This window comes from Ixodes scapularis, unplaced genomic scaffold, assembly GCF_016920785.2.
Source record: "Ixodes scapularis isolate PalLabHiFi unplaced genomic scaffold, ASM1692078v2 ptg000146l_1___fragment_1__unscaffolded, whole genome shotgun sequence".
Lineage (NCBI taxonomy): Eukaryota > Metazoa > Arthropoda > Arachnida > Ixodida > Ixodidae > Ixodes > Ixodes scapularis.
Window position 1 is genome coordinate 110,071 of NW_024609921.1, and position 72,089 is coordinate 182,159.

The 72,089-nt window shown below is 46.4% G+C and overlaps 1 protein-coding gene across 1 annotated transcript; it reads right to left on the reverse strand.

Annotated features, from left to right (window-relative positions):
• Positions 1-21,611: 21,611 nt before the first annotated feature.
• On the reverse strand, positions 21,612-60,159 carry LOC120846676 (the record flags this gene model as incomplete). Its single annotated transcript, XM_040218529.1, has 6 exons — positions 60,111-60,159; positions 59,974-60,066; positions 56,443-56,569; positions 55,519-55,566; positions 27,551-27,678; positions 21,612-21,620 (listed from the first exon to the last, which is right to left on the reverse strand). Coding segments are annotated over exons 2-6 (405 nt in total), but the record flags the coding sequence as incomplete, so codon positions are not given.
• Positions 60,160-72,089: the final 11,930 nt, after the last annotated feature.

Below are 72,089 nucleotides of genomic sequence, written 5' to 3' on the forward strand. Positions count from 1 at the left end.
ACATGTAAGCGCGATGTCATCATGAAGTCATGCCCCCAAAACGTGTATATTTTCGATCGGGGTGATTATGATAGCTTGTCTCACTTGACATTGAAGATTTGTGGTTCTTGTTTAAAAGTGTGCTTATGGCTCTTATCGATAAATATGTTCCCTGTAAAATGTTATCAGGAAGGCGTAGACACGATAAACCATGGATAAACAAAAGCTTGCGTTGCCTCCTAAATAAAAAACGACGTCTGTTTCTTAAGTATAAAAAAAACAAAAAAAATGGCAACAAAAAGTGAACTCAGATGCCTCGATTACGCCTTTAAAAAAGAGGTCAAGGAAGCTAAAATGCATTTCTTCTCTACCCTGAGCCCCAGGTTGCTTAACAACCCGAAGGAATTGTGGAAAGTTTTGAAAAGAACGGATAATAACGAAAGCATAGGTACACCCCCAATACTTCAGAACAATGAATTGAATTCGGACGACTTAGAGAGAGCGGTTTGCTTCAATGAATTTTTTCAGTCTGTTTTTTCTAGTCCAGCAGAGACAGACGAATTGGCCCCATCTATGGCAGAACTTAATGGGATGCCAGAATTTGTAATTGAGGATAATGGTGTACTTAAACTTCTTTGTAATTTAAAACCTCATTCAGCCACAGGACCCGATAAAATCCCTAACCACGTGTTAAAATCGTGTGCTACCGCGATTACGTCCTTCCTAGTTATATTGTTTAACAAATCGGTCCTTCCTAGTTATATTGTTTAACAAATCACTTTTCTCGAGCAAGCTGCCGTCGGATTGGAAGACTGCTAATATTGCACCCGTCCATAAGGCAGGTCTTAAACGTGAGGTATCTAATTACAGACCATTATCTCTGACTAGTGTTTGTTCCAAACTGCTAGAACACATCATGTACTCAAATATTGTATCTCATCTAGAGTTAAATGACTGTTTTACCCCGCAGCAGCATGGTTTTCGATCGTGTCTGTCGTGCACTACGCTGTTGATTGAATTTGTCCATGATATTTTTCTCTCATTAGATAAAAATATACAAACTGACTGCTTGCTTTTAGACTTCCATAAGGCTTTTGACAAAGTGCCCCACTCCCTTCTTATACACAAATTGTCATCCTTGGGGTTACCTGGTTATCTTATCAAGTGGCTGAAAGATTATTTAACTGATCGTGTTCAGTGTGTAGCTGTTAATGGTGTTAAATCCCCGTACGCAGCGGTTACGTCAGGAGTTCCCCAGGGGAGCGTACTTGGACCTCTTCTCTTTTTAATTTATATTAATGACGTTTCTCAAAACTTAACATCTTGTATTCGTTTATACGCGGATGATTGCGTTATTTACCGGCAAGTTTGCAACGATGATCATTCCTACTTACTCCAGACTGACCTTGAAACAGTGGCGGCGTGGTGGATCAGGTGGGGAATGTGCCTAAACATTAATAAATGCAATTTTATTCGGTTTACCAAAAAACGCAACCCTTTTTTATTAAGCTATAATCTAAACGGCATTGATCTTAAAGGTGTTACGGAGGTAAAGTATTCAGGGGTCTATTTTAGCAGCACTCTTTCCTGGGCCAAGCACGTGGAAACAGTAACACTTAAGGCGAACCGTGTCCTAAACTTTATAAAAAGGCATTTTAAAATGGCTCCTGAGGATATAAAAGCTTTGCTACACAGTACTAACGTTAGGCCTATCTCAGAGTACGCGTGTTCACTGCGGGACCCTCATTTCCTCGACTTGTCCTCCAAAACTGAACGCGTACAAAATAGAGCTTCGCGACGAACGTGTTTGCGATTGAAACTTTTTAGAAGTATTTTCCTACAAAACACACGCATTAACAAGGATAAGTATCTTCATCGTCCTGATTACATTTCCTCAAGGGTAGATCATTCGCTTAAAATAAAAGAAATTAGATATAGAACAGAACTGTTTAAACATTCCTTTTTTCCAAAGAGCATTCATGAGTGGAATGCCCTTCCTGAACTTGTGGTGACAGAAACCTCAGATGCCAGCTTTTCTTCTCTCCTATCGGACCTATAAAACTCCGTCAGTGTGCAATATCCTGTATTGTGTTTATTAGTTATACTTGTATCGTGTTTTCTGTTAGGTTATTGATTTGTAATGTGCTTGCTGATTGTATTCCTCTTTTCTTGCAACAGATCGTTGATGTTTTTTTTTTTGCATTTTTCGTGTATTGGTGCTCTCAAACACTATGTTTTACTTGCGTTTAACAAGCGTGATGCAACCATCTTTTATGTATTTTAACTCCCTTACTGTAATGCCCTCTGGGCAATATAGGTACTGTATAAATAAATAAACCTGGTACGGGAGTACATCATTAAAATAAAGGATGCTGGAGCAAAGTGTATAAGTGTGATCTGTGACGGGACAAACCAACATTACCATGCTCGCAGCGCTCGGAGTGCGCTTTGCTCAGCCGATGAAGAGCTGGTTCACGCATCCATCGGACCCCACCAGCAGGATCCACGCTGTCCTGGACGCCTGGCATATGCTCAAGCTCATGCGAAACCTGCTGGCCGAGAAAGGGTGCATCAGAGATAAGGCAGGTAGGGTCGTGGCCTGGCGGTACCTTGCGGCCTTCGACAACCTGCAGCAGCAAGAAGGCCCTCATGCAGTCAACATGCTCCGAAAGCAGCATATTGACTTCGAGAGATAAAAGGTGAAGGTGTCACTGGCAGCCCAAACCTTGAGCCGGTCCGTCAGCTGCGCCTTGCTGTTTTGCAAGAAAGAGAGTATAAAAGGCTTCGAGGGCGCTGAGGCGACTGCCAAGTTTGCCGCAGCAGTCGATGATATATTTGACCTGACGAACTCATGTCATCCAGTTGGTCGTGGAAGCAAATGTCCCATTCGTGCCAGCAGCGAGGTCACCATTCTGGAAAGGATTGAGAAAGCTTCACGCTACCTTCGAGCCCTGAAACACGTAACGGGCATCCCGTTGAGCCAAGGGGCAAGGAAGACTCCAGTCCTCGGTTTCCTACTTGTCCTTGACTCCATCAGAGGTCTGGCAGACGACCTGGTCTTTAGCCCCAGTCCGCCACTCAGGTGCCTGCTGACGCGAAAGCTCAGTCAAGACCACCTTGAGCTGTTTTTTGCCACTGTACGCAACAGGACGGGTAACAACAAAAACCCCACATCGCTAGAGTTTCGGTCAGCATAGAGAAAGTGCTTGCTCCCCAACGTCGTGCCTTCAACTTGCGGCAACTGCCAGGTCGACGGCACCGACACGCCTCTCGTAAGGTCGTCGGCGCAGCACCAGCAAGATCAGGGAAGGGCTGAGGATGCAAGAGGCGAAGAGGCTAGCAGTACTGTCTCCTAGAAGCCGCTTTCTGAATTCGCCGAATGTGTTGTAGAGTACATTGCTGGAAACGTGGCAGTCAACTTTGCAAATATGAAAAATGACCAGATTGCTCTGAGAACGCACTTCTTACAAGAGCCAAGTGCGACCTTATACAGATGAACGATACAGGTGAGTTACACAGCCTCTCACAGGACATCCTGGGCTTATGCAAGATAGCGGAGAAGGTGCTTCGAAGGCACTTCGACAAGGCGGCCAAAGAAGGTCGAAACTGACCAGAACGCCTGCAGACAGAGGCAATGGCCATCATCCTCATGACCCCGCTGTTTAAGAGGTTAGACCACCTCTTCTTGGCGCAGACAATCGACAACCAGTCCCAATGCGCAATTATGGTCAAGACAATGCTGGAATACCTCTTCAAGCTGCGAATCCACCACATGTGCCGTCAGCAGAGTGCTGCAGAAAGAGGTCGCACCGTCCGACAGTTCTTGACGAAGTTGGTAATCTTTCGCGGACATTCCTAAGGTCATGACTCCACTGCAGCACCAAGGCATTTTCACTTAAGTGTCAGCTCTGTCGTGAAAACTGCACCCAAAATAGCTCTGCAGGCTCCATGTAATATAATCACTAGGGACGATGACTCAAAGAGCAAAGAGTGCCCAGAATGGGCACTCTTTGCTCTTTGAGTCATCGTCCCTAGTGATTATATTACATGGAGCCTGCAGAGCTATTTTGGGTGCAGTTTTGTGCCCAGAAGAGTGCCCAGAATGGGCAACATATCAAGGATGGTTTATAGAGGTCATATTACCCTCTATTGGGGGATGAAAGGGGCTCATGTGTGAACTCGCTGCCCTGCCACCTGCGGAAGCTACGTGAGCAAAGGCGACACGACCTGCGAATGGGTGCACAAGAGCCTCCCGAAGCTTGCTTTCAGAGAGAGTGTGATGTCGTCTTTAAGAAAGTGACTAGCTGGGGAACTACCTTCGCAACAGGGATGGAATTCTGCTTTCCGGCACTCCTCGACGGCCCCCGAGGACCAACAAGACTGCCAGTGCGACCGTATCTCTAGAAAGTGGGGTGCGATACCTATCTCATACGAGTGCACATGTGTGTCAGAAGAGCTTGGAGCTCTTCTCAGGCTCGTATTGCGTGCACCAAGGAGGCTGCGAGATTTGCGTCCCTCCAGTGTGCTGCCGGACGACCAACGTGAGCCTCTTTTTGTTTGGACCGAGCGGCGGCGATGCTGCAGCGGCGAGGCAACTCGCTCGACCTGCGGGAGTTACGTGAGCAAAGGCGACATGACCTGCGAATAGGTGCACAAGGGCGGAGGTGTCCCGCAAAGCCTGCTTCATGAAAGAGTGCAACGTAGTCTTCAAGTGCATGCCTAGCTGGGGAACTACCTGCGCGACGGGAAAGAAATTCTGCTCTCTGAGTGTTATAAAGTGACTTGCGCACTAAACGTCACCCTATTCTCTACTATTATCAGGTGCTGTGTCTAAAGATACATCTGACGTACCTGGGACGCAAACTCTAAAGATACGTCAGACGTACCCAGGACACGGAGTCTGTGTCGGATGTCCTAGCGTGGGCAGTCGGACTGCGGCCGAACGCTCCCGCTGGTGTATTTGCAGCAGTCCGAAAGCGTTCTACGCTTGCGTCTTATCGAACTTGCATAAGTGGCTGACAGGCGCTTGGCCTGGCCGCCATGTGATACACAGGCGGCCATGCCGGTCGTGTGTAAAAACGCGTGGAGTGTCAAGAAAATAAAACATTGTGTCTGGCAAATGAGTGATTTCAAATTCCCCCACTTTTCCAGGTTCTTTCCTGACTATTTGATCAAATTTGATGAGTTTTTGAGTCTAAGGAAGACATTTCGGCAACGTCATTCAGCATGGCCGTGCCGACGAGCAACCGCCATGCTGCATTCACTAGTCGTCTTCCTTTTTTTAGCGCACTTTTTGAATGATTCCCTGACTTTTCCAGATGGTCCGAAATTCTCTTGGAATTCAAGGTTTATTCAGGTTGGTAGACACCTTTTGGAAGTTCGGCACGCGTTTGCGGGGTTTAGTGATCGGGAATCTGCTCGAAAACAACATACTATAACAGAAGCTGGTACAGTTCTGCTTACACGACCGTCACCCCTTCACAGAAGGCACCCGGCAGGCGGGAGCCGCTGTTCGCCCGGAGTGACCGCCGTCAGTCTTTTTCACGTCACTACGGATCCCGCAGTGACGTGGTCCGTAGTTAGCTGTGCACCGTGCAGTTCGGAGATTTTAACATTTCTCTCGGTGCCTCAAGTGCGAATCTTGACCGCCGAGCTAAGAAAATTGCGCGGGCACTTCCGCCGTACGGTTAGAACTCCGCGTTCTGGTTACGTCCTACATACCTTTAGACCCCGCGTTCCAGATGCGTTCGACGTATCCTTAGACACAGCGATTATCGAGGAGCTCCCGTGGTTAAAGATTCCGGATATTTTTTTTAAACTCGACCGACCGAGCGATGTCCGAAGCAGCACCGGTCGGTAGTGATCCGAGCGCTGAATGAAATAAAAAAAAGATAAGCCTCATTTTCTCGTGCTTCACGTTATTCCTACGCGGGAGAGCACACAGAACCCTGAAAAACCGAATTCGGCACACGAAATCCACACACTCCGGTCAACACCCACAACGCTTCCGACACGCACTGGGCGCTGCCATCTTATTGTTGACGCCAGAGATTTGGTCTGGTTACGTCACAGATTTGGGCTGGTCACGTGTCTAGTGGTCAAAATTGTACAAAAAGGCGGCGGCCAATTGGGGGTCTCTTTCAGCTGCCAGTTTATCACTCTAAGGCAATCTACCTCGCTGGTCACGACCTACTTTATACTTACGAACAAATCCCTCTGGAAACACTCCGGCACGCACCTTCGGAGAGCCGAGTTTTAGCGGCACCTATTGGGCAGGCCGTGAACTCGGTATATTTTGTTTCGTCTTCTCTGCGCTGCACCTGGTTGTGTTAGCCCCAATGGCATTGGCGGCGCGGGGGCACAGTCAATGCCATCTGGTGTAGGCTGCGCAAACTAAAAAAAAAAAAAATTAACGAACTGGACTCCTCCAGTATTTTAACATAGAGAACAAACAGTTTACAGCGTGGACGCGCTTGAAACCAGAAAGCGCGATCCGCTGTCACGTACCCAAGGATACAAGAAAAACCCGACGAGATAGGAGGACCGAGTCTTTGTGCCACCTAGTGAGAAGGCCTCTTACTAGGCGGCGCTAAAACTCGCCCCTCAGCCGCGAGCAGGCTCTTCCATGGGGAGCGCTCAGATGGAGTGGTCTGAAGTATAGAGTTGGTCGTGGATGAGGGCAAACGCCAACCCAAAACTCCAAGCGGAGTTTGGGTTCTGCGCATGCGCAATCATGAGCCCCTATTTTGTTGTGGACCCCAAGCTTTGGGGGGATCGGTGGCCGAGCGGGCCAGCGCACACCACCTCGGAGCACGTGGAGCGAAACCTCGCACTGCAGAACTCAATGATCCTAAGTTCAATCCCCACCCCTTCCCGTTTCGATCTAAATGGGCCTTGTACCGCGTGCGGTCGTATATCACTACTGCGTGGTGCACGTTACAGACGTGCACCACGCAGTTGTGCACGTCTTTCGCGTCACTAGCGGTTGTACTGCACTGGCTAAATTGCTCATCTAGAGTGAGTGACTCGTCGCAACTTTGAAGTGACTCACCAACTAAACGCTGTTAGAAATATCTACAAAACCCCAATTATTTAACACAATAAAGGAGTGGTGCAACGATATCCAATTGTAATGTTTTTCACTTTACACGAGCTTACTGGCACTACTGGGACTCAAGGATACTCGCACGCAACGCCACTGGCCAAGAATCTCCTTTGTTGCGGTGTAATTTCAAGGACAAAAGCGATCATTTTCATTCAATCTCTTCTCTGAAAAATTTGATGACATAATGTGGGGATCGCAGTACACCCCAATAACGATATTTGAATGCGGTTCATAGATTGGACCCCAGCATTGCGTGGGCACTCGGCTTGGGCTTGTTATAAGTAGTAGTTCGAGAAGCATTTGGGTAGTGGCCCGTGTCCAATCGCTGCATGACGACAATAGCCGAGCCATAACAATGTCTGGAACTCAGCGTGTGTCCTGTGCTTTGCCAGCCCCAGCGCGTGGCTATGATCAACATTGGCGGCATATAATCGGCTCCAGATCACGTGGCCGCTTGTTCTGGCTGCGAGTTGAGGGGGTGAACGCTGCTCGTTTTTCTTTAATTTTTTTTTTTCTGGGACTTCCATTGATTGGGGGGAAAAATGAACGCGTGTTTCATAGGTCAGTAACTTCAGTGATCCGTTCTGAGCGGTATTTGCGCAAAGTACAAAAATTGTTGCATCGCCCTTATAAACATCATAACGTCAAATGACACCCCATTATCACATGATCTTCTAAAAGCTTGGGGAGAAGGAAGCCGTGGTTTCTCTTGTGAGGACTTTCGAATTGAAAAGGGATCTCCCTCTGGTGGTCAGCATAGGAGGAAAGTTGGTGCCCGAGGCAAGCTGATGGTGTGAAAGTACGACTCAGCCATGTCTGTCAAGAACACTCTCGAAGAATCGAGAGTGCTCTTGGGCTATGTTGACTTCCTCGAAAAGTATGTGCTGGATGCCTTCGGGACCTCTTTCCAACTCTCACAACCCCAACAGCAGCTGTCTCGAATCGGCGATGTCTAAAAAAGGTGAATTTACTGCTCGAGATCAGCTGAACATTTTAAACTGATGTCACGATAACGCATGATTTAGCTAGCTTGCATGGGAATAACAACAGCAGACAACGCGTGGAGAACCGAAAATCTCACGGCGACGGCAGTTACACTGTTCCGTTCGCCACTGCAGATGCCCGCGCTCCTCCGGTGAAGGCTGCTCGAGTTCCCAAACTGACCCCATTATAGTAACGTGGGTTTAAATGTACCGACGTGGACAAAATAGTTGCTGTGAGATATTACGAACTCACCATAAATATTGTTCACTCATCGGGTAGCAGATATTTTTACAATGTCCGACCTGGAATTGCGAAGGTGCAGTTGTCATTTGTCGTAAAGCCTCTTGCCTTGCTGCGAGGCAGTCTTTTTAAGGCGAAAACCTTATATGTCCCATTACGAGAAAAGGCAGCGTCGGCGATGTATCCGAAAGATGGCCATAAAATTACGTCATTAAGGACGCGCGCTCAAAGTCAAGGCGGACGCGCCTAAGAAATAAAATATCAAGAAAAGCACAGCAACGCAGATGCTTGGTCACAATAGACAGTGTAGTCTTAGCCGAGATATGACAACGTAGAAGTATGATTTCGTGATGACAAAGACGTTTGGATTGTTCACGGAATGCTATCAATAATCACTTTTCTCAGAGGATGAAAACCCGTCAGAATTCGCATTCTTCGTACACGCGTTTGAATACAGTCCGCACCGAAAATACCTTGAACTTGAGCACGCGCATGAAATACGCGAAATAACAAATCCGGCCAATGTTCGAGGACACAAATGCTATAGAAAGCACCACTGTAGTCGAAGTGAACAAAAACGACGGCACGAGCGTTTCTGCTGCCTTGAGGGTTCCGCCCCAACATCACCGCACGAACAGGTGAATCTTCCCTTCTAGGACCTGCTGGTATATCATCGCGACACGCAACGAGAATTCAAACAAGGATAGCGCTCTATGCGGAACGATGAGCTTCCAACACGCCGACCACGTCAACCATCACCACCGACGCCATGTTTTTGAGCAGAAACGCGAAACAACTCTGGCACAAACTTATCTTTCTCTTTGCTCCTTTTACATTTATAACGACTGTAAAGTTCGTCCGATTTTCGCCTCGTCAGTTTAGTTTCTTAACTCCACCTTGCCATTAACAACAACGGACTGGGATAGACTGCCTAACGGTATGGTGACCCAGACAGATCATGACACATTCATATCTCAACTCACCATCCATCTGCATTTGCACTAATAGCAAGTCAATTCGTGTTTATAGAAGTGTTTTATTTGTGTATTTTTCTGTTCAATCAGCTTTTTTCCTTAAAAATGTTTTGAGTATTTTTTTTCCTGTTTTTGCTGCTTTATATTGCAATATTCCCCAGCCTGTAACCCACTTTTTATTTTGTCCTTTATATAATGTTTCTTCAGCAGCATACCTCTACCTTGTGTACTGCCCGTAAGGGCCTTCAAGGTTTAATAAATGATGATGATGACATTTCAAATATACCACATTCCATTTTGGGTGTATTTCAAGTACAGTTCATATTTATAAGTACACAAAAATATGGCGAAAATATATAATTTGTTCTGTACTAAAATATATTTCTGAAACACTTTTCAAAATACCGTTATTTAAACTACGCTTGATGTATTTTAAGTAAGATCAAAAATGTCTCCAAAATACACTTAAACATGCTGGAAATTATAACTACTGTTGTGTTACACTCTAAGCATCTTCTGACTGTAATTGCATACATACAAAATATACTTACTTGAATTACCAAGGTATTGAAAACATGCTAATCAGAAGTGGACTTCAAGCAGATGGGGAGTACACTGAAGTGCCTAGATACAACATTTGATTAGTTTGTCAATTTAGTTGTGCAGCATCGCACTGATAAACCAGCCTAGTTTCTGTTATTGTTTTCTTTTTCGATCAAGAACGTACCTGATGAGTTTCTTGCACACCAATAACAAACGGAATTCGGGAACTACAACCACAGCACTTGCTGATGCTGCAAAGCTTCAGCAAGTGCTGTGTGCACATATGTTTCGCGTGGTTGTGTTAGCATAGTGTTCGTTCACTGAATGTGTATACTCACCATCGTACGTAATGTGAGTAGTGACTTTAATATAGTGACTTTAATGCCATAGTGAGTTTAATGACCATATTAAATAGTCAAGTAGTAACGAAAAGTAAAAAAACTATTTCAAAGCGGAGAAACTGCCTTGACTCGCTTCGTCCTGAGTGATGCTATACAAAGAATCGATAACAATTCTTCTAGGAGCAGGTTTGTGGATGTTGTTTTAGCGACGGCGCAGAATTATTATTCGTTGTACCAATACTTTTAGTAAGAGATATCGTCCACGAACTTCGAAACACTGTTTTTCTTTTGACAGGCTCCCGAGGAGAAGATCGAATACTTGGAACCTTAATAAGTTCAGAGATGGTCACTGGCCAAATGATTACCTTCAATATGTAGGCTATATAAGGCTCTGGAGCAGTCAACGGGACTGTGATTTGGGTGTTCAGTGCTTCATGCTGTTTGTGTTCGTTTCTAATGTGTAGTACTTAGTAGTACCATAAATCTACCACAGGGACACCATTTGATTGGCATCAAGTGATTGATTGGCATCAAAGTAAAAATCCAGGTGATGGCGCACATCGAAAACACATAAAATGTTGAGTTTTTGCTTACGCTGTGACGACAAGGAGTGCGTATGCAGGAGCATGCAGTGTCTCGTCTTCAACGAGTCTTTCTAGATTATCAAGCGTACCGTATGAGTTAAAATACGTGAGGTTGTTTTTGACCAAACCGCTTGTTTCTTCCCGTGTCACCGTCACAAGGTGTGATTCGTCCTGAAGCAAAAATAAGTAAAAAAGTTACGATGCTGAACACTGGAAATATATATTTAAAAGTTATTTGGTTAGTACGTACTCCGCTTAAGGTGACGCCAGTGAGCAGGAACTGAACTCTCGGGTCACGGAGCGCTTCGTATCGGAGGTTTACCTTCGTAAAAACAGACAATTCTAAAATTAACATTTAACAACAACGTTTGGACAGTGGCACTGTCTTTTTCAGGAGGTCCTGAAGAAGACAGTGCCACTGTCAAAACGCAGACGGACGTCAGGTACATTTCCTTTTTTTAAGTTTGTATTCTATTTTACATTTCAGAATTTATTTTGGCAAATTCTTGTGTTTGACTTTTATTCTGTCATTTGTGAGTGTACTCTCTGCGTACCTAGCGGTGTTGTGTTTAGCTTTCATTCTTCTTCTTGTAAGATAATGCAACTTTTTAGGCACTTTACTTTTTTTTCTTGTGTGACTTTTCCCTCAATTCTCCATTAAATTAGATTTTCAAATTTTATCACCCCACGGCTGCTGTGTTCGTGGCAGTTGTGTACAACAGAGCATAGTGAATGCAGCGTTTCAGCACTTTTCCGTGGGGTGAACGGTCAAATTTCCACACAGACCGTAAAGGAAACGCTCTCAGTGGCAAGTAGAAGCGGAGCATCGAAATTTCTTTGGCGGCGAAACCTATGCCACTGAACATACCGAGTGATCGCCTTCAAGCGATAGATCCGGTGAGGAGCGGACGCTCGTTGCCGGCTTGTTAGACCCATCCTCGGAGCAGTCCACGTCCACGCACACACTCACCTAGTCGAGCGCACGAACGTTAACTACGCACACCAACACGGAAACACGAGAACAGTTAACGACCCGTGGCGAAAACGGCAGACTCAGATCGCAGAAATGAGTGTCTCGCAAACTCCGACTGTCCCCAACGTGCTTGTCATGAAATGCAGTCAAGCCTTTCTTATGAAACAAACCTATACTAAAGGAGAGTTGCAACGATTTGTGTACTTTTCGCAAATACCGCCGAGAACGGATCCCTGACGTTAATGACCTATGAAACACGCGTTTGTTTTTCACCCTAGAGAATCGAAGTCGCAGAAAAGACAAACAAGCCGCTTTCACCCCCTCAACTAACAGCCAGAACAAAGTGGCCACGTGATCTGGAGCGGATTGTATGTTGCCAATGTTGATCACAGCCACGCGCTGGGGTTAGAAAGGCACAGGACACCCGCCGAGTTCCAGACATTGTTATGGCTCGGCTATTGTCATTGCAGTGATAGGACACGGGGCACTACCCGAATGCATCACGAGCTTGTGGTGGGGTTGCCTTGCTGCATGCCCTGTTACGACGCGATGTTATCGCTTATCGCTCTCGCGGCCGCAGCAGAACTGCTGAGTCAGGGGGGCGTACCTCTGGTGCTTGCTGCCGATATAAGCGGCATCGCCGGCAAGCTTTGGGCTCTTTTGGTTCCGGCTGCCGAACAATAAACGCTGCCAAATAAACGTCGGTCTCCGGATTCGTCCATTCTCCCGGAGAAACATAACAGCTGGTGGCAGCGGTAGGATGGATTGACGACGCCGGATTCCATGGGTGTTGTCGGTGAGTGCCTGAGGCTTCCTTTCCGTTCACCGAGCAGCTTAAGTGTTTAAGGCAGTTAGTTCTGTGGTGTCGCCAAACGGTTGATACGGGCGCTGGGCAAAAGTAGCCAAACTTTTTTGGGAATTTCTGAACATGGATCCGATAAATCTCGCGGCGATTATGAAGCCCGATTTAATGCTCTTAGCGGAAGAGCTGGGTGTTAAAGTGGTCAAGGCCATGAGAAAGCCCGAGATTATCAAGGCCATTGAAGATTGTGGCGCGGGCGCCGACGAAATTTCCAAGTGTTGGAGCGAGGTGCAGAAGAGACAAAGGGAAGCGGAACTTCGCGCCGCCCAACGTGCCTCTCAAGAGGAGCTTCACGCGGCTCAAGAGGGGCTTCGCGTTGCTCGAGAAGAACTTGAGCTAGAAATGCTTCAACGTAACTTTGACGCTGGTGAGGCCATTGGGGTGGATAACAGCTTGAAAAAGTTTGACATGCGAGCCCTTTTGCAACCTTTTCGCGTCGGCGGAGACATGGGTCTCTATTTAGTAAATTTCGAACGGGTTTGCGTTAAGATGGGTCTTGTAGAGTCAAGCTGGCCTCAAAGGCTCTTGAGTTTACTGCCAGCGGAGGTGGCCGACGTTTTGGCCCGACTAGATCCTACAGCAGCCGATGACTACGCGTCCGTAAAGTCTTGCCTGCTTAGGAAGTTCAGGTTGTCGCCTGAAGCTTTTCGACAGAAATTTCGAGAGACAAGGAAAGGACCGGACGAAAGTTACGCGGAGTTCGCTTATAAGCTTAAAGGCTTTCTGGAAAGTTGGCTCCGTGGTGTCAACTCTTACGAGGATCGTGAAAAGGTGCTGGAGCAGATAGCACTAGAGCAGTTTCTCTCCTGTATTCCGACAGGTCTAAAGGAGTGGATTCAGGATAGTCCGGAAGTAGAAACGGTGCAAAAAGCTGCAGATTACGCGGATGAGTACTGCTCTAGGCACGGGAAGAAAGTTGTTGAAGAAAACCGTAGCTCAAACCGTTTCTACGAACGATGCGGACCTCGCACGCTCGTGAAGAAAGGCGCCGAAAAGGGCAAAGAGAGTGAAGTACCGACAAAGGGAGTGTCTGATTCAGACGAAAAGAAACGTAAAATGAAGGCGTTCGAGGAGCGTAAACCAATAGTGTGCTACAGGTGTAAACAGCCTGGTCATGTCGCTTCTGGTTGCCGCGTCCCTAAAGTTGCTCCCGTTAACTTGTGTCTGGGAGAAGCGGAGGACCTACTCAGGCCGTATCTGTACGACATGAAAGTAAATGGTAAATTCTGCAAAGGTTTACGAGATACCGGCGCCACGTATGATCTGGTACACTCTTCGCTAGTGGAGCAAGAACATTTTACAGGCGACTGTGTGTGGATCCGTCAGGCCTTGGAAAATCGGGCAGTTAGTCTGCCCGTAGCTAAGGTAAAACTAAACGGACCTTTCGGAGTAGTGGAAACGGAAGCAGCTGTTTCTGACGGAGTGCTTCCAAACTGCCCCTACATACTGTCAAACAGAACTGCAAGGCAATTGAGCGAGTCGGGTATACCGCTTGACATGAATCCTGTTCTAGTCGTCACGCGCTCAATGACAACTAGTGCAGTGCCGGAAACACTTCAGACGGAAGCGAGTGCGACGACTGGTAAAACCAGCAGCGGGCCCGATGAAGAGCCGAACGAAGGAACTGACATGACCACGCTGGTTTCGCCGGAGAGCAGCAATTTTCGTGCGCTAGCCGGTGTAGATAAGCTTACGCTTATCGCCGAACAGTCATCCCACCCGAGTCTTTCAAAGTGTCGTGATAGCGTGGGAAAAGAAATCAAGCCGAACATCTCCTTCTTTATGAGCAACGGCATTCTTTACCGTAGTTTCAAGGACAAATCGGGGAACGAGGTAGATCAGATTGTCGTTCCATCCAAGTAGAGAATTGCATTACTCGAGCTTGCTCACGGAGAAGGGTGGTCGGGACACCTAGGAATCACAAAGACCAAGTGCAGGCTTTTGGCAGAATATTATTGGCCGGGCTGCTTTAAGGAGGCTGAGCAATTCGTCCGTTCTTGCGATACCTGCCAAAGAACAGGACGACCAAACGAGCGCCGAAAGGCGCCTCTCACACTAGTGCCCATAATCACGGAACCTTTCAAAAGGCTAGTGATAGACGTCGTAGGACCCCTACCTACAACTAAGACGGGTTTTAGGTACCTTTTAACGATATTATGCCCAGCCAGCAAGTTCCCAGAAGCCGTTCCAATGAAAGAGCAGACATCGGTCGAAGTAGTAGATAACTTGCTCTCGGTCTTTTCTCGGATCGGGTTTCCTAGTGAAATTCAATGTGATCTGGGTAGCGTTTTTACCAGTGCTCTAACAACCAGCTTTTTCGAGAGGTGTTGCATTAAGATTGTTCACAGTTCTGTAAGCCACCCGCAAAGTAACAGCGTAGAGAGAGCGCACTCGGTAATGAAGCGCATTCTCAGGGCCCTTTGTCACGAACAGAAAAAAGAGTGGGACTTGGCATTGCCCGCTATGCTTTTCGCGTTGCCAACCGTTGCTCACGAGTCAACTGGTTTCACGCCAGCGGAACTGGTCTATGGACGCAATTTGCGTTCACCTTTGCGGTTGCTGCGCGAGGGCTGGGAGGGTGAAGCCGAGAACCCAACAGTGGTGGAGTATGTGCTTTCCTTACTAAACCGTCTCCACAAAACGCGTGAGCTAGTTGAGGCTAACCTGGGAAAAGCGCAGTCGCGAGGTAAAACCTACTATGACAAAAACAGCCGCCTCCGAACGTTTAAAGTGGGTGGCCAAGTCCTACTTTTGAGGTCTTCTAAGGCTCACAAGTTGGAATTGTAATGGGAAGGACCAGCAACGGTCCAGCAGAGGCTATCGGAGACAAATTACGTGGTAAAACTGCCAGGTCGCAGAAAAGAGGTCCGCATATACCATTGCAACCTCATGAAGCCGTACGTGGAAAGGGTGCAAGTAGTCAGCATTGCACTAAACCAACCAGAGGAAGTTCCTACACGAATTCCTGAGCTGGGAAAAACCGACGGGATCCTGACAATCGCCGAAGTCGTAGAGGCCGCAGTCGATAAGACGCTCACCCAAAACCAGTTTTCGGATCTTACGGCATTAATTGGCAAATACCAAAAATTGTTTTCAACTATTCCCGGAAGAACGAGTCTAGTCGAACTTGACATCGAAGTGAGGACTCGGTCAAATATTCAGTGTAAGGCCTATCGCTTTTCCCCCCGCCAAGAAAAGCTATTAAAGGAGTCCGTAGATCAAATGCTATAGCTAGGGTTGATTGAGCGGTGCGAGAGCGACTTCGTGTCTCCTATGATTCTGGTAGAGACTCCAGGAAAAGAACCTCGTCCCTGTGTGGACTACCGAAAGTTAAACGCGGTAACGGTAACAAAAGTCTACCTAATCCCTAATATCGAAACTTGCCTTGAGAAAGTAAGCAAAGCCAAGTTCATCTCAACCATCGACCTCGTTAGAGGTTACTGGCAAGTGCCACTTACCGCGAACGCCAGTAACCTTGCCGCCTTCATGACCCCGTTTGGTGTTTTTAAGCCGCTTGTCCTGAGCTTTGGACTGAAAAACGCACCCTATGCGTTTTCGAGACTGATGAATCTGGTACTGGTCGGAACCGAGTCTTTTGCGTTGCCGTACCTAGACGACGTCGCTATATTTTCGGACACGTGGCGAGAGCACGTTCAGCACCTAGAATAGGTGTTCTCGCGCCTGCAAGACGCAGGACTTACAGTCAAGGCGAAAAAGTGTAAGTTTGGCCGAGGCGAACTATCGTATCTCGGACACGTAGTCGGTCAAGGAATGAGACGTCCACAAGAACTCAAGGTTCAGGCCATTAAAGAGTTTCCCTTGCCACAAACAAAAAAAGATTTGATGTCCTTTATCGGACTGGTGAATTACTACCACCAGTACATTCCCCAGTTCTCTGAAAAGGCGAGTCCCCTGACGGATGCGCTCAAGAAAACTGAGCCCACTAAGATCAAATGGGACGATCGCAAGATACATGCGTTTGAGGCTCTTAAGTTAGCCTTGGCGACTTAGCCCGTATTAGTCAGCCCTGACTAAAAAAGACCCTTCTTAGTGCAGTGCGACGCCAGCGAAAAAGGACTAGGCGTCGTTCTAAGCCAAGAAAATGAAGGGGAAGAGCACCCAGTTTTGTTTGCCAGCAGGAAGCTAACTTCAAGGGAGCAAGCCTACAGTACCATCGAAAAAGAATGCGCTTGTCTCGTATGGGCTGTAGAAAAGCTTCGCTGCAATCTCTATGGTTCGGAGTTTATTTTAATTACAGATCATAGACCGCTCACATGGCTTCAGCAGCTGTCCCCCAAAAACGGTCGCTTGTTACGCTGGAGCTTGACCCTCCAGGAATATTCTTTCTTGGTTCGACATAAAAAAGGGAAGCTTCATGCGAACGCAGATTGCCTGAGCCGAGCGCTCTAACCGGCGCACAGTGCGATTTTCTGTTTCTTTTGTCTCATCTGCACATTTGTAAATAGTTCCATTCAATTTCATTCATTAGCTGTCTATTCCCGAAAGATCGGGAACGATATTTTCAAAAAATTCTGGCTGCGTTTGGGGCATATTTTGTAAGCTATTTCTTTTGAATAATTCGTGCTCTCGGTGAGTGGAAAGGGCGTTTCGGGTGCCTCCGCAGTTTCTGTGGTGCTTGGTTGTTGTTGGCCCTTCTCAGTCCCCTCAGAAGCACGACGGACCTCTGTTGTCATCCCGACGTCCTGGCACCGACGGCACGTGACAGCCGCTGCTACTCCTGGGCCGCTGGCGACTTTGGCTCATGGTCGCAAGGAACGCCATCACCGCTCCTTCCTGCTCCTCTCGGACCGCACAGTCGACGCTTCCGACCAGTCAAGGACACTGAAAACTGCAGTGACGGTGTTGGGCCGCGCGTCGACGCTTCCGGCCAGTTTCGCAGACGGTGTTGGGCCCTGCGTCTCCAGGACTTCCCGCCCTTCGGATCAGCGCAAGCTGAACCTGTATTCGCTGCGAAGGTTTCTTCGAGCAACGACTGTGAAGTTCTGCGCAAGCAGCACTAGGATTACGCCGTTCGTTTGTCTGTCGAACATTCCCAAGGACGTGCTTGAAACCTGGAGAGTGGCGGGAAAATTGTTTTATGCGGTTTCGCCCTAAAAGGGGGAGGAGTTGTTACGACGCGATGTTATCGCTTATCGCTGTCGCGGCCGCAGCAGAACTGCTGAGTCAGGGGGGCGTACCTCTGGTGCTTGCTGCCGATATAAGCGGCATCGCCGGCAAGCTTTGGGCTCTTTTGGTTCCGGCTGCCGAACAATAAACGCTGCCAAATAAACGTCGGTCTCCGGATTCGTCGATTCTCCCGGAGAAACGTAACAGCCCATCCGGGATTAACAACACGGAGCCGGGGTTTCCAATACAAGACACTACATTTATTAAAGTAACAGGAATGGATTGTTAGTATTAAGTTCAACGTAAAACATTGCCGGAGCGTTCCAACTGGACGCCTCCGTGGCCGCGGTCCGTCCTCCCTCCTCTGTGGGCGTGTGCCTTCTTTTATAGGCTGCTGTGCCTGTCCTATACGTGCGCTATTGCGCGCCTCGGCCGTTGTCCAGTTTGGGCATTCGGCAGCGGCCTCTGGCCGTGGTGGGAGACTTGCTCCCACACTTCCCCCCCCCCCCCCCCCTTAAGCATCTGGCATGTCGATGCCAGTGTTGTCGTGGTCGTCCTTGGCAGGGGTCGTCGTCGAGGGTGTGGACGGCGGCGCTGTATCGGCGTTAGGGCGCGCTCCAGGTCGTGCTTGTCCTTTGGTGGCCGTTTCCGGAATCGCCGGCAGCTGCAGTTTTCGGTGCCTTCTTGCCCAGTGGCCGCAGTTCCGCGGGGTGGGCCTCGCTGGTTGCTGGCCTCGGGGACTGGTACCGCCTTGGTGGCCTCGGGGACTGGTACCGCCACGTGTCCTGGGACCCTGGTGTCCAGATGCCCGGGATTTGTAGTGGCGTCGCCCATGATCCATCTTCGTGAAACAAAACGAGCAATTGCCATGGGCTACTCTCATGTGTAACCCCTGGCTCTATGATGCATAAAAAAAAGGATAAAGGATCTGGGGTGGGCACAATCGCGCGATATTTTCCCCTCTCCCCCTCAGAAAGGCGATCAGACCCGTGGGATGATATACGATCGAGGTACAACGCTCGAAACCCGAAAAAAAGGAAAAAAAAAAGGAATAATCTTGTCCACCGCTTTACAACTTCTCTCAGCAGTCACCGACGTCGCAGGTTGTACCGCCTGTGTGCCGGCGAGGGGGGGTCCGGAAACGGGCCGTCGTCGGCATCGGTCTGATCCTGCGAGAAACCATCTTCCGGGATGTGGAATTGTTTAAGATCTGTGACATGAGTTGGTCCTGTGGACTCACCACTGGAATGGTGAATTAGCGTGTATGTAAGCGGGGAAAGCTTTTTGCCTACACGAAATGGACCATCCCACCTGTTGGCCAGTGAGCCCGTGAAGCCTTTCGCCGCGTCACTCAGGGGGTGAGTGCGCCTGAGCACCAAGTCTCCCACCTCGAACTGCAGGTCTCGGCGTCCCTGGTTGTACTGGTCGGATTGCTGCAGTCTGGCAACGTCAAGGTTCTCCCGGGCTTCCTTGAGGTTGATGGTGAAACGCTTTCGCAGGTCGTCTGCGAACTTTGTGTAGTTGCGGTCCTGTGCCCTGGGCTCTGTTGAACGGAGAGTGTTAGTGAGAGGGAAAGCAAGCTCTCTGCCAAAATTGAGCTGGGCAGGGGTGAGCCCGGTTGACCGGTTAACCGTGGTGCGAGTGGCGAAGGCCATTTCTGGGAGCTTCGCATCCCAGTCTTTGTGGCGCTCCGTATGAGCAACAAGCATCATCTTAAGGTTTCGATTCACCCTTTCGGTTATATTTGCCTGGGGATGATACGGCGAAGTCCGTTTATGTTCAATTCCCAGAACCGCGCATGCCTCGACGAACACTTTGCTCGTAAAATACGACGCATTATCCGAAATTAGGCTTGCCGGGAAACCAAAACGCGCGAAAACTTGAAGTAGGCAATCCCATATTTTCTGCGAATTCAACTTTCGTAAAGGGAACAGCTCCACCCATTTGGTGAAATGGTCTGTTAGTACGAACAAGTACTGGTTTCGGCGTGGGCTACGTGGAAATGGACCCATGACGTCACAGCAACAGATCTGCCAAGGGCTCTGGCTTGCGATCGGTTGCATGAGACCTGGGGGTTGACCACCACGTGGCTTCGCTTTCTGGCATGACGGGCAACTACGCGCGTACCTCAGTACATCTTGCCGCATGCCGGGCCACGTCGCAATCTGGGACAACTTATCGTAAGTCTTGCTGCCACTGCTGTGTCCGGCTAGGGCAGAGCTGTGCATGTATCGGATGAAAAACTTACGTAGCTTGCGGAGTATCACGGTCCGGAATGCTGATCCATCCGGATCGTCGTCGGCCTGGGGGATGTAGCGCAGCAGGAGGCCGTCATCGCTCATCAAGTAGGAGTCGAACTCCGTGTCACTTGGGCGGTCGACTGGACCGGACGCTGCCAGCCAGGCAGTCACTTGTTGGCACAACCCATCGTCGTGCTGGGCCTTGAGAAGATCCTCTCTTGAGACCAATGTACCCCACCGTGAGTCAGGTGGTCCCTGCGTTGTATTAACGACTGCGACCAGCCCTGGGGATTCCTGCACGTGGTTCTCAGGAAGGGGGGCGCGGGAAAGTGCATCAGCAATTTGGTTTGTAGCACCCGGCCTGTATACAATAGTGTAATCGTATTGTTGCAGCGTAAGTGCCCAACGAGCGAGGCGACCAGCGGGGTTCTGAAGTCTTTTCAGCCATGACAATGCTAAATGATCACATTCAATTTGGAATGTTGCGCCATCCAAATACATGTCAAATCGCTTTAACGCATACACTACGGCTAAGCATTCCCTTACTGCAACACTGTAGTTACGCTGTGCGGAATTGAGGGTCTGACTTGCGAAAGCAACCGGGCGAAGTATACCATCATGTTCCTGCAGTAAAACAGCTCCGACGCCACAATCGCTTGCATCTGTCTGCAAAACGAATGGTTGGTTTAGGTCGGGATGATGCAGACACGCGTTCTCTGTCACTGCCTTTGATAAAGCTGCGAATGCGCTTTGTTGTTCTTCGCTCCAACACCATTTGACGCCTTTTCGAAGGAGGTGATTAAGCGGCTGAGAAATCTCGGAGCAGTAAGGAATGAAATCCCTATAGAATGCAATCATTCCGAGATATCGCTGTAAACTTTTCACGTCATGGGGGCGCGGGTACTCAGTTAGTGCGCGCAGTTTTTCTTGGTTGGGACGGAGCGTGCCGCTATCGACAACAAATCCGAGGAGGTTAATTTTGGGCTCGGCCAGTTGAACTTTCCTCGGATTGATTGTTAGGCCCGCGTTCCGCATCCGCTCAAGTACGATAGTCAAGTGTTCAAGATGCTCCTCGAATGTACGCGAGAAAACAACAACGTCATCCATGTAGGCCATTGCGAATTCGTACTTTGCGTTTCCGAGCACAACGTCCATCAGACGTTGAAAGCTCGCTGGCGAGTTGGACAAGCCAAAAGGCAAGCGGGTGAACTCGTACAGCCCTCTGTGGCAAATGAAAGCGGTTTTCTGCACGTCTAACGGATGCACCTCGATCTGAAGGAATCCGCGGCTGCAATCCAATGTGGGGAACACCGTCGCGTTGCCGAGCGCGTACATTATAGAGGAAATGCTGGGAAAAGGGTAGCTGTCCCGTACAGACACTTCGTTCAGCCGTCTGTAATCTACGCGGAGTCTGGCAGTTCCATCTTTTTTCGGAGCGAGAACGACAGGAAATGCCCAAGGGCTCTTTGACTCACGTACTGCGCCGGTGTCCAGCATCTCCTGAAGGGCCACGTCCAGGAGTTCTCTTTTGTGCACGCTGATGGGGCGTGGATTGCACCTCCGAGGCGCTGCGTTACCGGTTTCAATCCGATGCAGCAGGATGTCTGTCTTTCCTGGTCGCTCCGTGAACATCGGAGAGAACGGCCGCAGGACGCCCTCCAGCTGTCTCTTCTGGAGGTCAGTGCCCGGACACTTCTGAAGAGTATCCGAGATTTCGGATGGTAGGGCAGCTGCAGGCGTTGTAAAGTGGGCTGGGAGGGTTGGGCCAGCGATGCAGTTCTCTCGTCTGGTGAACGGAGTCAGGTCCGTTTGGTTTCCCAGGCGATAGCCGCCCCCAGGGAAGTCGAGCGTCATGCTTACGCCTGCGATAAAATCTCGACCCAAGATCACGGGTACGGCGAGTCCCGGGAGATACAGAAAGCGCTGACGCCGTTTCTTTTCATTGAATGAAATTTTAAGCCTTACGGCTCCGTCCGCCGATATTGTTGACCCGGAGGCTAACTGCAGACGTGTGTCTGCCGAACGAAAGGTTATTTTTTTTTTTATTTTTGCATAGTTCATAGGCAGCGTCCCCTATAAGCGAGATAGCAGCCCCGGTATCCAAAAGCGCGGCAATAGGAAAACCGAGCAAAGTGATCGTCATGCGTGGCTCGATCATTTCGCTGTTAGGCTGAATTCGACATACCGATGGAACAAGTGACGCTGCGTGCGTGATCCCGGCTGTGATAGCGGCCATCGGCGGCTCTGCAGTGGGGCTCATTGCCGCCGGCCGTAATAGTTTCCCGATTGGGATGCCACGTGACCTTCCGGATTTTCACGGCCCATAGGCGCGCGAGGGTTGACCGGATTTCCACAATCCCTCCGCTCACTTCCAGCCCTTCCGCCATTTGTTTCGTTCTGCCTCGGGTTTGTATTTGGGCACTCTCTTTGGAAGTGGCCGCGCTGTCCCCAGTTGTGGCATTGGTCCGAATACCTGCTTGAGTCGCCGGCACCAGGGCGCTCTTCGGACGTCCTCCAGTGGCCCCGCATTGAACCAAAACTGGAGCGCCTCCGGCTGCTTTGATTGGGCACTCTGTGCCAGTCCCGTGGAGGTCTTAGCGCCGGGATTGCCTCGGGGCCCTGCCAAGCACATGCGGGTTCGAGAGAGTTTGCGGCCAAAGGCGGTGGGAGATAGCTTTTCTGAGCGAGGAAGATCTCCTTTGTGCTGCGGGCATGCCGGGCTAGCTCTTCAATAGTCTCAAAGGTGCGGCCGAGTAGGTACACGTGGTATTTTGGGTGACATTGTCTGAGGACACGAGCTATAATCTCCGACTCGAAGGCATTAGGTTGTCCCCTTTGTGTGAGTTCCTGCAACGCGCGAACATACTGAACCAGGCTTTCGTTCGGATGTTGCGTTCGGGACTCGAGTTCTTTCAAGATTTGTAACTCGTAACCAGGTGGCAGGAACTCTGCTCGGAATGGCCGCTCGAACTCCGCTAGGCTGGTGAACGTAGGTTGCAGCCTTAACCAGCACGCAGCGCTAGACTTTAGAGCGAGTGGGAGTATTCTGCTTATCACGAGGGATTCCGAGGCGCCTCAGGCGGCTTTGTAGACGTCGAGCTCACCCAGAAAGTCGGCGACTGACTTGACGTCGTTGTAGCCAGTGTACACCGGCATCGTCAGCTGGGGACGCAGCTCCGGCTCACGTGACTGCTGCACGGCGAGACGCTGTGTAACCGCATCACACATGGCTGCCACCTTCAGTAGCAATTCGGCCTGCGCATCCGCGGGGTCCACGCTTGCTCCAGGCTTTTCGCCATCCTTCGTCTCGGACCGTAGTGTGGGAGACATGGCGGGAAAAAACAGAAACGCCAAGCAGACAAGAAAACGTGTGCGGCAACAGGCGGTATACTCCACTCGAGAAAAATAAACACGCCCCCAGAGCGATAAACACGCCCCCGCGTGACTAAGCAATGCTTTGAGGCTCCAATTCAGCGAGCACTCGCGCTGTCGCGAATACCAGCACTACTTGGAAAAGAAACACCGCGGTTGAAAAAACTTACCGAGAGAAGAAACCCAGCCCCGTGTTGTTCCGACAGAAGGGCAGCAAAAGGACGTTGGGCGCCATGTGGTGGGGTTGCCTTGCTGCATGCCCATCCGGGAGGAACAACACGGAGCCGGGGTTTCCAATACAAGAAACTACATTTATTAAAGTAACAGGAATGGATTGTTAGTATTAAGTTCAACGTAAAACATTGCCGGAGCGTTCCAACTGGACGCCTCCGTGGCCACGGTCCGTCCTCCCTCCTCTGTGGGCGTGTGCCTTCTTTTATAGGCTGCTGTGCCTGTCCTATACGTGCGCTATTGCGCGCCTCGGCCGTTTTCCAGTTTGGGCATTCGGCAGCGGCCTCTGGCCGTGGTGGGAGACTTGCTCCCACAAGCTATCGATTACCACGAGCTCTAATCGAGTGTTCACGCAATGCTCGGGTCCAATCTATGAACCGCATTCAAATATCGTCATTGGATGATACTGCGACCGCCCAGCTACGTTATCAAGTTTTGCGAAAGAGAGATTGAATGAAAACGCTCGCTTTTGTCCTCGAAATTAGGCTGCAACGAAGGAGTTTCTTGTCCAGTCGCGTTGCGTGCGAGTATCCTTGAGTCCCACTTTACTTCGTCTCACCCTACGATGGACTAAAGGGAAAAGCTACGGACCGCCAGATCTAATCACGAGCCACTTAGAAATTGCGTGCGATTTCGCTTCGATGCAGGTATGGGTGCCCGCGTGTCGGATAATTGATGGGAATGGGCGGACAGTGGTTCGGATCGAATTGCACTGAGTGACTCAAGCATTTTACATCGAAAAAAAACCCAGGACGTACAAGCTTTTTGCAGTGTCGAAGCTATAAAAATGTTACAGTGTTTTTGAATCCGGAGCATTACTCTTCCAAACCTAATCAATGCTAAGTGTGTCATAGTTTAGCGTGGAACGTGATTGGACCTGGCGGCCTACAGTTTTGGCCTTTAGTTCACCGTAGGATGAGACTAGGTATAGTTCCAGTAAGCTCGTGTAAACTGAAAAACATTCCAATTGAATATCGTTGCGCCGCCCCTTTAAGGAACACAAGAGTACAAATACAAAAAATGTACAGAGACATTTAAGACTGTTTATGTGTGGGAATGCGAAAACATCTCTAGGCACACCTTTAGTCAGCCAGATCCGTGGAAAGCGTGCTCGTCTCGCACCCTGGAGGGCCCGGGTTCGATTACCACCTAGAACGTTATGTACCAAAGTTTTTTTTTCAAACCCATTAATTTAATTTGTTTACGAAAACCCCTCTCAAAAAAGTTGACGTAAATCCGAGCATTTTTGACGTGTTTTTAATCTTTGCGCCGTTAACCATGTTTGGTATCATCGCTTGGTCACGCCGCCAACGGCGGCGGAGTTTCGCGTAATGGAGCGTATAACGCAATAATAAAGCTTTCACTTTAAAAATAAACAAAAGGATCCTTTTTTTTTATTTCGAACCGTTTTTAGCACGTTGTGCGTGGCTTTTTTTAACCCAGTTAAAACCAAAATGGAAATATAAACGCTTAAAAAATGAATGCAAACGGGAAGGAAGGTCAGAAGTCGCAAGGCCATCGCATCAACGATGGCCGCGCTCACGGCAGCGCTGGCATCCACGACGTGCTGGAACAGAGGCTGCAATCGTTATAAAGTCAGCTCCAACCCCTAAACATTCCCCGTCCTACAATATTTGATGCTAGGATTGTGTGTGGCCCGAGAGAAGACGCCCGCTGTGTTGCAACTCTGCTGTGATAAGTGTAATAACGAAAACGGCTTGACATAACAAAAATAACAATTTAATTAAACGTTTCGCCTCCCATGCGGGAGGCATCTTCAGTAGAGCACAGAGCGAGTGAGAGTCGCACAAAAAAGTTCGGCTATTTAGGCATAAAGTTTGCGTACACCTCCGGCAGGGGGCCACGGTTCTTGTTTACCAGCGATGAATCACTTCCGCGTTTGTCGTTCTGGATAAACCAAGATTCCAGCAGCTTCCTCGGTCCCCACCTTTGATCCCTCGCCAAGGTCGATGCCTTGTCAAAGTCAAATTGATGTCCTGACGTCCATGTGTGGTCGACGAGTTCGGACTTGAAGCGGGTGGCGTTCGTGGAATTGGCGACATCCCGTGCGTGTTCTTTTAGTCTTGTTTTTCTTTTTCGTCCCGTTTCTCCAATGTAGGAAGCGTCACATTCCTTGCACTGCACCTGGTAGATCACGCCCCTTTCTGCCTCTGGCGGGGTCGGGTCTTTTGGCTTGGAGATAACATTGGCAATTGTTCTGTAGGGTTTGTATACAGTTCGTACCCCTAACGGCCTAAGGGCGCGTCCCAATGCCTCCGAAATCCCCTTAACGTACGGGATGCACACGACGTCACGTGTTCATTCGGCTCGATCCGGGCGCCGACGGGACATTTGTTTCTTAACGCGATTGATAAATCGGTCGGGGTAGTTACGTTTCTTCAAAGCCTCCCGCACATGGCTAAGTTCTTGATTGCTAAGTGTTGAGTTAGATGGGACTGTTTCTGAACGATGAAGTAACGATCTTACAACTGAGCTTTTGTGTTGAGTAGGGTGATGAGAGTGGTAGTCAAGAAAGTTTTGTGTGTCACATGGTTTACGATATACGGATGTCTCCATCTTAAAGAAAGGTTCACTAGTTCTATGGACACGTACATCTAAAAACGGTAAGGTACTGTCGGTTTCATGTTCGCAGGTGAACTGAATTGAGGGGTGGACACTATTCAAATTGCGGTGAAAATCGGTTACGTTCTCTCTGTTAACTATTACAAACGTGTCATCGACATAACGACGGTAGAACTTCACGGGGAAATCAATGCCAGACATTACCATTTCCTCAACATATTCCATGACGAGATTCGAGAAGGTTACTGAAACTGGACTCCCCATAGGGCATTTGCTGACCTGATGATATATGTCCCCATTAAAACTAAAATTGCACTGGTTGAGACAAAAACGCAAAAGAAGTATAACGTCATCAACAAGGAGGGTTGTACGAGTGGACAACGACTGGTCTGCCAACAACCGGTCACGGGCAACCTCAACCGCCAGGGTGTTGGGGACATTCGTAAATAAAGAAATCGCATCAAAGGATACCATAGCCTCGTGCGGTAGCAGGGTCTGAGCGCGTATAAGTTCAACAAACTCATGGGAATTCCGGTCGCTAAACTCATTGTTTCCCGTAAGAGGGTTCAGAATCTCAACCAGATATTTGGAAAGGCTGTAAGTAGATGAACCAATAAAAGATACAATCGGGCGTAGGGGGCAACCCGGTTTGTGAATTTTGGGGAGTCCATACATCTTGGGTGTCGCGGCGTCAGAGGAGAAGAGACGACGGTATAGGTCGTCATTGATGCGTCCTTTCTTTTTCAGTTCTCGAAGGTGGTCAACTAAGTCTCTTTCGGACTTAGCAGCGGGATCTCTTGATAGCCTCACGAAATAGTGATTGTCGTTTAAAACTTCATACATTTTCTTCATGTAGTCATCCCTATCAAGCACAACGGTTCCTTTTCCTTTGTCGGCCTTTAAAATCATGATGGAGCTGTCTGACTTCAACTCATTAAGAGCAACGCGTTCTTGTTGACCTAAATTCGACCCGGCCGGTTTCGCATTGTTCAAAACACTGACAACGCGACTTCTCGCGAGATTTACCCCTGTGACATCGTGCACATGTCTGAGTTTCTCTTCAATTTCGATTATTTACAGGATTACAGGATATGGACGCCAATTAAATGGCGTCCATATCCTGTAATCCCCGATCTTGCAGTTCAATCAACCAATCAATCAATCAATTTTATTTACATCATCATCAAATGGTGATGTGGGCTGCAGTTGCGCCCACCCTCACAAGGGCCTCCCTACTCTTGTATGCCGCTCTACCTATTCACTTTCGGTGGCCGCGTCTCGTGGTGTTCTGCCAGGCTTTGTCAGTATAGATGAACATATAACATATAACGTAGAACGTAGAACATAAAGCAGAAGTCGTGCATGCGGCGTAATAACAGTGATGTTGCAGGCGTGCTACCACCGTTTCCTACTGCGATTATCGAAAGCGCCAAGTAGACGAGTACTTCTTTTTGACTCTTGAAGTAATGATGTTTGTGGTGGTGGGAGTCGCATAGTGTCCTCAATTCGACGAACACCGCCTCTCGCGCATGCGCCGTTACTGTATCGAAAAAAGAAAAAAACTTATATTATTCAGTGGTCATTCAGTAAGATGAATTATACTCTACAGCAGATTACGCCATGATTCTGGGCAGCATAAGGATCACGCAGGTCATGGCGAGAGTCGAGCCAAATACCTTTGATTACCGATACTGGAAACTGGAGCCAAAATGCATGGGGTTGTCGGGAGACACAGACATGCTGCCATCTCTCGGTGTGGGATGGTATGCTATGAGCTCGAAATTAAAAGGATAACAGTCATTCACTACACCTTTTTTTTCTCTTCACACTATCAGGAATTCGGAATATATGCCAAATCGGTGTGCCGATTTCAATTGAGCAAGAGCTCAATGAGGCGCGCTTCATATTAGCAGAAAGTATTTAGATTACATGGATTTATGTATTACACCTTGTACAAATGACCTACTGGCAATTAGTCACTTCCTAGTAAGTTGAAAGTTTAGGGACCACTCTAATGGCTATGGCTGTTACTGGCTGTAGTGACTTGCTCTTTGCAGTTAGAAATAAACCACAGCAATTCAAATATGTAATTGCTCCATGGGTCATTATTTTAAATTATATGAGACTGACTTCCAATGAGGCTGGAATTGGTACACGACATAATAATTACAGCCAGTAAATGCTACACTGGCTGGTTAACGAAGAACCAGTATTTCTAAGGAAGCAGAAATAGTGTCCGGTTCAGTTTTACCTGTCGTTTTAGGGGCCGGGTTAGCCTCTGATGACTGCAATGTCTATTGGATTGTACTTCTAAGTTATTTGGACGAGTATAAACTAGATTGCCTTCCAAGGGCTATTATTGGCTCTGGGCCAATATCCTAAGCTATTTCGGGGCATATAGACCAAGCAGCTGTTTATTAGGTACGTAGTTCCACTTGTGATAGACTTTAATGACCATTAGTGACCATTTCGTGATATTTGTAATGATATGTCTCAGAAAGGATTTGAATGACTATTTTTTGATATTTGATTTTATTTCCTAATTATATGGCGGATTTTAGTTCCAAATGACTTCTAATGAAAATCAATGACTATTTGTAACTATTTTGAGTTATTTGATTACGTGCGGACTGAGTTGGCTTTCAATCGCTAATTCTGGCTCTTTGATCAAAATATGTCATGGCAGATATGTAGTCAAATTACTTCTAGTTACTTTTAATGACTTTTTGTCACTATTTTGAATTAATTGATTGTGTGCAGACTGAGTTGGCTTCATATGGCTATTATTGGCTACGTGATCATATTTATACATTATATGGCACATTTGGGGTCCGAATGACTTCCGTGATTATCAATTACTACCAGTCACTATTTCGACTTATTTGTTTTGTGCAGACTTAGTTGGCTTCCAATGGCTACTATTGGCTATACATTCATATTTAAAATTATATAGCAGATTTAGGGGCCGATGACTTCTAGTGATTGCCCATGATTATCAGTCCTTATTTCGAGTTACTTGATTGTGTGAAGACTGATCTGGCTTCATATGGCTATTACTGGAGATAGGAATATATTTATAAATTATATGGCAGATTCAGAGTTCAAAAGACTTATACTGACTATTGATGACTATTGGTCACAATTTTGAGTTATTTATTTGTGTTCGGGATGAGTTGGCTTCCAATGGCTATTATTGGCTATACAATCATATTTTTTATTTATATGGCAGATTTGTGGTTCAAATGACTTCTAGTGACTATCAATGGCTATTAGTCACCATTCCGACTTACATGATTGTGTGCAGATTGAGTTGGACTAATATGGGTATTATTGGCTATATGATTATGTTTATAAATTATATGGCAGATTTGGGTTCCAATGACTCACTTCCAATGAGGCTGGAAATGGTACACGACGTAGTAATTACAGCCAGTAAATGCTACACTGGCTGGTTAACAAAGAGCCAGTATTTATAAGGAAGTAGAAATGGTGTCCGGTTCAGTATTACCTGTCGTTTTGGGGGCCTGGTTAGCCTCTGATGACTGCAATGTCTATTGGATTGTACTTCTGAGTTATTTGGACGAGTATAAACTAGAGTGCCTTCCAAGGGCTATTAATGGCTCTGGGCAAATATCCTAAGCTATTTCGGGGCATATAGACCAAGCAGCTGTTTATTAGGTAGTTCCACTTGTGATAGACTTTAATGACCATTAGTGACCATTTCGTGATATTTGTAATGTTATGTCTCAGATTGGATTTTAATGACTATTATTTGATATTCGATTTTATTTCCTAATTATATGGCGGATTTCAGTTCCAAATGACTTTTAATGAAAATCAATGACTATTTGTAACTATTTTGAGTTATTTGATTGCGTGCAGACTGAGCTGGCTTTCAATGGCTAATTTTGGCTTTTTGATCAAAATATGACATGGCAGATATATAGTCAAATTACTTCTAGTTACGTTTAATGACTTTTGGTCACTATTTTGAGTTAATTGATTGTGTGCGGATTGAGTTGGCTTCATATGGCTATTATTGGCTATGTGATCATGTTTATAAATTATATGGCACATTTGGGGTCCGAATGACTTCCGTGATTATCAATTACTATCAGTCACTATTTCGAATTATTTGTTTTGTGCAGACTTAGTTGGCTTCCAATGGCTACTATTGGCTATAAATTCATATTTATAATTATATAGCAGATTTAGGGTCCATATGACTTCTAGTGATTGCCCATGATTATCAGTCCTTATTTCGAGTTACTTGATTGTGTGAAGACTGATCTGGCTTGATATGGCTATTACTGGCGATAGGATTATATTTATAAATTATATGTCAGATTCAGAGTTCAAAAGACTTATACTGACTATTGATGACTATTGGTCACAATTTTGAGTTATTTATTTGTGTGCAGGCTGAGTTGGCTTCCAATGGCTATTATTGGCTATACAATCATATTTTTTATTTATATGGCAGATTCGTGGTTCAAATGACTTCTAGTGACTATCAATGGCTATTAGTCACCATTTCGACTTACCTGATTGTGTGCAGATTAAGTTGGACTAATATGGGTATTATTGGCTATATGATTATATTTATAAATTATATGGCAGATTTGGGGTCCAAATGACTTCTAGTGACTATCAATGACGATCAGTGACTATTTCGACCCCCGCAGGGGGCACCTGTGAAAGCAGGTGTTTGGTGAGTGGCGTCACCATGGACCTCAAGCCATGCGGGTTCGCCCGCCCACGTATGGCTGTATGTGGCTTTCCCATGTCCGAGGAAAAGGTCAACCTGGTGGTTGAGTCGAGCCCGGGGTAGGTTTGGACCCTTCGGGGCCCCCCGGGTGAGGCAGTACACCACTTCGCCCCCTGCTTCTCTTAGACGAGAGTCCTGGTAAGGCCCGGCCAGGATGATTCAGTCTAGTCGCCTTTTCTTCTACTATGCCCTTTGATCTTTCACTTTTACCTGTCCTGTTTTCTTCACTTCTTTCTCATTTCTCTTGCTCCTTTTTCTCCCTTCTTTGGCGGTAAGGGCTAACCTTGGGTGGAAATAGATACTCTCGTCTAAACCACAGTTGGTTATAGCGTCTTGGTAGCACTGGCAGAGCAGCATTCTCAGACAAGCCTGTACTGTTATGAGATGTTGCGCGCCCCCTTGTTGGACTCCGTGGTGGCTGGTGCGCCACAGGTGCCGAAGTTCTTTTGCCTTTTTATGGCTACCCCTCCCAAACCAAAAGCCGGTTCGTGGCGACTAGGCAAGCGCCTGCACCCCGAACCTATTGCCATAGCTAAAGAGTCTAAATCAGACATGTTTACAAAGTTCTTTGTACTTCATTCAGATAATGATCAGCGTCCAATGTCCAAGCTCTCGACTTTTGCTATTGCAAAACTCCTTGACTCGAGCCTTGGAGACGATTACATTGCGAAAAAACTGTATTCCGGAGACCTGCTTGTGGAAGTAAGCTCGAAGAAAAAAAGCATCGCTTTGCTCACCTTGAACACCATTGGAGATGTAAAAGTCACAGTGTCTTCTCACCGCACCTTAAACACCATTCGTGGGGTCATCTCTGAGGACGACCTCCTCCACAGCAGCGAAGAAGAGATCCTTGAAGGCCTCCGCTCTTCTGGAGTAGTTGCCGTAAAGAGGATCATGTTCCGGAAAGATGGATCAGAAACTCCCACTTAACAACTCATAGTCACCTTTCAGCGTCATTGTCTCCCTTCTTCTGTAAAGGCTGGCTACATAAACTGTCACGTCCGGCCGTATATCCCAAACCCCCAAAGGTACTTTAGGTGCCAGTGGTTTGGGCACGGCTCGCGCAGCTGCCGTGGAAGAGACACATGCGCAAAATGTGGGAGCACGGAGCATGTAGCTGATGTGTGCAAAAGCTCACTGTGTTGTCCAAACTGTAAAGGATCCCATCCAGCATACTCACGTGCATGTCATTTGTGGAAGCAGGAGAAAGAGATCCTGAATATCAAAACAAAGAAAAACGTCATCTACCCAGAGGCCAAGAAACGCTACTCGTTTCAATCACTGGGCTCCTATGCTGATACCGTGCGCCGGGGACCTGCACGGCCAACAGCTACGACGGGAACACATACGTCCTTGGACGGTTTCTGTGACCCTTTTTCGTCCCCCTCAACCTCAGCAGGAGCGGTGCTAGCAGCTCCGCCCTCGAACCGAAAGGTGGATGCCGGTCCGTCGGGATCCACTAAAAATCAGGCACAGGGGACACTGCCTTGTGCACCCCCTGCAGCCCTGCCACTTAAAGGCCGTGGTATCTCTCGTGCCACTGGTGGCTCTCGTATACCTGGCCAGCCGCCTGGGCTGGAGAACCCTAAGGGTCTTCCAGCAGCGGCTCCAGATGAACCGATGGACGAGAGCGGGCCCCAGTCTCAGGAGGACAGGCCCCACTCTAGTTCAAAGTCATTGCCCTCGGCCACCTGTGATACTACTGGTAGGCCGAAAGATACGTCTAAAGAGAAAAATGCACCTCTAATTAAAATTGACTACAAAGTTTAGCTAGACAGTTTCTGAAAAATACCACCTTACATATATATGATGGAAGAAGTCCTCCTCCAATGGAACTGCCGAGGATTGCTACATAACTCTGATGATGAGTGCTATTTGTTAGACCATCATCACCCATTTATCTTTTGCCTTCAAGAAACCCATTTAAATCACAACCATTCTGGATTTTTAAGGCACTTTCATGTTTTTCGAAAAGACCGTCTCCATTCTTCCCACACCTCAGGTGGGGTAGCAATAATCGTTCAGCGATCTACTCCATGTGTTGAGGTACCCCTTAATACTACATTGGAGACTGTGGCAGTTCGTGTTTTGTCTGACCGCTTGATGACCAGTTTTCTCCATTTACATACCTCCTAATCATCCTCTAACTCGGGACGAACTTCAGTGTCTGTATGACCAACTCTCACGACCAGTTTTAGTCCTTGGAGATTTTAATGATCCTAACCCTATATGGGGTAGTGGAAAATGTGATACGCGAGGATCAATGATTGAACGATTTATTTCTTCTACGGGATTATGCTTGCTCAACAACTCGCAGGCTACATAATTTAGTGCTCCGACCCGCTCATTCACCTGCATCGACCTGTAGCTTTGTGACCCAGCAATGTTATCTCTCTTCTCATGGAGGGTCAATCCTAACCCATGTGGAAGTGACCATTTTTCCATAATTCTAAGTCGCATTGGGTGACCGGTTACACTTCCAATGCGAACTCCCCGTTGGACGTTTGACGAAGCAAACCGGTCAGTTTTTACAGTTTTTAAACAAGCATCCCTTTTAGCGTGTACATCTCTCCATGAGCTCTCCATTGATCGCATAACTGAGCATATCACTAAGCATATTTTAGAAGCATCAATCATGGCCATACCCATGACGTCTTCCCAAGAAGCCGAAACTATGGTGAAATAACGACTGCCGCATAGCAAAAAAGAAGCAGAACAAAGCTTGGGGAATTTTCCGCCTTTACCCTACACAAAATAATCTCATCACCTTTAGGATAATGAAATCTCGCGCTCGGTCTATTCGCAGGAAGTCTAAGCGAGATAGCTTCGAGGGATACACATCTTCCATAAACTGCAGCGTTTCGTACCAAGAGGTATGGGACCGAGTGCATAAGATCAATGGCTGCTACCGTGCATACTCTATCCCTCTTTTGACTAGACATGGAATCTTCCCCGAAAGTATTGAGGAGCAAGCTAATCTACTAGGAGAGCATTTTGAGACTGTCTCAAGCTCTGATCATTATACGCCAGCTTTCATTCGGCATAAACTCCATGCCGGGAAAATATCTATAAGTACCTCAGGAGGCAATCAACAACCTCATAATGTACCATTTACACTACATGAACTTGAGGCAGTACTGAATAGTCCCAAGCAGACTGCCCTTTGCCCTATGGTATTCACTACACTATGCTATGCCACCTACATCCCTCAACGGTTGAACACATTTTGTACTTATTCAACCGTGTTTGGTCGGAGGGTCATTTTCCGTCGTCTTTGAAGGTGGCCACTGTCATTCTTTTGCTTAAGTTAGGCAAGGATGCTTCATGTGCTTCCAGTTACACACCAATAGCACTAACGAGTTGTCTCCCAAAACGATGGAGAGAGTGATAAACAAAGACTTATGTATTACCTAGAAAAAAGCAACCTTCTAGACAAATATCAGTGCGGCTTCCGTTCGTTTGGATCCACGCTCCACCACCTGATTCGATTTGAGACCACTGAGCGGGAGGCATTTGTAAATACACAGCACTGTGTTTCTGTCTTATTTGATTTAGAGAAGGCATATGATACGGCATGGCGTTTTGAAATTTTGCAAGATTTGTTTCGTCTTGGTGCCAAAGTTACTTGCAATGTAGCACTTTTTACGTAAGATTGGGAACAACCCGTTCCAGGGAATTTTCTCAACAAAATGGAGTTCCCCAGGGAGGTGTTTTTAGCGTAACCCTTTTCATTGTAAAGATGAATTCTATTGCCCGTGCTATACCTCCTTCCGTGCAATATTCTATATATGTAGATTATATTCAAATTTCTGTCTTGCCCTGTAATCCTTCAATATGTGAACGCCGGGTCCAGCAGGCAATTAACAAGTTACAAAAATGGGCTGACACAAACGGTTTTAAATTTTCGTCAGAAAAAACTGCCTGTGTGTGTTTGTCTCGCCGGCGTGAAGTTCTGCAAGAGCCTTCATTACAAATGTATGGAATACCAATAGCGACAAAAAGTGAACATAAGTTTCTGGGACTCGTATTTGATTCGAAATTGACTTTTGTTTAACATATTAGGAACATAAAACTTAAATGTCTCAAATCGCTAAATATACTTAAGGTTCTTTCACATGTATCACGGGGCTCTGATAGACTATGTCTGTTATGCATATACCGGGCGCTTGTTCGCTCCAGGCTTGATTATAGGAGCATTGTGTATGGCTCTGCCCGAGCATCAGTCCTAAAGATGTTGGACCCCATTCACCACCAGGGACTGCGATTGGCTACTGGAGTTATTCGCACCTCCCCGGTACTTAGTCTGTATGCAGAAGCTAATGAGCCATCCCTTGAAAGTAGGAGGTTTGCTCTGGGGTTTACGTATTCTATTCGAGTTCGCTCTGTCTTTCAGCACCCTACCCCCGATAACCTCGAAAACATCAGGTTACAGAGAAGGTTTGAGAACAAACCAACCGTTGTTCTTCCTTTTGCAATTAGTAATATGAATTATGCTGCGTCTGTAGAGCTACATCCCAGGCCTCGATTACTTCATTGATTAACCAATATAGCCCCGTGGGATTATCATATCATTAATTGTGATCTTACACTGAATAAACATTCCAAAAAAGATACACCAAATGAAGTCATGAGGCAGGAATTCTTTCAGCTATAAAATCAATATGAACAGTACGTAGGTCTGTATACAGATGGAACTAAAACAGACTCTGTGGTTGGCTGTGCTATGATAGGGCCATCTGTGAAACAGATCAAGAGAATCCAAAATGCAGCCACCATACTGACAACTGAGCTCTATGGCCTGCTGTTAGCTGTTGATTATGCAACGAGAAAAAGGCTTCGCCGCTCAATTGTTTACACAAATTCCTTGAGTTCATTAAGAGCACTTACATCACTGAAGCGCATTAGAAATCCACTTGTTCTAGAATTACAAAATAAAGTTATCGCTGCCTCGTACAAGCAGATTGAGATAATTTTCTGCTGGGTCCCAAGCCACGTCGGCATCCCAGGTAATGAAATGGCTGATAGTGCTGCGAATTCTGCAAATGAGAGACAAATAGAACTTCAAAAAATACCATACAAAGACTACCACATCTCTTTGAAGTGTTGCATTTGAACTAAGTGGCAACGCGAATGGAATAATGAAGCACATAACAAACTGCGTGCTCTAAAACCTTTTCTAAGTGAGTGGGAGAGCGCCCGGCATCGGGAACGCTTTTATGAGGTGGTATTGTGCCGGCTACGGATTGGTCATACACGTCTCACCCATGGGCATCTCTTGCGTAGAGAGGATGCTCCAGAGTGTGAACGTTGCAACATCCCTCTATCAATATCACACATCCTACTTGAGTGCCCGAAGTATGACCAAGATCGTTTCAAAAAATGTTCGCAAATATATCAACAACATATTCTACTGCACTTAGTTATTTTACTTGGCGAACAGCCGCTGTTTCCGCATGCTTGTGTGTTTACTTTTCTTAAGGACATCGGCCTTATACACTGACTATTATTTTAATTAGTAATCCGAACTCACCTTCATCCTGTGTACACTTATACAATCTCATTTACATACTTTTATTACATCATCAGCTACTATAGCTCTTTCTTCTTCAAAACCCTTGCTTATACAATAGTTCTACTCTTGGCGCATTTTGGCCTTAGTAGCCCTGGCGCCATGAAACCCCAATCAATCAATCAATCAATCACTATTTCGACTTATTTGATTCTATGCAGGCTGAGATGGCTTCCAATGGCTATTATTGGCTAAAGGCATCTGTTATTAACCTGGTTAGCTCGAATGGCCAAAAAATGGCTATTAGTGCTTATTGATCGCAATATTCTGCTATTCTATACTTATGAATGAAAATTGCTTCAAGTGGCTATTGTTAGCAATAGCAAATCATCTTAACACTATCGCAATAAATCGCTTCAGAATGAACATAAGTGACAATTAATGACATAGTATTCATGATTTTTGGACTATGAATGGATTCAAGTGTCTACTGTTATTGGCTATGGGCAGTCCTCGGCCAAATCGGCTTGAAATGGCTATACATGGCTATCAGCAACTATTATTTACAATTTAAGCAAATGGAGTCTGTATAGATTTGAATGACCTCAACTGGATATTATTGGCTATTGGCGTTTATTCCTGACTTGGTTGGCTTAAATTGGCTATTATTGCTTATATTCATCTGTTCCTGACTTGGGTGGCTTGGATTGGCTAAAATGGCTTAAAGTGTCTAGTATTTATAATTAGCAGCTATTTCTTTGTCTACAAACTGAAATGGCTTCATGTGGCTAGTTTTGGTTATAACCATCTATTTTTTACCAGACTGGCTTCAAATGGCTATCCTTGGCTATTCGTGAATATACTTGACAATTCTAAGCAATTTTGATGATTACGATTGAAAATTACTTCAAATGGGTATAATTGGCTTTTAGCATATATTTTTATTTGATTGGCTTGAAATGGCTATACATGGCTATCAGCAACTATTATTTACAATTTATGCAATTGGAGTCTTCATAGATTTGAATGACTTCAACTGGATATTATTGGCTATAGGCATCTACTTGACTTGGTTGGCTTGGATTTTTCTATTATTGGCTATAATCATCTGTTCATGACCTGAGCGGCTTCAATTGGCTACAAAGACTTAAATTGACTAGTACTTATAATTAGCAGCTATTTCTTCGTCTACAAACTGAAATGGCTTCATGTGGCTATTTTTGGCTATTATCATCTATTTTTTACCAGACTGGCTTCAAATGGCTATAAATGGCTATTCGTGAATATTCATTGAATGGCTATGAATGGCTATTCATGAATATCCATTAAATGGCTATGAATGGATATTCATGAATATGCACAATTATACTTGCTACAGCCATTACTAGCCCATTGAAGCCAATCTGGTCAAATATGAATGATAATAGCAAACAACAGCTACTAAAAGCCAGTCCAGTTAGTAAACACTACAATTGCTCATAACTATCAAGACTAGCCCCTAGTAGCCATTTGTAGCTATTTCAAGCCAATTTAATAAAGAATAAATGCTTATAGTCAATAATAACCGCTTTAATTGAGTTTCGTCCATAAACAGTGAAATACCACAGAAATGTCAATTATACTTACTAACAGCCATTGCAAGCCATTCGAGGCGAATCTGGCAAGAAATAGATGCTAACAGCTAACAATAGCCGCTAAAAGCCATTCCAGTTAGTAAACATAAAAGCTACTTATAAATATCAACACTAGTCACTACTAGCATTTGTAGCAATTTTAAGCCATTCAAAATGCTTATTGCCAGTAATAGCCACCTGTGGCCAGTTTTATCCAAAAAGAGTGGAATAGCACATAATTGTCAATTATGCTCACTAATAGCCATTGCAAGCCATTTGAAGCGAATCTGGCCAGAAATGGATGCCAATAGCCAACAATAGCCACTAAAGGCCATTCCAGTTAGTAAACAAAACCTGCTTATGAATATCAACACCAGTCACTACTAGACATTTGTAGCAATTTTAAGCCAATGTAAATGCTTATAGCCAGTAATAGCCACTTGTAGCCAGTTTCATAAAAAAACACTGAAATAGCACGTAATTCTCGATTATATTCAGTAATAGCCATTGCTAGCCATTTGAAACCAATCTGGTCAGAAATAGATGATAAAAGCCAACAATTGCCACTTAAGGCCATTCCAGTTGGTAAATTCAAAAATCGTTCATAACAATCAACAGTAGTCACTAAGAGCCATTTGTAGCCAAATCAATCCATTGCAATTAAAATAGATGCTTATAGCCAGTAATAGCCACCTGTGGCCATTTTCATCCATAGACACTGAAATAGCCATAATTGTCAATTATACCTACTAATAGCCATGAGCAGCCATTTGAAGCCAATCTGGTCAGAAATATGTGCCAATAGCCAACAATAGCCTTTTAAAGCCATTGCAGTTGGTAAACGCAAGAATTGCTCATAACTATCAACACTAGCCACTAATAGCCATTTGTAGCCAAATCTTGCCATTGCGATAAAAATACATGCTTATGGCCAGTTATAGACACTTGTGGCCATTTTCATCTATAAGCACTGAAATAGCACATAACTGTGAATTATACACACCAATAACCATTGCTAGATATTTGAAGCTAATCTGGTCAGAAATAGATGCTAATAGCCAACAATAACCACTTAAAGTCATTCCAGTTAGTAATCACTAAAACGCCCACAAATATCAACATTAGTCACTAATAGCCATTGGTAGCCATTTCAGTCAAATTTATCTAAAATTTGATCCATAAGCCAATAATGCTGCTTGAAGCCATATTCATTTTTAAGCACCAAAATAGCACATAATTTTTAATGATCTCATCAAAATCCATCAGCAGCCATTTGAATTCAATCTGGACAAAAAGAAATACAAATAGCCAACATTATCCACATAAAGCCATTCCATTTCGTAAATATAAAAATAGCTCAAGCAATAGTTATCTACTAATAGCGGTTTGTAGCCATTTGCAGCCGATCTATTGGAAAATATATGCTTATAGCCAATAATAGCCACTTGAAGCCATTCTCATTCATAAACACTCAGACAGCAGATAATTGCTATTGTACTGATTAACAGCCATTAGTAGCCATTCAGCCAATCTGGTCAGAAATATATTCTAATAGCCAACGATAGCCACCTGAAGTCATTCCAGTTTTAAACATAAATAGCACAGTTTTCATTACTCATTAATAATATTTCCAGCCATATCTATCAAATATATATAAAAGTGGAGGCTGATAGCAAATAGTAGCCAGTTGAAATCATATGCATTCACCAACGCCGAAATAGATTATTGTCGATTATCTCATCAATAGCCATTGGCAGCCATTTAAGGTTAATCTGGTCAAAGAAGATGTTAATAGCCAACAAAAGCTACTTGAAGCCGTTTATAAGAATAAGCCAACAAAAAAGTCACATAATTATCAATAATAATCACTTCTAATCCCTTAGAGCCATTTCAAGTCGGCAGTCGGCGGCCCGTCTTCGGCTCGATACTAACTGTGTCGTTTTCGGCAGGGCAAAGCAGTCCCGCGTTTCCTGGACTTCGGGCGCGTCATTTTCGCACCCGGACAGTACCAGATGAAGTGGACCTGACGCAGCTTTTCGTCGACTACGCTGTTGCTGCTACGTGGTGAGCCGTCATCCGGGAAACTGGATCCGACGCTACAAGAACAGCTCCCACGGCTTCCTTCGGCGCAGTCGGCGGCCCGTCATCGGCTCGATACTAACTGCGTCGTTTTCGGCAGGTGAGAATCTGTATTTGTAACCATGCTTCATTAGTTTTCATTTTCAACTTTGCCGTCGACTGCAACAAGTGCGCTTTGTATCTCTGTATATTTATTTTTGTGTTATCAAATATTGCAACTGAACGAGTCATGTCTGAGTCAAGTGACACTGATTGTATTGTGTGCTTTAAATCAGTGCCGGGTGATGGAAGATTCATGAGATGCTATTCCTGCAATCATGTTTACCATCTTGACGCGTGCTCTGGAATCGCGGACAGAACTTTCAAATCAACGGGCACCGCCAAACGCGAAAAATGGAACTGCCGTACGTACAGGAATCGTGAAATCAGGATGAGTGCCGGAGGTTCCAGTGAACTTTTGACACCAGCTGCTAGCGAAATAGTCCCTACGACGCTAGCCGAAATAAACGCCAAGCTCGAAATTCTTCATTCACTAAAGGCAAACGTTGATCGACTCTCAGATCTTCCTGCCAAACTAGAAGAGCTCCTTGCCCTGAAGCCATCACTAGATGCGTTGAAAGAAAGAATCAGGAGCCTCCAAGAATCTGTGAAGAAGTATGAATCTACCATGAAACTTGTGACAGAAAATGATGAAGAAGTTAAACTACTGAGAACCGAAGTTGGAGCACTACAGGCCACCGTGTCTGAGCAAACCGTTATGATCGATCAACTACAAACAAACATAAACTCGACGGAACAGTATAGCCGACGATGCAATATGGAAATACATGGTATTTCTTACGTGAATGAGGAAGACTTGGGGGCCACCATCATCGACCTTGTACACAAACTGAACATCGCGGATTTTAACCCCGCCGATGTGGTAGTCTGTCACCGCTTGCGCTCTAGGCGCGAGGGGGCCCCTCCCATACTGGTTCAGTTCACCTCGGTTCCTACGAAGGACCGCTGGATGAATGCGCGTATAAAGTTGGCAACGCTACCTCGGACAGAGTTCCGTTCAAAGATTTATTTCAACGACAACTTGACAAGAACAAACAAGGACCTGTTCTGGCAAGCCAGAACCAAAGGCAGGGACAAATCCTACAAATTTGTTTGGGTAAAGAACGCTACTATCTTTGCAAAAATGGACGAAAACTCGACGGCAGTGCGCATCTCTAGCACTAGGGATTTACCAAAAATAGTATGATAATGGACAACCCAGTAGTACTTTCTGGCTTTCCTTCGTTTCTTGTCCTTTTCCCTCCTAGTGCTAGTGCGCTCACTGTACTACATGTTAACCTAAGAAGCATTAGAAAATATTGGGATGAATTTCAGTTGATTGCTCGAGCAGTCGAGAACTCTGTCGACGTTTTCGTTTTAACCGAAATAGATGTTCGGCAGGTTTTCGTTTCACAGGATCAGTTTTCTTTACCGGGATTTGACAGCTTCTTTTTGACGCGTGACGCAGGGAGGGGAGGAGGAATAGCCGTGTATGTAAACAAAACATGGTCAGTAGTAGATTTAGCGGTCTCCTTTAATCATGCCGAGTGTCTCTCGCGGAAGTTAAATAAAAATAATTTCGAAATATTTATATTTTCGGTTTATAGGCCACCTTCAGAAAATGTGAACTAAGTTCTAGAGGAGTTAATTACTAATTTAGAAAGTATAGCGTCTACCAGTAAAGTTTGCATCGTGGGTGACCTAAATATTGACGTAATGAAGCCTTCAAGATCATTCGTATGTGACTATTTAAATATTCTCGCTAACTACGGCATCGAATGCATAATAAATGTACCGACACGAGAGGAACACCTGTCCGATAAATTGGTTTCGTCTTGCCTTGATCATATAAACGTTAGAAACTCTGGTATACCTGTAACATCGGCAGTAATCTTGCGAAAATTGGCGGACCATTACTTCGTAGTGTGTCGCATTAACTTTTGTGGTATTTCAGAAAACCCTATACGAGAGCAAAAAGAAACAACAATCGTGGATTCCCGTCAGTTTGATAGATTAATTTCTTCTTATAATTGGAATATACCTATTGAAAATTTTAATCACCGGGATGCGTATCTTAAGCTAAGTGATATTTTGTCGGATTTCAAATTTATGAGCGTAAAAACAATAACTGTAAGAAAACGCAAGCAGAATCAACCTTGGCTTACCACAGACGTCTTATCTGCGATCAAAGAGAAAGATATGTTATGGGCACAATGTCGCCGTTTCCCGAGCGATAAAGAATTGCGTTTGCAATACCAAAGTTGTAGAAATCGTGTAAATGCCATAATTCGCTGCAAAAAACATCAGCACTTCTAAAATAAGTTTTATAGATCACGTTTTGATATTTATAAAACCTGGGCTTTGGTAAATGAGGTTAAAGGAGTTTCAAACAAGTCTTCGATAGATGACGCAATTACCAAGCATTCCGGAACCGACTTACAATCGGTTACTGACTCTTTTAATTGCTTCTTTGCTTCCGTGTCAGGTGTATCAAACGACGAAAATATCATTCCTATTAACTTGAACCGCTCTTGCTCGGCCTCAGCGTTCTTGCCAAGCATGACACCACAGGACCTGCGTAATCTTGTATTTAGTTTTAAGCTTAACAAGGCTCCCGGAGCAGATAATATTCGACTGAGCGACTTACGGCGCAATTTCGACGTTTTGTCTGGTATTCTGCTTTACGTAATGAATGGGACTATCAGCTCAGGGGTCATTCCAGTTGGGCTAAAAAGTGCCATTGTCAGACCGCTTTACAAAGGAGAAAAGCATGATAGCGTAGAAAGTTACAGACCAACGAGGTAGAGGGGCTTAGAGTGATAAACCGGAAGTTTGGAAGTGGCACCCCCCCCGGTTACCGCCATATTTTACGCAAATGTGACCACTCGTCACGTGACCTCCCAAGAGCCGTGACGTCACAGGTAAGATGGCAGCGCCCAGAGCTGGCAAATGCGAGTTTGTTCGGTGCGCGGTAGCCGTGATGTGCAGCTGCTTTCCGACGACTTCGGGCTTCTTCGTGCTCGCTGACGCAGGTATAATGTGAAAATATGAAGGAATGAGACTTTATACCGTTTTTGCGCAAGATCGCTCTGGATCATCTGGATATTAACGCCTGTGAGACAGCATCAGCTCTGCATCGCCGTACCGGTGCTCGGATTCCGGGATGTGTCCGAGGACCGATAGAACTTTGAGTGCTTTTCACATGAAATTTTCGCATTCTCTTAGCTTTGTTTGAACGTTGAAATATCTGAGAATCTACGCGAAATGTATACGTCGCGTTAGGGCCTAAGGGAAGTTGTTTCAGCCCTCCGTAACAGAACAACCATAGCAACTTTTAGCGAGGAAGCTCCTGCGATTCTTTTGTGCTAATCCACGATTCTACATTCGATCGCTTTTCTTCCTTTTTTTGTGTGTGTGTGAGTGCGAAGTGCACCCTTATTTTCAGCTACGAGGATGGCGTTTTATTGAGTATGGGGAAGAATAAATCGTTGCAGGCACCTGCTTCAAAGCTATTCAACTTGCTATAAGAACAACTGTTTTGGTGCATGCATAGATTAACTGCGCATTTTTTTCTGTTTTGTAGGATTTATTGCAGCTATACTCTTTTCCATCAAGAGTGCATTGTATTAGTTGGTCAATTATTTAATTGTTCTAATTACCTGGAAAAGATGATTCATATTTGTGTTCATCCCTTGCTGGAGAGCAGTCTTGTTGAAAAATGTTGACTACCATTCCTTTCGGTCTCTTCAATAGACTCTTTTTAAAAGTGTGGGCTGTCTATACTTCGCATCACCGTAACTTGGAAAAGGCCAACCGCCACAGCCCGCTCGAGCCAATCAGAGAAGGTGTGTGACAAATCTGTGCAGACGAGCACTCTGGTGATATGTTGTCATGTGCCTCTCTCCAATGTGTGTATTGACTCACCGAGAGCGTAGCCTTTGCCGTCTGCCAAATTCTGATGAAACAAATTACAGTAGCTACTACTGTAATTACCCCAAGCTTTTAGACTTTGGGCATTTGTTCGACAAGAATGTTATGTCCGCCATCCCTGTGAATTCGGCTCAGCACGTATTGGACTCGAATGCTGCACTAGCATTCGACGTGAACTGGGGCCCATTCATGTGCTTTACGCTGAAAAAAATGGTGACAGTTGTGTTGCTTGATAAGGTTCTGAAAAGGGTCTATTGTGTCATACATATAGGAAGTGTCATGCTATATAACAATGCATCAACACATACTATTAAACTATATGCTCAGAGGTGTGTTTGTTTTTCCAATTAACAAGTTACAGCAGTGTGCTTTAATGCTATTATCATGTGTGTAGTTTTAAGTATCCTCTCTGCAATGCCTACAAAGGTCCCTGGAAGGAATAAATTAATAAATAACATTTTCACATCACTGGAGTTGGTTTTCGGATGCACCACATGTTCAGGAAAGGTTGAACGAGTGCAGCCCCTTGCAAGAAGTCTGCCAGTCTGGTATGACCCCTTAATTAATATTGAAGGGTCAGAGATGCGAGTGTCTTCGTAAGGTCTAGAGCGTGCAGTGGACACAATTCTCGGTGTGTAGACTCTCAAGGCATGAAGGCAAGCGGAAATATGTTTATCTGGTTAGTGTATCAAATATGTTTATTTCCACTTGATTACATAATTATTGATTCTTAGGAAATGGTTCCATAACGAGTTCTTTCTGCGACAGTCTCGTGTCAGGCGTTCAGTCGTAGTACCTGTGGACCTTGTTGTCGGATGACGCTCCTGGCACGTCGGTGTTCAGTTTGGTCGAGTGGCAACTTTGACCGACTGCTGCTGTCTTGTAATCATACGTCATGTGCGGCCACTGACGTCTGAAGCACTGAAGCTGCAGGGCTGGCTTCTAATCCGAAAATTTTCCTGGTAGTTTTCGGCATCAATGCAGCAAGCTCGGGCATGTATTGCTTACATGGCTGTGCCTTTTGCTGTACCGTTGACTTGATAGCTGGCAACAATGTTTGTTTGCTATCCAAGTCTGGTGATGCTTGCAGCTCACCTTTGAGAGCAACCAACCATTCTATTCCTTCAAGTCACTCAGGGGCATTCTCCCTCAAAGTTGGAAATTGTGTGCTTCGTGAAGTGGACACAGAAAATTGATGTCAGCAAATTTTTAGGTATTGTCCTTGGACGACAACCGACACCAAATCCACTGTCACTGCACCGCCGCTCACCTGCTTTGTCGTGCTTACCTCTTGTTAAGGTAATGGACATGAGGAGCTTCGGGGTAATCAGGGATTCAGAATCTTCGATTCAGCACCTTCGGCATCAGGGACAAAGGTCGCCGAAGGTAATCCTTAATCTCCCGTGGTCGCTCCTCGAGACGTAATCGAGGGTCGTTTGGCACGAACCCTCGCAGACCAATTCATTGGTACGGGCTGCTTTGGTAGACATGGTCGGCTTCATGCAGTGGTAGCAAAGTGGTTTTCGGTCGCACATTCGCATCACCTACGTTTTCCTCGGTGTACTTTGTTGAGCACAGACCTACACACAATGTCGGGAATGATTCGGCGTTAGAGTGTCTCATTGAATCGGCATTGAATACTAAGGGGCAGCCGGTGGCGGTCGTCGTGCCATTGTGGCGTAAGTTGCCCTTGGTTTGTCAGATGCCGCTTCGCTCGCAGAAGTCTCGGTTGAAATACCTGTCAAACTTGTTCCGAAACAATCTCGGCAATCAAAATAAAAGCCGGGCAACTGATGGCAGGAAGTAGCTTCCTGATCTCCTCCCAGACAACGTCGTGGATGATGTCGTGGATGCCTGGGAGGCTGGCGTCGAAGTAGTAGCTGGACAACTTGAGTGTCGAGACGCCGGGAAGTTGTTCATAGTGGCAGGCTCGGGCATGCAGTGCACATTCCATGTTGGAAGCCTCGGTGATATGAACACTTCGACTGTTGGGGGTTGCGGACAAGGCTGCCGAAGGTGTTGTCCCTCACGTGAGGGGCATGGGATTCTTAGGTTCTTGTCTTCTGTAGCATCAAGGTTGGCGTGGGCGTGGGCGCTCGATCAAGCGGAAAACATCCTCCACGAGTGCGGTGGCGCTCTCGTTGGGGCAGTGTCCTGGACAGAATCAAGAATGCGGCTCTCACTCGTTGATGGTGGCTGACGAATGCGCGCTTCAGCTCGATCTTGCAAACTTCCCATGACGTTAAGGAGGATCCATGGTTCTTAGACCAGCGCCGGCAGTTTCTTCCACGAGAAGTATAGGTTCTGCAGGAGCAGGTTGTCTGTCCACCCAATGTGGCGGGCGACACTGTCTTATTGTTCAATCCAGTCCTTGACGTCTTCATACAGCTTGCGTGAAAAAGCGTCGGAGTGTGATTTGCGACAGGCATGCAAACAATGGTGGGAGGGGACACGGTTTGCTGCTACAGGTTTGTCATTGTTGGCTTCGTCAGCTTCGAATTTTCTGACAGGAGACCGAATTCCGGTGGTTTTTCCTGGTAGCAGCAACTGGCTCGGATTTCAGGTGATTTGTGGTGTATTTCCGAGGTTACTCCTTGTGGTATTCGGTCGTCTTGCGGTTGTTCTGCCAGGCTCGGGTCAGGACTTTGCTTACGGCTCGACGGGGGTATAAGACGCAGGATAGACCGCCAGCCGTGTCCCATTATCGAGTAACTCGGCTGAAGAGCCGCCGGGTTCACACAGAGTGAAGGGCTATGGGTGCCCAGCACCTCCACCAAAATATACGATTACAGCTGAGCATGACCTGCAGTGTCCCAGAATAGTGAATATTGATAGAAGATAGGACTGGAACAAGGATCCGTGACAGTATAACAAAACTCGCAGAAGAGAATCTATCCTGACCACTGAAGAAGCTGCATTGCTTTAGTGGCATTCTGTCCGAATAAATCCTCTCCTTCGGGGTTTGGCGACTGCCGTGGACGAACTGAACTGAAATGGATCTGGGACCACTTTTCTGGTAATGAGCCACTGCAGACTGTTGCCACAAAGCGGCGTGAGCTGGGTACGTAACACGCTCGATGAAATGTCCGGACAGCTTGCAATTCGCGTAACGAGTGTGGATGAAGCGTTTGTGTTGACGAAACGTGCGACAGACCAGCGGGATCAATACCAACTGCAGCACCTGTGCTCCGTGAAAGTGCACGTCTACGCCGGAACAATTTGGGAAGCAGCACAGCATCACCTAAAGCATGGCACAGGAACTACCAGCTTGAAGGCAGCTCTTCGGTGCGCCGCACACCTGTGCTCCGTGAAAGTGCACTTCTACGCCGGAACAATTTGTAAGCAGCACAGCATCATTCAGCACGGCACGGGGATTACCAGCTTCAAGGCAGCCTTCCGGTGCGCCGCACAACCGAAGTGAGCCCTCGGTCATTTGATCGAAGCTTCACCACGATTGCACACCGCCAAGCACGACTCACGCAATTTCCGTCGCTAAACTGTGTATCCAAATATAGTGCACACGCTTCACTGCAAATCTCGAAGATTCCGATGGTCAAGGAGAGCACAGAAACGTCGCCTTAAATTTTATCCTAGCGGTATCCGAATCAATCCGAGGTACGAGCAACGTAGGTCAGATTGTCTCTTCCGTGGCAATATCCCGGTCGGTCACCAGCGAAATGCACACCGTTCCTCCGTATTTTCACTTTATACCTACGTCAAACACCACGCTGAACTCTGAACTCGCTTTCGACCGGCTTCATATGACGGCTTCCGCGTCTGAAATCAACTCGCCGAGACGAACGACAACCAACAAAGCATCCGACAAGCTCCGGCCCAGCTGGGGCCAGCCGCTGCATGGGTGCTGCCATCTTTCCTGTGACGTCACGTATTTGGTTTGGTCATGTGACGTGCGGTCAAATTTGCGTACAATGGCAGCCGCCTTATTCACTTTCGAGTGCACACCGGAACCCCGGTTTATCGCTCTAAGCCACTCTACCTCGTTGTTACAGACCAATATCTATTCTCTCGTGTTTATCTCTGATACTTGAGAAGCACCTTTTAAAAGCAATGACGGCGTTCCTGGAAAAGGTTGATCTTTTTTCGTCGTCTCAGCACGGTTTTATCCCGGGACGTGGCACGGATTCACTTCTCGAAGATTTTGTGGATAAGCTACATGACACTTTGGAAAACAACAAATATGCCTGCGCTCTTTTTTTAGATGTTTCTAAGGCGTTCGATTCCATTAGTCACAAAATATTAATGAAAAAGTTGTTTGACTACGGGTGTAGGGGTCCTTTCTTTATTATACTTGAAGACTTTCTGACGAACCGGACACAGCGGGTTTCTGTCAACAATACCCAGAGCGCCAAAGTATTTCTTAAAGCCGGAGTTCCTCAAGGTTCTGTGTTGTCTCCTCTACTGTTTAATCTGCATGTAAACGATCTTCCTAAGGCGATGTCAGGTGGTGACACCTTTCAATACACAGATGATACTTTTGACTTTCCCGCCATATAAATTTGCGCAGCGCACTTAACCTGTTACAAGTTAAGGCTACAAAGGTAATGTACTGGTTTCAAACGAATCTTATCAAAATTAACGTTCAAAATACAAAACTGATGTGTTTCTGCAGTCCATTGAAACATAAATGCCTTGATTTCCCACTTGTGCTCCACACGTGAAAGTGTGCTAGCTGCAGCTGCTCACCTATTGAATATGTTTTCACAGCGAAATACTTGGGGTTATATTTTGAAAGTGACATGTCCTGGAACTCGCATCTTAGCTATGTTGCTAAAAGGCTTCGAAGTGTATCATGCACGTTATATTCCACAAAATCCTTTTTTCCTTTTTCTGCTCGAAATATGGTGGTCAACTTTTTAGCCTATGGTGTTTTACGTTACGGTATCACAGTCTACGCAAACTGTTCGATGATTTGGCAGAATAAAATTGATAGCATATTGAGGGGAATTCTGAGGGGCGTAGCTTACGCTCCTCTCGATACTCCAAGTGGCGAACTGTTTTTATCTTTGCGCTTGCCGCGTTTTTCAGCTCTTTTTAAAAGAAGTATCATTATGAAGCATTATTGGATTACCACCTTTAAGACCCCCCGTGTTTCCGAGCGTATTCTAAGGAACTGTGAACGCTTTATCATTCCTCGTGTTTATACCAAGTACGGAAAACGATTACGCTCGTTTTATGTGCCTGAACTTTTTAATGTCCTACCTGATTCATTTTTAGAGTTGAACTCAAAACGTCAGTTAAAGAGACAGCTAAAAACAATATGCTAAACTTTTAAATACTTATTTTCGTCCCTACATTAGCTCCTTCAAGTGACTGTTAAATACTATTTTTCTTTTTGTCGTGTTTTTGCTTTTTTGATTGACCTTGTCTTTGTAGCTCTGAGACATTCTAGATGATGTACGGATTTCTTTATTTGTATCATCCAGTATTGTAGTGTTATAGTTGTTCTTTCAGTGTTATAGTGACCTTGTTTCTTTTTAAGAGATCCTTCTTGGTATTCGGTTTTCTTCGCTTGTATTCTTATTTTTTTCAGATTTTTTAATACTTTTTTTTCTTTTTTTTGCATTTCAAATAATTCATGACTTTTGTTTTATTTTCATGTGAATCGTTTTGGTATTTCTTACGCCGCTGCCGGATCCAGTCCCACAAGCCGCTATTGGCTTTTGACGGACCCGCATTTCTATATATTGTATTTATACTTGTGCAATAAAATTATTGTTATTATTATTAAAAAAAAAATAAAGAATTGATGCCTATTGCCAATTATGGTCACTTGGAGCCAAGGGCATCTATTAAGACATGTTTTGGTAGGTATAAAACAGATAAATCAACAAGCTCAGAAAAGGTTAATAGTTATTTGGATAGTACAAAATCGGCTATACAAATCGTGACTGGTCTAAACAACACACGGCATTTTGACATCAAAATACCAGGAGTTTGAATATCACGAGCTTATGCTCCCTATGCTCCATCAAAAAATGGGAATATTTCATAGACTATCAATTTCTCTAGTGAGTCAGTCCCACTAGATTCATTTCCGGGGAAAGTGGCGAGTTGTCCACTCCATACCGCCACGATCGCTTCCTACTTCCGTCTCCCATTTTACCCCGGAGTTTCCTGTATTATTCTCAACGGCATTTGGTCAAGCATTCAATATCGCACCCCAGTTAATGGGACCGCGCTTTCAGCGGAATGCCGTAGAACGAATCACGAAGCGGAACCACAGGTCACTCCTTGCGTTCCTTGAGCTTCAAGGGACTTTATATTGTCACGGACAGCTTAAAGGCACACTAACAACCTCTCCCTCCCTTCCTCAAAAAAAAAAAAAAATCTTTTATTTATAGTTAGGCGTTTTAATATGGTGTCAGAAGACTACCCAATAAATATTTTGTTACAGCGTCCTGTTATTTCTAATAGCCAAAAAAGGCAACTGCTCGATACCCAGACTGGACTGGGGAACAAGAAGCATGCAGAAAAGGAGGATTATGCCTAAAGTCACGTAATTACACCCGATTGCGTTTTTTCCCCGTCGTTTTTTTTTTTGTTTTTTTTGTTTTTTTTTGCTTTTTGTTGTTGTTTGAAGCAGAGGGAAATTGCGCACGTCGGACTTCGCGCACACACACACACACACACACACAAAAAGAACCGCTAAATATAAGCGCTTTGTGTGTGACGTTTGCGTGATTTTCGAGCCCCTACAAAGTCGTGTTTGTGCGACGAGCGATGTCTTCAGCCAGGCGAAGGGGCGACGACTCGGCGAGGTCTTGGTGCGAATCACCTTGTTGGTCGGCAACGTCGTACGGAAGGAATCCTAATTATTTTGATCGGTAAACAAGTTCTGTTTCGAAGCAAGACATATTCGCCAGTACCGCAAACAGCAGTTATGAAGTAGAGGTCCCACACCATTCGTCCGCCGCCATTGCTTAATTAGGGCCTGTCCGCCTGACCACACCAGCGGCAATGTCACTGCTGGTCGGGCCGCCGGGCGGCACGTCGCAACGCAGGGAAGAGGAGGTGGGAGGTGGCGCATTGGCCTCTATCTTGCCGGCGTTATAGTCACGTAACAAAGAGGGAATCTCGTCGCGCGCGCGCCTGCGCCGTATTTCTTGCGCTTTCGTCGTCTGCTCTTCGTTAGGTTATTCCGTTTTGGCTCCCATTTTCCGCATAAATCAGCTTCAAAACCGCACTCTGTCGACATGGAGAGTGTCGATGATTACCTGATGATTAGAGTGAATGGGTTCATCCTAGACTGCTCGTTGATCTTGCGACGACGCCGCTCTGAAGGCAAAGAGGCGCAGGTACTGGTTCCGCCCGAGTTGGCGCGACCGAATCACCAAGGGACAGGCCAGTGCTTTTCTGCCCCGACTACGCGCCGGAGACAGGGGCGGCTTTTGTGAATGAGTGATTGAATTGTTTGTGGCAAGTGTTGACCATTCGTACTGTCGCACAGTTTCGAACCACCGCTCCCTAGTTAAAGGCACTAGGGCAAAAATGGGTTGCAAACGAAATCACGCTACGCTCCTTCGCAGTGTGAAATACGCAAGGAGAAGCGGCTTAGGCGTTGCCATGACATTGCAACATCACTAGCTACGCCACCTCCCATGGGCTCATTTCTTCTCCGGCAAGAAACGACGAGCCCTCAACCCCACGCGGGCCGGTTGCTCAGACGTCGGCGGCCGGCAAGCCGCGGACGAGGAATACTGGTTCTGGCCGACAGCAGGCGGCAGCCGACGGCGGGCAGCCAGCCTCCACGACGCTATTGTGGCGTGACCCGACGCCAACCAGCGACAACCGCTATCTCCGCGACACGACGCCATTTTGAAATTACGCATAGAGTGCGCAAAGTGTTTCCGCTTTTCTGTGAAATTTTTTTTCTTTTCAAACAATGTAATTGCAGTTTTTTTTAGAAGCCACGAAAATTGGGTATCATATATATATATATATTTATATTGTCGCGTACAGTTTGGGACACCGAGTCTGAAGATTACGTTAGAACTGCTTCCAGGCCGCCACCTCGCAGGGATGCGACAGCGCGACTAAGTTCCCCAGGAAACTCCTGAGCAAGCCAAGGTCAGGATTGGGTCAAGAAACGACTCCCTCTCCCCCCTTTAACCCTAAATGAAAACAAAAATTGTGCTGCTTGTATGTTTGTACAGCCACTTGCTAGTACACCTCAACGGGTGACTTGCCTCTTAGGTGTAAATGAGAAATTTAACCGCTGTAGCACAACCGTCGACCTGGGGTCGTGCATCACGCAGCAGTGATTACACGAACGCGTGCCTGTACGAAACTCATCCAGATTTAAACGGGCAGGGGTGCGGGGATCGAACCAAGGAGGTTCTTCAGCGCAAGCTTTCGCTCCACGGTCCGAACGGAGGCCGCCCACTCCACCACCGATCCCCCGAACCGACTCCCCAGTCAGTCAGAGTATTGAAGAAGGGAAAGCAAAGGAAGTGTTGCCTGGCCAGTGGCCGTATATGTCACCTTTAACCAACTACCACGTTGAGTTGCTCCTAAACTTACCCCCTCATTGCTCCGACGGTTGAAATCTTGGGGGGATCCAGCAACCCGCTTCTCAAAAAGAAGGCCGAGGTGGATTGTGCGCTGGCGTCATCTGTCAGCCTATTAGTCAACCATTTATTTTGGTTACGATTTCACTTTCCAACGTTACAATAGGGAATTGTAGTAGACCATTTCGGCAGCCCGCTAAGCACCCGGATAGCGCTCCGTAATCCGCCACAAGACCTTGAACTATGCAGAGAAGGCGGGCGAAGCGCATGCGGAGCTGCGGCGTTTTCTGCGGGGATACCATAGCGGAGGAGAAAAACGACCCAGTACAACTCCCTAATATAGAGCGTGTGCTATCGATGAGCCACGACTTATATTTGATGGGTGTGTCTAAACCTCAGAGAACGGCACGTGACCACGGAGAAGAGATCTGAGAGCGACTCAAACCGGCCAGTAGGGTGTATCTCAATCGGCGGTTTTGGGGCAGGCAGAAAACGAGTTTCGAGCCGCAGCTTGTGTTGCGGGTATGTCGCTATCTCGTGTGTGGTGTACAAATAGAAACCTTGGCGAGCATAAATACTTCGTAATTGTTCCTTTAAGACGCGTGGGCTGTAGCCTACTGTATGTCTCAAAGGTCGGCTTTTCGGCGCCCTTATAAGCTAATGCACAGTCTTATTGGCTGTGGAGCGAGAATGAGATGCTCGACTCACACCATGAACAACGCCCTGCATCACTTAGGTTGTCAGCGAGAACAGCTATACTGTCACCCGAACGTGTTATGACCGTCTAAACCTTCCACTCTTTCTCTCATTAGAATCAGATTGCACACTCAGTTTGGTGAACTTTCCATGTGGTTCGGCCAATAGAGTCAAGCAATCGGAATAGAAACGACTGACGTTTCATGCGTTCAGACAATTACCGCCGGTCCCGCACAAAAGCGAAGTGGCGGCTCCATTTGTTTTGATGGCTGTATACTCTGCCGAATTGTCGAAAGAACTCCTTCTCTTCGATCCTCAGACCGCGCTCACACTGTCAATACATCGTTCAGAAGACAGCGGGCGGGCAAGTTAAAGTATGTTAAAATCAATCATGTTTCGGAAACGCTTGAGGCGTGCTTGACTGTAATTCTATCATTATGTCTGCGCAGTGTCTTTCGAGTGATGTATGTGAGCCGGGTGACTGCGAACTTACGGTACTCTGTGACCTTTCTGAGGCCATGTCTGGGTCATGGCCGCTCGATGCTATTTCCCGCTCTGTTTGGAACGGCACGTCTTGCGGCTCATTTTGGCGGAAGAAAGCCACGTTCTCAAAGGCGCCGAAGTGAATGGTATGGAGCCCGGTGGCAGTAATCATCGATGTTTGTGGTCGGTTGACCGGTCATGTACCTTCCTCTGATTCTGAAATAATATCAGTAGCTTTCTACTTTTCTAATCTCTCGTGTCCAGTGGCTTGTACGTCCACATGCTGAAATATATGTGCGAAAATATTATCGAAACATCGGAAACAAATCGGATCATGCAAAAAGTTGTTTCTGACTACTCTGGATAGACGAGCGGATTTAATGAAAATCAACCGCAACTGTAACCTCATTAACAAAAAAGTTTGTTAATTTTTGTTTTACATGAACCCTCATGCGGTTCGTACTCTTTATGTAATACAATACTAATCGAGAATGAGAAGTCATAAGTTCTCAATGGTCAACCTTTGTTGCCGAAAGGGAGGGTTTTTTAGCTTATACGGCCAAACCTGGATTAATAAAGCAAAGTTCATTCAACCACCCAACTGTGTATATAAAAGGTTAAACCACTCAGGAAAAATTCGGGAATCGACACCCCGAACAAATGTTTTGAATTATTCATTTTTTTTTCAAACACTCTTAAAGCGTGGAATCATCTACCAAATGACACGGTTTCTATCTTGTCAAACTCACTTTTCTTTCACAGACTCTCACGTGACAGCTGGGCAGACTGATATGACTAGGAAAACTTTTGATCCTTATGATGAGAATTCGAGTGATTACTGGGCATGATACTTCTGTGTGCTTAGCTGTTCCTACATTGATTGTTTTATTACCCTTTGAACTTGTTTGAAAAAAAAAATTGCATCTGTGTTTTTACTCATGTGTCACGCGAAAAGCTAGAGTTATTGCTATTGCTGTTAGCCCATATCTTTCTCAGCTGATGTTATTATCTGGCAGGTACCTAAAATGCGAGCTATTACCAACGTGGCTTCTATCTTTTTCCGGGCTCGCTTTTAGTGATGAGTGTGTTTTCTTCTGTGCTTGCGTTTCCTTGTTGTTGCGTTTTTGTTTTGTTTTCTGGTACACATGCACGGGTGTATTTTTACCTTCACTACTGACTATGAACCCCCTGCAATAATGCATCCGGGCGCTGCGGGGTAACACAGAATAAATGAATAAATAAATAAATACCACCCCACAAAATACTCCAACAAACCTCAAGCTCGTGCTCTCCCACAGAGCACTTGAAGTTGGATTAGACCAGTGGTTTTCAAATAAAGGTCCGTGAAGGCATTAAGGGTCCGCGAAGCCCTGTCTCATCTATCAGGCCCGACATGAAAAGTTGTATTTCTTTCGGATTGAGATGAAACATTCCGATTTTCCGGAAGTCTACATCAAGAGAAGTCTACATCAAACTAGCCGTTAGTGACGTGCATTTAATAAATCATTATGATAATTAACCCACACCCTCCCCTTCCCCTCGCCACAAACAGGGTCCTCCATCATCTCCGCCAATCCACAAGGGGTCCGCGAAACATCAATGGTTGAGAACCACGTGTAGAGACAATCGCTGCAATCTATGCGGGTACTCGGCGAATGACAAGGTTGATAATAAACTTAAGCTGTAGGTTACAGTTCTTTTGTAACCTACAGACTCCAACAAGTATTTTACTCACCTTGCTCTGAGTCTGCAAATCTTCCAGAGACCACGAAATCGGGTGCAGCTGAAAGAATTGTGCCGCATTTTATCGCATTGAACGCAGAAAATATATGGTGTGTTATATATTGCATTGTACTTTGTTATAGCATGTTATGTTCCGTGTTGTATTCAATATTATCAAATTACGTTGAGTTGTTTGGTGCTGCATTGTTGTGTAAAGTAGTCCCACGACACTGCTATTTCAACGAGGGTATTTATTGCGCACAAATATACTTTTTAGGCGCTAATGTAATATAAAGAGGTGTGGAGCTCGAAAGACGCAAGGAAGAGGCTAACTCTACCGTGTCGGGTATTAGAGCTATCTACCCTCAGCAAAAAAAAAAAAAAATATCAGATAAAAAAAAAAAAAACTTTTATATTTTAAAAATGCTGGTCAGCTCAATGTTGAGGCTCAGGCACATTGAAAGGTTTTAAAAAAAAGTGATGGAAGTAAATAATGCTAATTTATCGATGTCCTCTGTCTTAGCTTTGTGAATATTCTGTAGACTCAGATTTCCTCCTAAGGGAGGAAACGTTATCTTTACCGGAGATTTTGCTTTCGACATAATATGGTGGCAGCAATTCATTTGTATACATACGCTCGGAGAGCCTAAAAACTTCGTAGTTACTAATACGCGCAACGTATATTCCCGCTAGAAACGTGATCAAAACATCCATGTAGCGCTTGCGGCGTAAAGTGTACATTTCAGCGGTCAGATAACAAACGACGCCCGTTAGCCAACTAAAAATGATCGCCTCTCGCTTGGTGGTGAAAAATTATCATACGTCAAAATGATTAAGAAATGTCAGGTTTAAAAAAAACGCTTCAAATGTAGACAACGTTTAAGCAGCGTTACTACTAAAATGATTCGCGTGATAACTGATGAAGTGGTGATATTACCTATGTAATCATTCTCGTAATTTCCCTCTTTCTGAATCTTAGAAACCTTGTGGGAAATGCTTCCGTCTTCAGAACGCGCCTTCAATGGCGTTGGTTCGATCCTCAACTTGTCGCTCAGGACTCCCCTCTGCAAATTTAAAGCATCTCTTACGAAAATGGCAGATATGGACTTATATAAAAAAAACAAATATGGATATATAAAAAAATTGGGCAGATCTGGCCATATCAAGCACATCAGTTTATATAAGCCTTATATAACCAGATCTGCCCAATTTTTTATATATCCATATCTGGATCTGCCAAATTGGGGTATATCTGCCTCCCATATCACGGTGCTTTTTTTTATTCTTGCAGATTTGTTCTTAAAAAAAGTCATGAAAGCTAGAGTTATGTGGTTTCTGCGAGTGAGTTATACGCCCAGGGGGACATTACGTGGGCGCTAAGCTTTGCGATTACTCGGGTAATTAATTAAAATTCACTAATGAACATTTCAATTAGTGAAAATAGACATACGGTTCCAATAAGCAGCTAGCGGGGCGTCATCGAAAATCCCTAAATCAGTCATTTTCAGAAAGTCTTTCAGCGCGTGAGAAGTGCACTAAAGCCACCACTCGTGGAGCAGGTACAAGGCTAGCGGTTTCGGTAAGGCGCCCGCGCAATTTTTCTGTCTCTTATCTAGCCCCAGCCTTGTACCTGGTCCACGAGCAGTAACTTCAGCACACTACTGTGCTTCACACGCACTCAGTCTTTCTAAAAATGACTGGTTTAGGGGTTTTGGACGACGCTCAGCAAGTTTCTAATTGAAACCATATGTCTATTTTCACTAATTAAAAGTTAAAGTATTTTATTTAATTAGCCGACTTATCGTAAAGATTAGCAAACTACATAACGTCCCCCGGGCGTTTCACTCTCGCACAAACCGCATAAGTGTAGCGTTCACGGCTTCTTTTAAAACAAATCTGCAAGAATAAAAAAAAAACGGTATTCACCGTGCTGGTAGTTGACTCTTCGACCCTCCACAGCGCAAGCAATGGTAAACTGTGCCGCGCTCGGCTGTAGCAATTACCCGGTATCTCGACGATCGTTTCGTCGGCATGAACCGCGAGACAGAGTGTCCGTCAAGTTAGGGAAAGTACGAGCGGGAGGAGAGGGATGCGCCCTCGGATGACCTAGCATTGTTTACCAGTATTTCGCAAAATCCTAACAATCTTTCTACAAGCGACTCGTAAAGCCGCTCGCCAAATTTCGGAACGCGTAATTAAGAGTCTGTGCTGCTGTTGTTTTTTGGCGACACGTCAAAACTTTGTCGGCGGCATGTCGAAACTTTCTGCTTGTTGCGCAATCGCACCAAAGCCGAAACATTCTGCACAATGATTCTCCAGGCTGCCAGGAGATAGACACGGCCTAAATCTAGACGTAATCTGAAAGAATACATTTAGGAAAAACGATCAATTGTCACGAAGTAGGTTGCAGCGCACTTACGTTGACGAGACGCGACTTGAAAGGTGTTGTCCGAGGGAGATGTCGACACGGCCACGGCAAAACCACCACTCGAACACAGAAACGAGAAGGTGCCCGCGAAGATTCAACACGATGTAGCACAAGCTGTCGTTTTTAGAACCGAACACTAAACGCATCACAAAAAATTCTTGGGCTTCTTTGAAGAAATCGCTTGCAGAAGCAGACATACGCATCTGCCACAGAGGGATAATTCACACGCCAAACTAGGTCCGGCTAAACGCATTCCGAGGTCGGCAACGGCCAATGCGTCATCCGTCAAACCACGTGACCACTTACCTTTTACAACGCTTTCAGCTTAGGGAGAGAGAAAACGGTCGAAGGAGAGGCCAAAACGGGGTTTCACGAACAAAAGGCTTATCTTTTGGGGCCACAACGAGGAGATGTGTCACTTGTAACAAAGGTTGACAGTGCTGTGAATGCTATGTGTGGCCTTGGGGCCAGGTAGGTGCGATGTCCTGCTTTGTCACCAGATTCTAGACTGTAGTCACGTGACCCTAACCGGAGACACGATTGGCCTAAAACACGCGTAGCGTCTACTCTGCTGTCAATAGCGAGTGAACATAGAGCTCTATGAAGTCTAGCTGTTGAACTCAAAACGATGCGAGTTTCAAGATACTATGTTTTACGCTGTTTCACATTATAATTTTAAATGAAAAAATTAACGCGACTATTTTTTTTGTGCATGATGTCCACAAATAAATAGATAAATAAATATGTATATATATTTTTTTACCAATAAATTTAAAATCACGCGTACACTGTTTCAAATTTTTCTTACGAACGAGTTATACATAAAAGACTCCACGGACAGCACATCTTCCTACCTTCAACGCGGGATGAATCGCCGTCGCTCGCAAACAAACGGATGCGATGCTGCGCGCACGGTTTTGAAAGAGCTGCGTATTGTACTCCGGGCGCAACGGCTTCCGTTCGAAGGGAAAATGATTTGGGACGGCGAAGTAGAGTCTTGCATGTTGAGTAAGCTCACGGTTCGTGTTTACCCGCTCAATTTAGCGGGGAAACATGAAAAACAAAATTAGTTTCGCTGTCAGATTTCGCGGGAAAATTGACGTCACGTGACATACGTACCAATTCAATTTCTCGCTAAAATTAGCGGGGCGGTTACACAGATGGCGACGCCAACACCGCTTAACTCGGAAACGGGTGCCTAAAAGCTGCGACTAAAATCCATTATTTGATTAACTCGCGTTCCGATCGCACTTCGTCATATTGTCACACATCAAACATACAACCGAATTTCATTTCTCTTTCAATCTTCAAATTACGCAATTGATTAATTGGTCCAAATACCTGGAATAACTTCACTTTAAGGATGTCGACAATAGTTAACCAATTACATGAGACTCATGTAATATGGATCAATCAACTAGTGTCTTAGCGAGTAGATATAACTTGTTGCTTGCACGACTAAAACGGGCTCATATATCATTATCAGGGGCGCTATATTTGCACGCGTATATGGTGATATATGGACGTATTAACGCACTTATACGGCCAGATCTGGCAGTATTTGCCCACCTATATGGCGAAATACGGCCGTATTAGCTCCCATATCTGGCGAAATACAGCCCTATTTGAGTGCTTATATTATCATATCTGAACGTATAAAAAATATATCAGGGCCATATCTGACATTTTCGTACGGGATACATTGTCTAGCCTACCCGATGAAAAAAAAAAAAAATAAACATCAGATTGAAAAAAAAAATCCTTCTGCTTTTAAATTTATTTTTTTCCAAGTTGCTAAGCAAAAACAACTAGATTACACTTTCCTTTAAAGTTAAGGAAGTGAAGGGCGTTCCTAAAACGTCAACAAAAGATCGCGTATGTTGCCTTTTGGGTATTCATAAAGATCTCGGATGTAAAAATGTTTTGGTGGACTCAGTAATAAAGTTTATTCATCGGCAGTGTTTGATTAGAGAGATTCTTAGTCAACGCTCCTATTAATGTTTGAATAATTGGTCGAAATAGCCGCCCCAGTGACCTTACCACCTCCCAACCTCCGTCCACCTCTTCTATCGAAAGTGCTGGCATGTGACGCCTGTCGTGGTACAGGCTCTTCTCCAGCTCCTTACCGCTCATCTGCAAACAAAACAAAATTCTTCCAGTAACTATACACCATTTACCGGGGTGAAAAGAGAGAGCGAAATGAGCCTCCATGTTTGGGCAGTTCCGGCGGTAGAGCCGACCAGAAATGCCCGAATGAACAGAACCAACGAGAACGGCCCGTGCCCTTTCCTCCTCCACTCCGACGATTCCGTTGAAATGCACGGATGCCTGTGGATGGTGCTGCAGGCGAAAGAAATGGCGCCGCCCAGAGAGTCCTCAGTAGAATGGTCTATATTTACTGACAGCTTAAAGGGATGGTGAAACTAACATTTCAGTGTCTATAATAAGCGGCGCACACTATATTTTCGTGAGTCAGCAGCCCCTGGTGTGCCCGAGCGCAGGCGACGAAATTGACGTCATCATATCCCTCATTCACGCTTAATAAACTTGAATGTGGGATATGATGGCGTCAGTTCCGCTGCGTGCGCTCGCGCACACCGGCCGCTGCAGACTCATGGAAAGATAGTGTACGCTACTTATTAATATAGACACTAAAATGTTCGGTTCACCATCCCTTTAAGCTGTCAGCAACTATAGACCATTCTACTGAGGACTCTCTGGGCGGCGGTATTTTGTTCGCCTGTTCGAAACCGAAACACAAACACGGAAGCTTATGGCCGGAAGTCAGGTGACTATAGACCTTTGCAGAAATAGCGCTCTGGCCGCCGCCATTTTGCGACTCGAGAGACCCCTATCAGCCAAAAAGTTATGCCACCCGCCTGAGCTCTGTAAACCCAGTCAGCGCTCCTCCCCACCTGCATTGTGCATTCGGAGTGTGCCGGCTTTCCTTGAAACTTTTTTTTTTATTTGCCTCTTCAGGATGCTTGCGGGTTTTGTGTTATCTTCCACTGTGAGAACCAAAGAATACCAAGGCTCGTAGCCTGCTCGGCCTTCGCAGCCCAGGCAGCACAAGGTATTGTGCCAACTTATTCCTCAGCATGGTTAAGGTGGCCCCATATGGGCCCAGCTTGACCAGTCTAGATCCAGTATTCCATATGCTTTCACTAAACTGGCCACATAACGGCGACATTTGCCGTTTCTGCCAGCTTCCAAAAGATATTGCTGCATCCCGGCTACATGACGGCAACATTTGCCGTTTCTACAAGCGTCCAACCAACATGTCGGCATCTCGGCTACATGACGGCAACATTTGCCATTTCTGCCAGCTTCTAAACGATATTGCTGAAAATATGTGAAGTTCTATCATTGGTATATGCAAACGGTATATAGGGCACTGTTGTGCAACCAGCGATTGACAGCACTGCACCAGCGAAATCGCGGCAACATCGCCGGGATGCTTTCATGTTCGAGGATTATTTAGACACAGAAGCATTTCTGAATATAAAACCTTAACCACTTTAAAACCTTAGTTGATCCATCTTAGAGCGTTCCCGCTTCCGGCTTGAGTGGCGTCGCCGTCGGCGTAACAGTAAAGCGTTACGCCGACGAGTTACAGGACGCCGAGGCGTCACGAAAAAGCCTTACCCGACGCGTTACGTGACGCCGAGGCGTCGCGTGTCAGGCGCGTGCCACTTACCATGAACGCAGACCTCAAACCTCAAACCTCAGACATCGAACCACAACCGTGGTTGACCAGGTGTTGACAGCTGCGGTCATCATCTGATAACAACCACGTAACGTCACAGGAACCGAGCTTCGTTCGACATAGGGCGCTATAGGACTTAAATTGCGTAATGTCCCTGAATAAGAAAGGTAGCGACATCTTCTCCCTCCTCCTCTGACACGCACCCCTTTTGTCTTTGTGTTTTGCTCTTTTACACCCACGCGTCGATTGTAGCGCCGCCTGGATCGCTCCAAGATATCAGACGGCCTTCCTATACTTGAGTCAGAGCACAGTCAAAGGCTGAAAGACACGCAAAATACATACACAAAGTCTCAAAAGCGCACTGTCACGGTCTACCAGCCTCGAAGAATGTGCTCAAAGAAACACGGCGAAAGCCGTGACGTAGCACAGTAGGCGTTATTTGATTGGCAAACATGAGCTCGTAGCTAGCACTGCACTCCGACAGCATAGGCATTCCTTTTCCCTCCTTCTCCCTCATGCACTCTCTTATTGTTGTATTTTGCTCTTTCGCGCTCGCGCGTCGACGGTAGCGCCGCCTGGATCGCTCCAAGATAGCAGGCGGCATTCTTCAAAGGATGTCGCTACTTTTCCGTATACAGGGGCTTTAGAATTGCGGCGCTCAGGGCGTCGCACGTGTGATGTCACATGGTTCGAGGTGCGTCCGACAGAGGGCTCTCACGTGATGTCAAACAGGGTTCGTGCTGCATTAGCAGAGGGCACTGCGCTCCGGTCACATGAAGGTCACGTGTTTCGAATTTGAATCGCTGCGCGGTAAGTGCCCCTTTTATTCGATAAAAAACGCTCCGCGTTTTTTATCGAATTAAAACGAAGTAACGAGTTCGATTTCGATAAAAAACGCTCCGCGCTTTTTATCGAAATCGAACTCGCTCTTTTGTGCAGAGCAGCCCGACACTCTACCCCCTGAGCTACGAGCACATTTTTTTTTCTTTATTACCTGACTTTGGCACACGTGAAAGGTTGCAGAAGGCTATGACGTTAAAAACAAACCAAAGCCACAATGGCTAATGTATACAAGAGAACATCAACAAGAACAGAGGAATGACATATCCAAACTTGTCCAGTCAGTTACGGATCCTTGAGGTTCGCCAGCTCCTCAAGAAGCGGCAAATGGTCAGGAGGAGGCTGCTGCATTTTAAATACTTCCTTTAGGTAACAGACTGTTTCAACAAAATACTTAAGCGCAGGACGCACGTCGACGTCTGCGTGTCTCACCGCCATACGACATCGCCACAAACTATGTAGGCCGACAAGCATGATCATGTCATATGGCACAAGGTTCTTCCCTCCCTCGACACAAAGATAGCGGATCCCATGAGGCATTAACGGAAGGTCTTTTTTTAAAGTTCTTTGAAAGGCGTCCCATAGAAACACTGCGTCCCAACAGTTGAGGAACACATGCTCTAGTTTTTCCGGATGTTTACACAAAAGACAGTTCACTGACGACACTACAGAGATACCTTTCCCTTACAGCCACACTTTAACCGGCAGGGTTTCACTATGCAGCTTAAAGAAGAAAGTTTTGGTGTAAGCGGGGACCAACATTCGCTTGACACGTTTTAAAACATCCTGCCCCTTTCCCGCGCTGAACACCGAACGGTACAGCGGAATGGGAAGGAGAGAAACAATGAGGTCTTTGGTCAGCCGTTTGCGCGACACACTGGACAGATATTCAAGTGAAAAACGAGCCACTAGAAACCGGTAGGAGGAAACAACCTCTTTCAAATAACCTCGCACATCGGGGCTCAGGTCTACATCTGTCGAGACAATAAACTCGGGCAGCGCACTGCGCAGCCGCACCTGAATGACCGTGGGTAAAAAGCTGTCCTTTTGGTCCCTTAGAAAAATAAACCTATTCACCAGTTGCTTGACAAAGAGATGCGACAAACCAAGACCACCATCTTTCACACGCAAAAAAAGGTTGGTTCGGCTCATGCGCTCCCAACTCGAGCCCCAAATAAAAACCGCTAAAACACGATGCAATCGCTGAGTGTTGACTCGCGAACAGTGCAAGACCTGTAACAAATACCAGATCTTAGCGACAAAAAAAAATATTACAAACTGAGGCACGCGCAAAAATTAAAAAGCACTTACTCCCCCACTCATCTGCCTTTTCGCGTAAGGCTTGAATCTGTTCGCACCAAAATTCTGTGTTGTCACTGTACTGCTCCATCGGGACTCCAAGATAACGCGTCGGCGTGGATGACCACGTCACACGCTCAAAAATATTGGGTTTCAAGGGCCAGTCACCGTGCCAAAAGCCCAGACACTTTTGCCAATTCACAGCACTACCCGTCTGCTCGCAGAACTTCCCTGTTAGGTCTATGGCTTTCTTTACACTTTCTTGATTCGCACAAAAAATAGCTACATCTTCCGCGTAGGCCAAAATGCGAACCTCTGTGGCTTGTAAGTTGAAGCCGCGTATTTCCCGCCAGAACTTTCATAAGTTCGCTCCGCCAGAACTTTCATAAAGATCTTATAGTCAACATTTGTCAAGGTAATCGGGCGGTAGGCTCTGACCGAGCGGAGCTTTACTTGATCCTCGTTTTTTGGAATTAGAACGGTGTGGGTAAACAAAGATGACGGGAGTAAAACTTTAAGTCGGTACGCCTCGGCAATCACACAATGCAAGGAAGGAGCCACTTGGTCCTTAAATGTTTTATAAAATTCGGCTCCCAAACCATCAGGCCCAGGCGATTTTCCGATCTTCAAATCATCTATTGACTTTTCAATTTCACTCAACATAATAGGTTGTTCTAGTTTTTCCTTGACGTCATCAACCACTTTCGGCATAAGCGGTAAAAAGAAATTCCGGAAATCACCACACTTGGCAGTGCGATAACTGAAGAGCTCTTTGTAATGATTAACAAAAGCTTTCTCAATACCCTGTTTATCGTTAGTCAACATTCCCCGATAAAAAAATTTCGCCGATTTTATTTTTTACAGCATATCTTTTTTTATATGCCGACAGTTCTTTTAGTGGGCATCTCCCCCTCATATAGGCGTTTCAAACACGCCCTTACGACAGCTCCCTGATACTGCTCAGTATCTAATGCTTCCAGACGCTTCTTAAGGCTTATAATATCGTCAGTAAAAAGCCCAGGGGACACACATTCTTCGCGTAACAACTCCTTTAGTAGGTCGTTTAATTCGCGCTTTACCTTTTCCTGTTCATATTTCAAAACACTTGAGCGTTCTATAGCCCTCATTTTCACATTTTCTTTAAAAAGCTCCCACTTTACCCCAAAATCGTTCCCTCCCACCTTCGCCAACTCTTCTAAGGTTTGGCCAATAGAATTAACAAAGTATTCGCCCCCAAGGAGCTTGGTGTTGCATTTCCAAAGATCCCAACTAAACTTTTTTTGTGTCTCTTTGGATGAGCACAGTGAAAACGAAACAAGGCAGTGGTCGCTAAAAGACACATGGTCTACAGCATATTTTCTACACGCTCTTAGCAGATCGGCGGAAACGTACACCCTATCGAGTTGCGCATGACTTGTCCCCTGAAAGTGAGTGAACAGTAGAACCCCCCACTTGACGCGCAGTTGGCAACGTCTTCCAGACCGTAACTTTGAACTATTCCCCCCAAAAGTAAAGCACTTTCATCTCTAAATCTACCACTATTCGATCTGTCGCGGGGCGCGCACACACAATTGAAGTCACCCATCAAGATAACGCTCCGATCGGTCCGAACATACCTATCAAGGAACTCAAAAAACAATGCGCGTTCATCTACTCTATTAGGAGCGTAAATGCACAAAACACGAAAGTGGAGATTAGACAAAGAAAAATCACACAAAACAAAGCGTCCCGACTCGTCACTAACCACCTTTTCCACAGTGAAAAAAAGTTTTCGCAAAAACAAAAGACACCCGCCGGAAGTTCCGACGGCGTGGCTTACGCAGACATCATACCGGGACTCGAACAGCCGCACCATGCTCCCCGTCTGGCTCTCACCCTCCATCTTGACTCCTGAACCGCCACGATATCGAGATCGTGATCAATAAAGAGGCGGCTCAGTTGGCATTGCCGACGTCGTGAACACAAACCCCGCACGTTTAAATTGCCTACCCGCAACGATTTTTCTAGCACTTTCGGGCTTAAAAAAGCAACCGGAGAGCATGGTTCATAAGAAGAACAAAAGAAACACAAAATAAGAAAAAGCAACAGTACAGTCAAGGTCACAACGACTCACTTAGGTTGTTCCTTTGTGCGCGGGCGCGACGCTGACCGCTCACGGTAACGTCCCACCTTACCGACCCACTCGCGCTCGAGGCGTCGCAGTTGCCTTTCGCCAGAGCGGGGGTTAACTTCGCCGAACCGCCTTTTTATCGTTCCGGCCGTGACGTCCATGGGCCTGCTGTCTTCGTCACCGCCGTCCTCGCCGTCGGCTCTGTCCTCGCCTTTGGCGTCGCCATCGTCCTTCGCCTTGGCTCCGTCGTCGCCCTTCGTCCCGGTGTCGTCGCTGCCCTTGGCGCTGTCGCCGTCCCCGGCCCCGGCGTCGTCGCCGCCCATGACCTTGCCGACGTCTTCTTCCAACCAGGCGGTGGCACCAGGCCCTTCAGGCTCCTTGACCTTACCATGCACGACGCCTTCGAAGACCCCAGGGGACGCCCCGACCGTCGGCGCCGAAGCCGAGGGTTCTGCCGTCACCTCTTCCGAAACTGCGTCGACCGCCGTGGTCTCACGTGGGGTCTCCGGGACCGTCACCGTTGCCGCCGACGCCGCTTTCTCAGCTTCGAACTCGTCCATGAGGTCGAGGTCGTCCGGCTTCTCTTGGGTATTGATGCCGGCGGCGCGGGCGTACGTCTTAATGCACGCCGCTGCCTCGTGTCCAAAGGCTCGGCACTGGGCGCACCAAGGCACCTTACAGTCTCGACGTATATGGCCTGTTCGATAGCACAGCAGACAGATCGGCGCCCGGCCGGGGGCGACGACGAGAACCTTCCCTCCGCAAATCTGCAACTGGTGCGGAAGGCTTTTCAGGGCGACGCCCTCTCTCAGCTCCATCCGCACGACCAGCGTGGTGGACTCGACGTCGACGAAGCCATCAATTTTCCACCGTTCGCGGAAAATCTCCTTTACCGCGCGAAAGGGTGCAAAGGCGCGGCGCACTGTGTCCACCGGGACGTTGAAAGTGACCCAGTGGAGCTTGATGCGGAGCTCTCTCCGACTCGGGTCGACGACGACACAAAACCGGCCCTTGACTTCCAAGTGACCGGATTCCAAAAGCTTCGCCTTGGCTTCCGGCGTGTGCAACTTGAGAAGCCAGACGTGGCTCATCTGGAAAGCGCCCAGACCAGCCACGCCCGACAAAACGCCCACCTTGTTCAATGGCTCTCGGAAGTCCTCAGTCCGATACGGTCGACCTTGCAGGTCGGTGTGAAGTATCACGCTGAGCTTTGCAGCATCTCCGGTGGGTAGTGCAGGCAGTTGCAGACGGTAATCTTTAGGCAAAAAGTTAACACTCGTTTCACCGCGGCCGATAACGGCCGCCGCCGCTTGCGGGGAGCGATTCATGAACACGTCCGCTCAGGCTGATAGCCCCCCCAAAAAAAAACGGGAACTGCGAGCACATTGCTTCCGAGACCGCTTAAGTCGTCTTAGTTGTTCGTGTGTGTGTGCAATTCAGATCACGTGATGGCCCGCGCGCTACTTGGCTTTTGTAATGCGGTTAAAAAACAGGATGCGTCATTGCCGCAGATCATGTGACCATGGTTTTGTGACGTTGCACGTCTTCCTATCACGTGATTTCGCGCGCGCGATACAAACGGTGCTCGCGGACTCGTCACCTCGGGAATGGCTTTCGTAATCTGGGTGAAAAAAACAAACAAACAAAAAACCCTCCACGGAATTTGAACGCGTCATCGCTCCAGGTCATGTGACGAAGCCTATCTACAATTCGGTCATGGAGGAAGCAGTCTAGAAGAGTTTTGATATGTCTCGAGAGCTCAGAATGTTATTTTATTTTTTTCATATGCAAATGAAATATATTGTTTCGACGCTCCGCTCGTTCGCTTTTGTTTATTCAGCTGTCGCACTCGGGCTCGGAACGACACTTGTGCGCCGGAGGTCGATCTGACAATATGCTCGTGCGTGAACGTCTCGATAGCTGCGCAGAAGAACACACTCGATGGAGCGATGTCAAAGCCTGCGCTGCACAACGAAAAGCAAACAACAACTTCTTTGTGTCGGCGTTTGATCTGCTGGTGGACCTCGTCATTTTTGGCAAGTTCGTTCCATATGAAGTGGACCCCGTTGTGTTCAGGATAATAGCCCATGTCTACGAGAGCTACAAGGGGCGGGACAAGGAGTGGGAATCGCACGAGCAGCCCTTTGTGCTCTTATCCCATTGGTCGGGCAAGGTGTTGTCCAAGGTGACCGCATTGGAGACAACGGACGTGGTCGAATTCATCGCGGATACGCTGAAGACCATCAAACGCGCGATGCAATATAAGCACCACATCGAAGCTACCTACATCCATTGCCTGGCCACGCGTTCTTCGATATCGCCTCATCACCGTGGATACCGTAGACTTGTGGAAATAAAATAACTAACCCTAAGATTACTGCGTGTCTCTCTCCTGTGGTTGGTCGCCTTGTTAAAGACTGGACCCTGTGAAGCGGTCCGGTCAGTCTGCTATCGACCTACGTACAGATCGGTCGCGAAGAAGCGAAATGAGGGATAAGTTTTACGTGAATCTATTCTCAAATGCCTCGTCGGACATTTTTCACGACAATAGTTTGAGCAAGTTCAAAGTACAATTGTCCCAACCTAATAGATTAAATGAATTTAACGAGATGACCCTAGGAGAACTGAATTTCTCATTTAGCATCGAGAATGTGACGAGCCTATCTAACGAGCTGTACTTGGTCAGGCCTACGGACGCCGGGAAAGTGGAAGGCACCAAACAGCTCTGAATACAGCCAAAGCGAGACTTTATCGCGCTGGTGAAAAGCGCCCTGCGAGAGCTCTTTGGTCCCAAGACGAGCTTTGAGCGAAGAGGAAAATGTTACTCTATAATCTTCCAGAGAAACAACGCACTGCGCATGTCCCCTACATTGTCGAAAAAACTCGGATTTGCAGAGGTCGTTTTTGGAACAGCTCAGCCCGTGGAAGGCAGCCCCGTGGACGAAGATACATTCAATCGGGAGGTAGAGGTAGAACTGACGAGGGTAAAGCACCTGATGACTCAGGACCGAATTGAGATCCTCGAGGGCTTCTACGAATCGCCAGAAGATCTCATTAACGCAATAAACAGCGCCTACAAGTCTCATCTTAAGCTCAATTCCTCGAAAATATTGATTCGTTATAATCCATACATCAAAGTCGTAGAGTTACAGTTGCACCACAGCGGGTATATCTTAATCAATGCTCACTTATCCCACATGCTTGGCTTTGGCCGGAAGAGCGTGTACACTTCCTTCTCGGTGGCAGACCGTGATGTCATATTATTTCCCAGCAATTACATTTTTACCTATTGCGATATCATAGAAGCGGAGCACGTCGGCTACGTGAAAGCCCCTCTCTTGAGTGTCGTCCCATTCGTAGTGTCAAAACGAAACGAAATGATATCGTATTCTTTCAATCTACCCCAATATAAGAAGGTGATCGTAAAAGAAGTGAGCACCATTTGTCTCGAGCTTGTTGGCGAGAGAGGAAGCTACATCCCATTTCTGGACGGATCGGGTCACGTCGCAGCCACTCTTCATTTTAGAAAATGCACGTAAAGTCCCCACAGTGCTGTTTCGAACATTTCTTGGGTTTCGGAGAAAGACCACTCACGCATTTTGTGTCCGGGCCCCTGTTCCAAGTTGGGACAGGGCTACTGTCGGACATTTATCAGAGGCTATCGCCAGTGTTTACAAGGCGAGTGGCCCCATACATGGGTCGAAAACTAGTGTCCACGGGTAGAGATATCGCAGAGTGAATGAGACAGGGTTCCTCGCTGAAGGACGCCGTAAAGAAGGGAATTGGCCGCACCTATCGAAGCACCAGAGACGAGTTTCTCCAAAAGCTGCAGTCTAGAGGAGGCCATAAAAGAAAGGCGTCCAGCCAGTGCTGTTTAATCTCTGGACGACAAAAAAAAGGAAAGGTCGTGCATGACTTTTTGAATACCTAAAAGAAAAAACTGACGGACGATATTTTTACCCTGCACGAGTGTTCCTGTCTGTGCGCCAGTGGAGAGCTCGATCCGTTCTCTCTTCTGCCTACATCTTTTGCTCTGGAAAAGTCCGAATATATCGAATTCTTTCCGGTCGCCACGACAACACCCACTTCCGTCTTAGAATTTCACGTTCCGTCTCTAGGACCTCACTTTTACGATCTGAAATTAAGCTTCCTGCACATCCAGTCAAAACTCGTGCGAGCCAATGGCGATCCCGCGAGCACCACCGCGACGGACGGAACTGTCACGCACGATAAGGTCATACCGGTTCAGGCATTTGGAAGCTCCCTTTTTCAATATTTACACGTGTATCTGAATCAGACTTTGGTGAGCCGGTACAAGAATTATGCTTATCGTTCCTCTTTCGATATTCTCCTGCACGGAAACCAGACGAGTAATGATCACTCTCTTTCCGCAATGATGTACGAAAAAGACCCGGTAAATACGTCCGAAAAGCTCGACATTCCCGCCGATGCTAAGGGCCTTATGGCACGTTTCAAAAGAACCGAAGGTAGCACGCTCTGTGATTTGTTTTGTCCTCTTATGAGTTACATATGTCACGAGGACAAGCTTCTCTTGAACGGGGTGGATATTCGCAACGTGCTGCGGCAAAATACCGAAGATTTCAGGCTCTTGGCCGATTCGACGGTTCCCCAGAAACACGTCGTCCAACTTCCTCGCATTGTGGTCTACATTCGACGCGTGCGAGTGGCCCCGACGGTGCTTGTGGGCATCGAAAGACGTCTGCAGTCCTCTCCCGCGACTTATCTACTACGTGGGGTGGAGATCAAGACCAGAACCGTTTCGCCCGGTGTGTCGCACATTGTTCTCGACGATCTGTATCCGCATCGAGTGCCGTCAAAGCTCCTCGTCGCTCTCGTGAAGAGCGAGGCGTTTCAGGGAAGTCGCGAGCACGACCCATTCAAGCTCGAACACTTCATCCTGGAAACGGCGGTCCTGGACGTGGGTGGCTGTCAGCAGACGGAGCAGTTGGATTTTGCTCAAGATCTGTACATGAAGGCGTATATGAGCTTCCAACACCACCTCAATCGAAGAGACGTACCCTACTCTAAAATGCCTTCTCAAGAGACTCCTTTCTGCTCTACTACATTTTTACTCCGGACAGGGAAGAGCAGAGTCTTTGTCGAATATCCACGGCGAACGTGAGACTCACCTTGAGCTTCAAGCAAGATCTAACTAAAGCCATCACCATTTTCTTTATGTCAGAAACGCCTCGCGTCCTGGAAATTGACAAGGAGAGTTTGCCGCTTGAAATAGAACACGAATTTTACCCAATGCTCGCGGGAAATCATTGCACGCGTCCCTGGCTTCGTGGAACGTTCGCGTGCGACAAAATTGGTAAAGAGACAGCGTCGCCCGGTCTTTACGTAGTGAATACGGCACCGACGTCTTCGTTCGGTGAACACTGGGTTCTTTTCTACGTACGCCCAAAGGACGAGGCAATTAGTTATTTTGACAGTTTCGGAATGATTCCGATTCACGGGGAATTTTACGACTTCATCGGAGACGCAGCGGCTTTCTTCTACTCCAAGAGAAGAATTGAAGGGACTCTGTCGCACACGTGCGGACTTTACTGTCTATACGTGGGTGCGCGCCTGTGTTGTGGTGTACCGCTGCGCGAGTGCATTCAAGCTTTCTCGGCGAGCGACTCCCGACGGAACGACACACAAATTTCCATACTCGTGCACAAGCAATTTCCTTCTCCCGCTTTAAAGCTCTCCTGCTGCTCCACTCTGTAACCTGATCTCGAAATAAAGCCACACAAAAAAGACACAAAGCGAGGATGGATCTTCTTTTTCTTTTATTCAATATGCATGCATTTAAGATATTCTCGAGACATGGATAAACATATGGCGCGCGACAGCTCTTTATGAACATATCAAACACTTGGTGAAAAACAAAAAAACCTCGCGCTACATAAAAATGGCTCTCTACAATACCCTCTGTACACACACACACACACAAATACATCAGCTTGAAATGAAAAAAAAGGCACTTCACGAGAGGCTCCAATGTCCGAAAGGAACAGTTGAAACGCCGTCAGAGTCGATGAAGCGCTTGTTGTCGAACGGGTTGAGTCCTATCTTCTCCACGACAACAGTCTTGTTCTCGCACAACTTACGTGCGATAGTCCGCGGTGTGATCTTGTGCTGAGTTTGTTGCTCGAGAGTTTGAACGTACAGCTCGTAGGTTAGCTTACGGGA